The 72,089-nt window shown below is 38.8% G+C and overlaps 2 protein-coding genes and 3 pseudogenes across 2 annotated transcripts; 1 reads left to right on the top strand and 4 right to left on the bottom strand.

Moving 5' to 3' along the window:
• Positions 1-27,999: 27,999 nt before the first annotated feature.
• Positions 28,000-28,941, bottom strand: LOC131393330 (olfactory receptor 1J4-like). Its single transcript, XM_058523970.1, has one exon. The coding sequence runs from the start codon at positions 28,936-28,938 to the stop codon at positions 28,000-28,002; it is 939 nt and encodes a 312-aa protein (XP_058379953.1). The 5' UTR covers positions 28,939-28,941.
• Positions 28,942-38,970: 10,029 nt separating this feature from the next.
• On the bottom strand, positions 38,971-39,930 carry LOC131393722 (olfactory receptor 1J4-like). The gene has a single exon (XM_058524763.1). It carries the CDS (start codon positions 39,910-39,912, stop codon positions 38,971-38,973), a length of 942 nt encoding a protein of 313 aa, XP_058380746.1. The 5' UTR covers positions 39,913-39,930.
• Positions 39,931-43,046: 3,116 nt separating this feature from the next.
• Positions 43,047-45,069, bottom strand: LOC131393721 (olfactory receptor 1N2-like; annotated as a pseudogene).
• Positions 45,070-52,445: 7,376 nt separating this feature from the next.
• On the top strand, positions 52,446-58,668 carry LOC131393602 (olfactory receptor 1N1-like; annotated as a pseudogene).
• A 6,434-nt stretch (positions 58,669-65,102) lies between these two features.
• On the bottom strand, positions 65,103-71,633 carry LOC131393720 (olfactory receptor 1J4-like; annotated as a pseudogene).
• Positions 71,634-72,089: the final 456 nt, after the last annotated feature.

Here is a 72,089-nt window from a genome sequence, read left to right as displayed (position 1 = left end):
GGTGTCTTCTTCTCCAGCAGCGGAGACAACAATCTCACTCCAGATGCTGACCTCTCATCCACTCAGTTGGGATGCAAGTATTTAAGATCATAGACATAAATCAGGGGTCCCTAATCACATGTTAGGAGGCTGATAACTTGGTTTACAGACAGTAAAACAGAGCCCAGATTGAGTCTAACTCAGGAAAGGAATCAGGCTGTGAGTCAGATACATAGTACACACACATGCAGGCAACTATCAAACAACATGAACACAAACATGCACACACACACGCACACCCACAAACCCACAAATCCCTGAACAAAAAGGCACACAAACCCACAAGCACACAGGCCGATGTATTGCCACATGTAGATTTCCAGCTCTCTCTGACCTGTGCTTGTTTTTGGTGACCTCAGATACCTTCTGCTCCACACTGTTGCCCAAATCCTCAGCTCCTCTCCAGGAGAGTCAGTATCCACATGAAAAGAAGAAATATCTGTGGCTTCAGCGCTTGTACAGATTTTCATGTTCCTTAGTCAACTCTGGAGCTATGAGCAAAAAGGTAAGTTTTTAATTACCAGCAAGAAGAGAAAAACAATGTCCCCTGGCTTCTGGTCAAGGAGGAGCTACTGTAGGCTAATTGGCTAAGTTCTCGCTGTCCTTTGGGGAGCTATGTGTCCAGGAGACACAGGAGACTGGAGTCCCAGGAGATGGTGTCCCTGATGCCAGCAATGCCTTTCTTCTTGGGCATGACTTCAGCTGGGACAAAGGATCTTTTTTAAAGAGATGTAATAATGGCTTGTTTATAAAGATATTGACAAGTTTAAGGGAAACTATTAAAGGACGGTGAGGCACCCAAGGCTAGCAGCAGTGGGAAACAGGTGATAGCGGAGGGAGTGGTTGTGAGAATCAAGTGAGACGTGTAGGGAAAGGAGAGCACACCTGGACAGGAGCTGTGGCTGCCACCATCAACCCACGGTCCAGCAGGGAGGAAAACAGAATCAATGTCCCAACCTCTCTCTGCTTCTGCATTTGATCTCTTTCTTGTGTTTCCATTGGCCAAATGCAAAGGACCAGGGAGGCCAGTTCATGCCTTTTGTAAAGGTCAGACTCCTGAGACAACACAGGGTGGAGACAGCTGGAGAATGGACCTGGACGGGCAAATGGAGACTATCTAGCACACACTGGTATAGATAACATTTCTTAGTTACACATTTGTGTGTCGATTTGTGGATGACAAATATGCTGATACATTTTATTCTACAGACCTTTCTTTTCTCAGTGTCAAATTGCCTCTACAGTTTCATTACAGAGAGTGCAAATTCTTAAAGAGAAAGGATGACATTTTATAGAATGAACTTTCTGTGCCCTGCCCATTGTTCAGCAGTTCATATTCTATCTCTGATGGGGGCTGCAAGGAGATTATTTTGGAAGATCCTAATTGTCTGCCTGGATGCCAACATTAAATTTAGTGATAGACCTGTAGGGTATTCTATTCTCTCTTACTGAGTAATTGTGGACAAAGGATTTTTTAACTTTTAATTTTGAAACCATTTGAGACTTACAGAAAAGTAAAAATTACACAAAAAATTCTCATATACATTTCACCCAGATTCCCCCAAAGTTAATATTTAACCATGTTCACTTTATTATTATGTAGGTAGGCATGTATCTCAGATTCAGGCTATAGATATTTGCCGAGTATACCACAGTGCATTTTATCAGAAGGCAGCTGATATCGATTTTTCCAATTACTGGGTTTTTAAATCTTCGTCAATTAATTATGGTGGTGTCTACCGGGTTTCTCTACTGTAAAGTTACTATTTTTATTTTGAAATTAATAACTATAACTTGTGTAGATATATTGCATTTATATAAACATGCTATTTTTCTTTAAAATTTCAACCACTATATATAACATCATACTTAATAAGAATCAAGTGATTCTTTTTTTTTTTTTATTTGAGGAAGCGTAGCCCTGAGCTAACACCTGTTGCCAATCTTCCCCTTTTTTTTTTCTGAGGAAGATTGGCCCTGGCTAACATCCGCACCCATCCTGCTCTACTTCATGTGGGACGCTTGCCACAGCGTGGCTCAATGAGCGGTGCATAGGTCCATGCTCAGGATCTGAACCTGCAAACCCCGGGCTGTTGAAGCAGAGTTCATGAACTTAACCACTACACCACCAGGCTGGCCATAAGAATCAAATGAGTCTTCCCTGAAGTAATAATTGTAGTTGTGGTGGCCAAATAGTGATTTTTCTTTTCCATCAATAATCTACATGTAATAGTTCTCTGTAAGAGAGAAGTTTCCCTTCTCCACTATTTATTTTTTGTATTAATTTATTTATATCATTATGGATTCATAGATTCTTATTTAAATCTGAGTCATAATCCATTAGGGTAGTGATTTTTTTTAAGTTCTTTTATTGAGGTCAAATAGCTTTATAGCATTGTATAAATTTCAGGTGTACTTTATTATATTTAAGCTTCTGTATAGACTACATCCTGTTCACCACTGATAGTCTAGTTTCCATCCATCACCTTACATATGTGCCCTTTTACCTCTTTTGCCCTCCCTCCACCCCCTTTCCCTCTGGTAACCCCCAATCTGTTCTCTTTATCTATGTGTTTGTTTGTTGTTATTCTTTTTGAAATGCAATTTATTCAAGATTAAGCCTTTGGGAGTCCTTTTGAGCAGGCTCTTGTGTCCCTATAATTCATTGAGCACTTCCTTCCTTTCAAGGTCAGCAAAGTTTTCCCAGATAATATTTGTATTTCCTGGTCCAGGCCCTGGAATTGGCCACTGTTCTAAGTAATTTGAGTTCCTTTTAGAGAAGAATGGTATTTAGAGAGAAAATTTGTTAGGTGTGTTCATTCCTTACAAGGCTTCTATACATATATATTTATATAAAGAAGCAAGAATTATAAACAAGAAATGAATAAACTGGTAGAAATGGTTACTCATAGGACGTGGGTTGGGAAAAGAGTGAAAAGAATGGGCAATGAGAATAGAATAAATATTGATATTTAATTCATAAATTTCAACCTATTTATATATGTGTTAAAAACCATGAGTTCAAACTGACATCTCCAATTCCACTGCTACCAGAGTTTTTTCCAGCCTTTCCTTTTCCATGAATGTGACACCTTTACCTAATCATTCCCTTCTTCAACAATATATTTAACTTATTCACTGAATCCTGGAATACATGTTAAGTAATTTCAGAATTGTGAACCCATATCACTGTGAATGACAAAATTAGCAAATGCAGCTCAATATTTTTTATAGTTTTTTTCTTTATTGTTAGAGTATATAGACAAAATATTTTATACAAGAATTACATGGGTTAGTTATTTTAACTTCTTCTGTCTAATCATGTTATTCATTTGAAATATAGTTAAGTTCATTTGTTTTGCTTTTATTCTACTTTTGTGTTTCCCATTCTTTTTATTTACCCATTTTTGAGACAGTAAAAGATAACCTGGTCAAAACATACAAACAGGTACAACTGTCTCCCCATCCTTCCCACATATTCCCATCTAGGCCTTTTAGAAAAACAAACTCCTTAGTCTCTGACTGCTTCCTGTGCTCCTTTTTGCTCCAATGAGCAGACACAAGTATATTTTCTTATTTCTCTTTCATTTTTATGCAAAAGGTAGCATGTTACAGATACTCTTGGACACATTGCTTTCTTTGGTTAACAATATATCCTGGAGATCACTCCATATCAATTCACAGATATTGTCACCTTGAGAATAATAATATAAGAGCCAAAATTATAAAAGTAGAATCCATTAATTGCTTTAGATGATGGACTGGTGTGCAATAGTTGACTTTAGTTATTAACACCTTAAGGAAGAATATTCTTTAAAAGTTTAAAAACGATACCTTATCTGGAGATTTGAAGGAAATTTACTCAAAGAAGGCAAGAAAGGAGAGAAAGGAAGGGCCAAATGCCTGTGAATAGTTATTGACAGGTTGGAGAGGCAGCCTCATTGTAGCAGAGACTCCTCTGCAACAGCAATGACCTATAAGTATGATTGCAATCTCTCACGAGACTTCAGAAAATCAGTTGTCATCTTGGTCCAAATACCATGCTCAGTGTGGCATAACGACTGGGGTTATAGAAGTTAAAAAAAAAAAGACTCTCTCAAACATTTCACACCTGGAGGCCATCCCAATGGAGCAGTTCATGAGCTTGAACTCGAGGCAAAATTCTAATATTTTTGCACGGAAAATTAAATAATAATGTTGGACTGAGTCTAGATAAGAAGTTCGCTCAATATGGTACTACAAATAGAAACTTAGAATGAGTGCCTAAACAAGGAAATAAAGTAAAACCTCACCGTAATTACACTGGGGGAATGTGGCAGATTACAAGAGAGATGCTGCAAATTGGATTACGTCACAAGAACACAACACTAGGGTATTGAACCCAAATCAATTTAACTGAGACAATGACACACAACTGTCAATTTTTGGAAGGCGATTGGACATGGCGGGGTCTGTTTAGGTATGACCCATTTCATATTCAGATTGAACTCTAAAAATGGGGGAACTGGTGAACGGCGAGTTTAGTCTGCTAAGATGTGAGTTTGTTGGCTGAAGGAAGATCCAGGGGAAATGAGGCAGAATTGACAGATGTCTAACTCCTGACAACTACTTGCATTCTCTTGAACTGACAATGCAGTTACAGTACCTCCATACAATTTCTGCTTTCAGAATGTCTTTTTTCTCCTGTTTTTAACGTACATAGGAAGTCATCAGAAGATTTTATTTCTTTTTTTCCCAATTATAATGACTTTAATTGACGTCATTAGTCTAGTTGCATTGGCGAATATTTTCACCACAATGTTGATTAGTGAGAGTTCTGGTTTTGATCCTGATCATAAAGGAAATGACTCTAATGGTTCCCTATTAAGTAAGATGTTGCCTTTATAACTAAAGAACACAGATTTTATTATGTATAATAATATAAATAATATAATATATTAAATTCATTTTGCATGAAATTTATATGATATATAAATATATATTTATGTATAATAAGATACATAATATAACAGTATATAGAATAAAAATACATTTATATATATCACATATATTTTATGTAATATATATTTTATTAAGAGAAGACCAACCAATTCTTTTTTTCTTGGTTGTTATTAAATTCTGTTGAGGTTTTTTCAGCATCTGTGGAGAGAGTTACATGATTTTTAACCTAAGGTTTTTTAATGTTATGTTATATTACAGATTTCCTAATAACGAAGTAACTTCAAATATCTGGAAAAATCTCACTTCGTTATGTGTTATTTTATTTATGTGGTGTTGGATTCTATTGGCTGATATTTTATTGACTATGTTTGCATGAATAGTCATAAGTGCTGTAAACTTGAACTTATTTTTGTATTTCTTTACCATGTTTACACATCAATGTTGTATTTGTTTCATCCATAAAACAAATTAAGATGTTTTTCTTTATTTTAAATGTTCTGGAACAATTCATGCAGCATTCAAACTATCAGTTCTTTAACCATTGATATAAATCCCCATGAAACCATATCAGCTTGGTTCTATTTTATGTAGTAGTTGCTTTATACCTTTCTTTCTTTATTCTACAGAAATTGATGTGTTTGACGTTCTGCATAATACAGAAACAATTTTGGTAATATGTATTTCCATGGGAAATTGTATAATTCAACTGAGTTTCTAAATCTATTTTCACAGACATGTGACATTAGGATTATTCAGATAATCCCCATAGGACATTGTTATTGTTGGTGTTTTTTAGTTCAGTGCATACGCATTTTTATATTTACCAATCTTACAAATACCTCTGAATTTTCTATTTCTCCTATAATCACTTTCCTTCTGCCTAAAGAGTATCCCTTGGTGTTTCTATTATTACAGGTCTGCTGGCAAATTTTTTTTTTTAGTTTTTCTTTTTCTGAAAATATCTTTATTTCACCTTTGATTTCAAAGGATATATTTGCTGACATAGTATTCTAGGTTGGCAGAATTTTTTTTATTTTTTCACTCTACTAAAGATGTCACTCCTTTGTCTTCAGATTTCCTTCCATCTTTTACTGCTGCTCTCATTAAAAAGTCAGCTCTCATTCTTATTAGGGCTATTTGAGCGTTATGCTTGCGTCATTTCTTATTCTGGATCCTCAGCTCTCCGTGAAAAACTTGGTTGCATTTACTCATCCAGCTTCTCCAGCTTCTGAGCATCCTAGGTAGGCCTCAATAACTCAGCACCATATTTTGCTCAGCACTTGTGCTTGTGCCCAAGATATAAAACTTTTCTAGCACCCCAGAATATTACTTCACATTCCTTTCTTAGAAGTAACTAAACTATTGAATAAAACAGGACATTTTCAAAATCATGGCATTTCCACATCTTTATTAAAGGTAGACAAACTCATATGAACCCATACTTTTAATGAGAAGTCATTGAAGTTTTATTGTGAGAATGTTAGCTTATTAAAAATTGGAAATTTGATTTATGTAAGCAAAATTTTCTGATACTCTTTTTAACTTCTTTCTTAACTTAACGCTGGGAAGCCATGAGAAGAAAGGCAGCATTCTCTTGGACACAGGAGGGAATGGAGGAACTTCCTTCCTCACTAGTGTCAGTTGGCATCCTCACTACCCACCTACCCTCATCAAGCATGTTATAATAAGGCATCATATATTCGAAATATTATTAATAAAATGTGGACTCATTTAAGTCAATCTGGATAATGAAAGCTTATACATGTCAGCATAGAGGGATATGGGAAAGGTCAACCTCTCTTTGTTGTATGTGCAACCCGGATTCAACTGGACATTCAGAATGTCTGTCCAGAGTTAATATGTTCCTTATTCATTTGAATGTGTAATTGTTATAGATTTAGTGTTTGTGACATAAAAAACTTAACCCTATTAGCAAATATTTCTAGGGCATGTTTCATATCTCTGTTCCTCAGGCTGTAGGTGGAAAGGTTCAGCATGGGGGTGACTACTATATACATCATGAAAGCAATTATGAATTTATAATTGGAGACAGATGATGAGGAGAAAAAGTAAATACCTACAATGGTCCCATAGTATAAAGACACCACAAAGAAACGGGGGACACAGGTAGAAAACACTTTGAAGAATCTTTTGGTAGAGGGGACCCTCAGGATTGTGGTCCTTATCTGGATATGAAGATGAAAAGCATGCCTCCCTCGGTGAAAATGACCAGCTCATTGAGGGAAGTGTCTGAGATGCTCATCTTCAGGAGGTCAGTGAGGTCACAGAAGAAGTGGGAGATGGTATTGTCAGCACAGAACGACAGTTGGACCAAGAGAAGAATGTGCAACAGGGCAGGTGCATAGCAGAAGAATCAGGACACAACTACCAGTGAGACACACAGCTCCTGCCTCACAATGGTGGTGTGGTACAGTGGGTGACAGATGGCCACATACCTGTCATATGCCATCACTCCAAGAAGGAAATGGTCAAGATAACCAAACAATATGAAAAAATACATTTGGCAAATGCACCCTGTGAAGGGGATGGACACTTGATTAGTATGCATGTCCATCAACATTTTGCGGACAGTGACAGAGGAGAAAGAGACAGCAGTAAAGGCCAAGTGCCTGAGGAAGAAGTACATGCGGGTGTGGAAGTACGAGTCCAGCCTGATGAACAGGATGATGAGTAGGTTCCCCAGCACCGTGATCAGGTACATGCCCAGGAACAGGGTGCAGAACACACCCTGCTGCTCCATTGGGATGGGGACCCCCAGGAGGAGGAACTCAGATACACTGCTCTTGTTCTCAGGCCTCATACTGCTCTTCTATATGCTGGGGATGAGAAGGTTTGGGAAGATCAGAAACCTAGAATGAATGATCAGGACCATCAAATCTCATACTATAATTCTCTGGGAAAAAATGAATTTTTAACTACATTCTTATTAATTTCTCATACTTTTGGATGCATGCATCTTCCCTCTACCCCAGTCTGGCTCCAGGAAATCATCAAACCCAAAAGCAGCCAAGAAGACCTCATTACACAGAAGCAAGAGTGTGTTTTCTGTTTCACTGAACCATGATTTGTTAAACATTGAGTCTGTACATGGACCTCTACTAAGGACCGAGATTGCAGCGGTGAACAAAAAAGGCAAAGTCCCTCCCTTCTATGAGTAAAATTTTTTATGGGCATACTGGGATAATTTACTACACGAAGACGGAGCCAAATCGTAATAATTCACTATGGCAGAAATGGTAAATGACCCTCCGCAAATTGCCTTAAATTACAGTAGTCCCCCCTTATCCGCGGTTTCACTTTCTGTGGTTTCAGTTCCCTGCGGGCAACCGCAGACATCGTCTACTCCTGACATCCCGCAATCAACAGTGCCAAGGCTCAATGATTCTCCTTCTGATGTTATCAGAAGGTCAATACAGCTTACTGCTACGTCACAATGCCTACGTCATTCGCCTCACTTCATCTCATCACGTAGGCATTATCATCACACATCATCACAAGAAGATGCGTGAGTACAGTACAGTAAGTTATTTTAAGAGACAGAGACCATACTCACAAAACTTTTATTATAGTTTTATTTTAGAATATTGAATTTATTTTAGAATATTGTTTTTATTATAGAATTTATTATTATTATAGAATATTGTTGTAATTGCTGTATTTTATTATTAGGTTATTGTTGTTAATCTCTTACCATGCCTAATTTATAAATTAAACTTTACCATAGCTATGTACGTGTAGGGTTATGTATGGTTTCAGACCTCCACTAGGGGAATTGGAACGTATCCCCCATGGATAAGGGGGGCTACTGTATATAATTATGTATATTATATATCATGTATATTATAAATTTATTTATACACACATATGTGTGTGTGTGCGAAATTTCTGTCCCCTACTGTACTAGTGAGGGCCTATGGAATTTATATAATTTATGATTCTATTTCTTAAAAGTGAAAATGGGTGAAAGAACATAAATTCTTACCGGCTGGAAAGATTTTTTTAAAATCTAGGAATGTAAGGCTGATGTGTAGATTTAATCAGGAAATATAGGTAAATTCCTTAGCCTAAAAGTTCATCATTCTTATGAAAGATAGCGTGTGGTCTATTCTGGTTTGCGAGCTATTCTGGCATCAAGTGGTTTTAAATAACCGCCCACTTCCAGAGTGACAGTGAGTTTACATTCTAGGTCACTGGGATCTGGCCAGGTTCACAGGAAGAGTGTGACAATGCTCCAACAATACCGCCTCAGAACTGGAGTCTTATGTTACTGTATATGTATTACCATTTTCTGTAAATTGAAAATTATCAAATATTAGCTATTTCATGTCATCAATCTAATATGACTATGTGATCAGAGCCCATGCTCTTAACCACTACACATGGAAACTTCTCCTTTCATTGGTTAGGGGTGCCAAGCATCCCATATTATTTTAGAGCTGCAAGGAAGCCAAATATGTCCAAAATTTTCTTAGCCCCCTCTCTAGATAATTTCATTCATTCAAATTTATATATTTTCCAACTGACAAGAAATTCTCACATACTTTAACATCTATTAAATAATAAATATTTACTGAGGGTCTGTAAGGTTCACAAAGTAAGAGTAATTCTTTCCATTTTATAGATGTGGAAACTGAGGCCAAGGAGTTAAGTAATTTTCCCAATATCTCAATGCTATTTGATGGTGATTCTGCACTCTAACTTCACACAGAACAGTGCCTGGTGTTATTTTGGCTGGAACATTTAGTGAAAGTAAAGGGTTATAAAATTCTGAGTGACTCAGTCACATGAAAATGATAGCAGATCCTTTCCAGGAAACAGAGTCACTTGGAATGTGGTTGTCTCAGCCAATGGTGCCCTGGAAGGAGAGAACTTAAGGAAATATTTGAGGTCATAGATGCAAATCATATGACAACAAAGACACATGCACACCCAGCCACACACTCACTACAACAAGCAGCACACACTCCCATTATTGAGAGGCGTTCTTTAGCCCTTTCTGACCCATACCCTTCCTGAGGGAAGGTAGTCAGCAGTCAGCATGGGTCAGTGAAGCCTATTCAGTCACAGGCACAGTCATTAAACCACCAACAACCCGTGCACATGGTAACATACACATGGTAACATGCACACAGACAAAAGCAAACAATACACTTTCCTGTTCTTAGACAAGAGTATGACACCCACAAACACAGCTCACACATACATTAGCACACTGTGCTGGCAGAGGTTTGAGCCCTCTCTGACCTCGGTTCCTTGATGAGGTCGGGCATCTTCTTCTCCAGCAATGGAGACAACAGTCTCACTCCTGATGCTGAGCTCTCATCCGCTCAGCTGTGACATAAGCATTTAAGATCACAGACATATATCTGGGGTCCCTAATCACATATTAGGAGGCTAATAACTTGGTTTACATGCACTAAAACAGAGTCCAGATGGGGCCTACTTCAGGAAAAGAATCAGGCTGTGAGTCAGATACATAGTACACACATCTACATGCAACTATCAACAACACGAACACAAACATACAAAGACACACACACATTCGTGAACACAAAGGAGAACAAACCCACAAGCACACAGGCAAATCCATCGCCAATGCAGATTTCCAGCTCCCTCTGACCTGTGCTCATCACTGGTGACCTCAGACACCTTCTGCTCCAGACTGTTGCCTGATTCCTCAGCTTGTCTTCACGAGACTCCATATCCAGACCAATAGAAGAAATATCTGCAGCCTCAGCACTTCTGCAGACTCTCATGTTCCTTAGCCAACTCCAGAGCATTGAGCCAAAAGATATCATGTTAATTTCCTGTGAGAGGCAAGAGGACTGAAATAAATTCTCCAAGCTTCTGCTTGATATCTTACTCCTGGACTCCAGCTCCTTTGGGGAGCTGCATGTCCAGGAGCCAGAGGGACTGGAGTCCAAGGGGTCAGTGTCCTTGATGCCAGGGATGCACTGGACTCCTTTCTTCTTGGGCATGGTTCCAGCTAGGACAAAGGATTTTTTAACTTTTATTTTGAAATGATTTCAGAGTTATAGAAAAGTTGTAAAAATGATATCAGGAATTCGTGCACATGCTTCACCCAGATTCCCCAATGGTTAACACTTTACTATGTTTACTTAGGTATGAATGCATATTTTAGACTTTGATTTTCAGTGTGTCTACCATATACATAATATTATTAGAAGACACATGATATCAATTTTTCCAATTTTTAGTGACTTTATCCTTGATCAATTGGTAAGGGGGCATCTGCCAGGTTCTCTACTGTAAGGTTACTATTTTAACCTTTATTATTAGTATCATTTTAGTAGATATTTTGAGATTATATAACGATAAGCTGTTTTTATTATTAAAATTTCACCCACTATATTTAACATCCACTGGTGAATCTAATATGAAAAAAATATTGCAAATGTGGAGGCCAAATGGTGATTTTATAATTCTATCATTTCTTCTATGTTTATCAGTTGTCCTATAAGAAGGAACTTTCCGTCAGCCCCCACTCGTTCATTTTTTTCATTCATTTCATTACATTATTATGGACTCATGGATTCTTATTTATTTGAGTCATAATCCATTTCTAGTGTTATTCATTTTGAAGCTCAAATTATTCCAGATTTGGCCAGTGGGAGGCCCTTCAAGCTGGCTTGTGTCCCCATGATTCATTGAGCACATTTTAGTTTCAGGCTCAGCAAAATTTTCTTGGATATTCTTGTCAAGTTCTGGCCACAGCCATGGAATCGGCCATTTTCCTAAGTATATTGGTCTCTTTTAGAGGAAAATGGTAAGACCAAATTTGGCATCAGTTGTGTTCATTGTTTTCAAGGTTTCTAAATGATCTCAGATGACACAACTAGGAAATAGATATAAAAGAAACACAGGAAGTAGAAACTAGCAATTAATAAACTAAAGAAATTGGTACCCATAGGAGATGGGTCAGGATTGGGACAGAAAGAATGGGGGATGGGAACAATATAGATATTGATATAACATGTAAATTTCAATTTATTTTACATATCAAAAGTCATGGTTCAAGTTGATGTCTCAGTTTGGGACACTAGAGTTCTTTCCAGCCTCTCATTTTCCATGTACATGGAGACTTTCATCGATAGTGAGGAGTCATTCCCTTTTCCACAATATGTTATTTCCTGAATATTTTAACATGTTAAGCAATTTCAGAATCTTGAACTCATACCACTGTTAATGACAATCTAACTGCAGCTCAAAAGCTTTGTTTACAGTTTTTTCCTTATTGTGTGTGTATATAGACAAATTTTTTTGTTCAAGTCTTACTTAGGTTAGTTATTTTAGCTTCCCCTTTGGTCTAATTATGGTTATTAATTTGCAATACAGTTAGGTCCATTTATATTATTTTATTCTATTTTGCTTTATTCCCTGCCCTCTTCTATTTATTTTTTAGTAGATAAAAGATAACATAGTCAAAACTTTACCAATAGCATCATGGCGGAGTGAGCTTTCCGGTAAACTCTTCCCCCATAAGATACAGCAAAGGGTCAATCACAGACCAACAAGAGACACTCACACTGCACACAGAGACATCAGAACGGCCCACACTGCCCCAAATCTTAGAGTGGATGTGCTGGGGTCCCTAGCGGAAGTGGAGAGAGGTAAGGAGAAATCCTCTCCCTCCCCATCAGATCAGCAACTCGGGTGGCACGGCTCCCAGAGAGAGGGGAGGGGTGGCCCTCTGCATGGAAACTGTAGCTCTTCAGGCTCTCTCAGCCAGTTAGACACTTCACACAGAGGACTCAGAACCACTGCAGGGGTGCCATCAACATCTGAGCACCCCAGAAGAGTGGATAACGAGGGGTGAGTGAGAAGCCCCTCCCACCCAGAGACCCAGTGGACAAGGGAGAGAGCCCCTCGCCCCCCACATGCCCAACACTGCAGCTCAGCTGACCAGTCTGAGCACCCCCAGCGGGTTGCAGGCTGCCTGCAGTAGCGGAGCAGCCATGGAGGAGTGCAGGTGGCCTGCGGAGGCAGCGGAGTAGCTGGGGCAGAGCTCAGGTGGCCCGCGGCAGTGGAACAGCTGAGGTGGAGTAAAGAGTGGGCAGCTGCGGTGGCGGGGTAGCCAGAGTGGAGCCTGGACGGCTGGTGCCAGCACAACAGCTGAGGCGGAGCTGAGCGCAGTTGGCCTGTGGCAGCAGAACAGCCTCAGTGGAGCACAGGGGGCTCAGATTACACAGTCCTTGACCCCCACAGGGTGATGGCAGGTGGAAACTGCAACCAGATATTTCCAGGATGAGGAAAAACAAAGCCATGATGCAAAAGTTCATTAAATTGCCAGACCAGAAGGAAAATGACAAGCACCCAGAAATCAACCCTGAAGGCACAGAAATTCATAACCTAAATGACAGAGAATTCAAAATAGTTATCATAAAAATCTCAACAAAATACAAGAAAACACAGATAAACAATTCAATGAGATGAGGAGTTTCTTCACAAAAGAGATTGAAATCATAAAGAAAAACCAATCAATATTGATGGAAATGAAGAACACAATGGAAGAGATAAAGGAGAATATGGAATCTTTAAAGAAGACAGCTGACAATATGGAGGAAAGAATTAGCATTATAGATAGGAATACAGATATGCTCCAGATGGAAGAGGAGAGAGAACTAAGACTAAAAAGAAATGAAGAAAGTCTCCGAGAAATATCCAACTCAATTAGGAAATGTAACATAAGAATTATAGGTATTCCTGAGGGAGAAGAGAGGGAAAGAGGAACAGAGAGCCTATTCAAGGAAATAATAGCTGAGAACTTCCCAAATCTGGGGAAGGAGCAGGAAATATCAGTAAGTGAAGCCAACAGGTCGCCTAAATATGTCAATAGGCAAAGGCCCACTCCACGGCATATAGTAGTAAAACTGGCAAAGGTCAATGACAAAGAAACAATATTAAGGGCAGCTAGACAAAAACAAAAAATAACATACAAAGGAACTCCCATCAGGCTCTCAGCGGATTTCTCAACAGAAACATTACAGGCTAGGAGAGACTGGAACGATATATTCAAAATACTGAAAGATAAACCTTTCAGCCAAGAATACTTTATCTGGCAAAAATATCCTTCAAATATGATGGAGAAATAATAACTTTCCCAGATAAACAAAAGCTAAGGGAGTTCATGGCTACGAGACCCCCCACTACAATAAATGCTCAAGAAGGCCCTCAGGCCTGAAAAAAAGAAGAGAAAGGGAATACAAAGCTTGGAGAAAGGAGAAAAATAGGTAGACAAAATCAGAAAAATAGTAGATCTTCTCTGGAATAGGATAGTAACCACTTAAATACCAAAATCAAAGACCAAAGGAAGGAAATCATCAAAAATAAATATAACCTCATCACTTTAAACACACACCCACAACACAAGATAGAATAAGTTGTGACAAGAATAACTTAGAAGGGGAAGAGGAAAGAGATCGAACTGACTTAGTAAAAGGGAATTAGAGGCCATCAGATAATGGACTATCTCATACACAAGATTTTTTATACAAACATCAAGGTAACCACTAAACAAATAATCAGAGCAAAATCACATAGGATAAATAAAGAGAAAACTAAAAGAGTCATAAGACAGAACAATCAAACTGAACTGGCAGGCTGAAACACATGGGACAAGAAACAAAGGAAATGCAAAAGACCTGGAAAATAAGCCATAAAACAGCAACATTAAGCTCTCATATATCAATAATTACACTAAATGTAAATGGATTGAACTCTCCAATCAAAAGACACAGAGTGGCAGGATGGATTAAAAAGCAAGACCCAACAATATGCTGCCTCCAGGAAACACATTTCAGCTCTAAAGACAAACAGAGGCTCAGAGTGAAAGGATGGAAGACAATACTCCAAGCTAATGACAAACAAAAGAAAGCAAGTGTTGCCATACTCATATCAGACAAAGTAGACTTCAAGATAAAACAGGTTAAGGAAGACAAAGAGGGGCAATATATAATGATAAGAGGGACACTCCACCAAGAACCCATATTAATTATACATATATATGCACCTAACATAGGAGCACCAAAGTACATAAAGCAACTATTAAAAAACTTAAAAGGAGATATTAACAACAACACAATAATAGTAGGGGATCTTAATATCCCACTGACATCAATGGATAGATAATCCAGACAAAAAATCAATAAAGAAACCGTGGAATTAAATGAAAAACAGGATGAGATGGACCTAGTAGACATATACAGAGCACTCTATCCAAAAACAGCGGACTACACATTCTTCTCAAGTGCGCATGGAACATTCTCAGGGATAGACCATGTTTTGGGAAACAAGGCAAGCCTCAAGATATTCAAGAAGACTGAAATCATAAAAAGCATTTTTTCAGACCACAATGCTATGAAACTGGAAATCAATCACAAGAAAAAAACTGGGAAAGTGAAAAAGATGTGGAGATTAAACAACATGCTACTGAACAACCAATGGATCATTGATGAAATTAAAGGAGAAATCAAAAATTATTTGGAAAAACGAAAATGAAAACATGCCATACCAACTCATATAGGATGCAGCAAATGAGGTCCTGAGAGGGAAATTCATAGCAATACAGGCCCACCTCAAGAAACAAGAAGAAGCCCAAACAAGCAATCTTAAATTACCTGTAACAGAACTAGAAAAAGAAGAACAAACAAAGCCCAAAGTCAGCAGAAGGAGAGAAATAATAATAGTTAGAGCATAAATAAATGAAATTGAGACCAAAAGTCAGTAGAAAGGATTAATGAAACAAAGAGTTGTTTCTTTGAGAAGATAAACAAAATTGACAAACCCTTAGCCAGACTTACTAAGAAAAAAAGAGAAAAGGCTCAAATAAATAAAATTAGAAATGAAAGAGGAGAAATTACAACAGATACCACAGTAATACAAAGGATTACAAGATAATACTATGTGAAACTAAATGCCAACAAATTGGACAATCTAGAGGAAATGGATAAATTCTTAGACTCATACAACCTCCCAAAACTGAACCAAGAAGGAATAGAGAATCTGAATAGACCAATCACAAGTAGAGAGATTGAAATAGTAATCCAAAACCTCCTGAAAAATAAAAACCCAGGACCAGATGGTTTCTCCAGTGAATTTTACCAAACATTCAAAGAAGGTCTAATGCCCATCCTTCTCAAACTATTCCAAAAAATGGAGGAAGATGGAACATTTCCTAACTCATTCTACGAGGCCAAGATCACTCTGATACCAAAGCCAGACAAAGACAATACAAAAAAGGAAAATTACAGGCCAATATCACTGATGAACATAGATGCAAAAATCCTCAACAAAATTTTGGCAAACCAAATACAGCAATACATTAAAAAGATCATACACCACGATCAAGTGGGATTTATACCAGGGATGCAGGGATGGTTCAACATCCACAAATCAATCAATGTGATACACCATATTGACAAAACAAGGAATAAAAACCACACGGTCATCTCATTAGATGCAGAGAAGGCATTTGGCAAGATCCAACATCCATTTATGATAAAAACTCTCAACAAAATGAGTATAGAAGGAAAAGACCTCAACATAATGAAGGCTATTTATGACAAACCCACAGCCTGCATCATACTCAACAGGGGAAGTCTGAAAGCCATTCTTCTGAGAACAGGAACGAGACAAGGCTGCCCACTCTCACCACTCTTATTCAACATAGTTCTGGAGGTTTTGGCCAGAGCAATTAGGCAAGAAAAAGGAATAAAGCAAATCCAAATAGGCAATGAAGAAGTGAAACTCTCACTATTTGTAGACAACATGATTTTATATATAGAAAACCCTAAAGAATCCATTGGAAAACTATTAGAAATAATCAACAACTACAGCAAAGTTGCAGGGTACAAAATCAACCTACAGAAATCGTTGCGTTTCTGTATGCTAATAACGAACTAACAGAAAGAGGGCTCAAGGAGAGGAAGTCAAGATGGCGGCATAAGCAGACTCTGAACTCACCTCCTCCCATGGACACAGCCAATTTACAACTACTCGTGGAAAAATTACCCCTGAGACAGAACTGAAAACTGGATAAGAGGAACTCCTGCAACAATGGACAATCCTAACTGAGTTAGAAGAGGCAGAAACTCCCTTCTGGAGAGGAAAAATTCCGCCTTCACAAGCCGCAAGCTTCACGGCCGCCCAGGAGCAGCCCACAGGTACGCAGCCCTCCCAAGAGGCGTGAGACCCTGAGCCGGGGAGTGACCCTGCTGTGGGCATTTTGTGGACCCAGCACAATCGAGACGAGTGGCATAATATCTGACTTTGCCTGCTACTAAAACATTGGGGAAAACCCCCAGAAAAGCTGGTTCACAAAGAAATTAAAACCGGTTCTTAAAGGGCCGATGCGCAAACTCAGCAGTTTCAGAAAGCAACCTAAAATCACCAGAAAGAAAGGTGCACAGTGCCTTGGTGAAAAGAGACTCACCTAATAGGCCCTGTGTGCATCTTGGTGAGAGGTGAGACGTCTCCAGGGACTGGAACATTGGTGGCGGCCATTGTTGTGGCCTGGTTTGGGCGTGCTGACACAGACGCCATTGGAGTTCTCCCTGGGGCCTGCTAGCCCAGGGTCTGCCCCACCCACCACAGCACTGATTTAATCCAGCTAAGCCAGGGCAGGCAGCACACCATAGAAACTGGCCCCACCCGACAACAAGCCCTCAGGCAACTTGTGGGCCTGCATAATTTGGTGACTGGATTCTCTGCAGCCTGGCAACTGAGCTGACTTCAGTGGGGCAGGGCATGCACAAGGAGCAGGTGGAGAGTTGGGGCAGTGGTGGAGTGTGTGGGGGTCCCGATGTGAAGAGACTGGTTCTGATTCGGGAGGTCGGGGCACGCACACGGGGCAGACTGTGTTGACTGTGTGTGTGGACTTGTGGGTGGCAGGGCTTGTCAGCTGCAGAAGACTTGTGCTTCTCAAAGACCCACATAGGGGTTTGCTCCACCTTCCAAAGCCTGAAACAATTGGGTGCTCCCGGGCCTGAGGCCAGCCCCACCCAGCTGCAATCCTCAGAGAGCTGACAAGAGACCTAATAGGCTAGAGGCTTACAGCAATTGTAAGGCCCTGAGCCTAACAACCTGCCACACTGGGGCCCTACTCACTTAAAAGATATACTGCAACACAAATGTGGTATTAGAACTTCCAGCCAACTGTGCTGGGGTGCCCCACACCTGACAAAGAGACTGAAGGGCCCACAACAACTACAAGCAGCTGAGCATTACAACAGATGGCTGGGAGCATAACTCGGCCAACATGGGCGCCTACAGAGAGAGCAAACAGGCCACAACAGAAGGACACATGTAGCCCACATAGGGGTCACCCCTGGAACATTGAGAACTGAGGGAAGCACACTGGAAGCCTCCTAAGCCATCACTTACATAAGGTCACCTATCCAAGAGCAGGAGACGTAGCTGACCTACGTAATACATAGTCATAAGCACAGGGAAAGAGGCAAAATGAGGAGGCAAAAGAATACATTCCAAGTAAGGGAACAGGACAAAACCCCAGAAAAGGAACTAAGTGAAACAGAAATGATCAACCTACCTGACAGTTCAAACTAAGAGTGTTAAGGATGCTCACTAATTTGGGGAAAGAATAGATGAACTCAGTGAGAATGTCAACAAAGAAATGGAAGATATAAAAAAGAAACAATCAGAAAAGAAGAATACAATACTGGAAATGAAAAATTCACTAGAGAGACTCAAAAGCAGAGTAGAGTATACAGAAGAACGGATCTGCGAGCTGGATGAAAGACTATAAGAAATTACCCAAGCTGAACAGGTAAAAGGGAAAAGAATTAAAAAGAGTGAGGACAGTCTAAGGGACCCCTGGGACAACATCAAGAGCACTAACATCCGTGTCATAGGTGGAGAAGACACAGGATCTCTCTCCTTCCAGGACACATCCATGCCTCGGATGGAGAAGAGCTAGACAAAGGGGCAGAGAACCTATTTCAAGAAATAATAGATGAAAACTTCCCTAACCTAAGGAAGGAAACAGACATCCAGGTACAGGAAGAACAGAGAGCCCCAAACAAGATAAACCCAAAGAGGCCCACACCAAGACACATCACAATCAAAATGTCCAGAATTAAAGATAAAGAGAGAATCCTAAAAGCCGCAAGAGAAAGTCAAGTTACACACAAAGGAAACCCCATAAGGCTATCAGCTGACTTCTCAGCAGAAACCTTACAGGCTAGAAGAAATGGCATGATATATTTAAAATGCTAAAAGGAAAAAACTTACAGCCAAGAATACTCTATCCAGCAAGGTTATCATTCAGAAAGGAAGAAGAGATCGAAAATTTCCCAGACAAGCAAAAATTAAAGGAGTTTGTCACCAAGAAACCAGTGCTACAAGAAATGTTAAAAAGACTTTTCTAAGGGGAAAAGAGAAGACCACAAATAGGAAAAATTATCTATTTCCATGATAAGACGGTAATGGATACAAATGCACAAAAAAGAGGTTAGATATGATATCAAAATCATAAAAGGAGGGAGGAGGGGAGTTAAAGAGTAGAGCTTTCAGGCTTAGGTCAAACTAAAGAGACCATCAATTCTGTATAGAAGAAGAAAGGAACAGAGATGGACTACTAAAACACTGAGAAAAACAAAAGTTAAACAATGGCAGTAAGTACATACTTATCAATAGCTACTTTAAACATCAATGGACTAAATGCTCCAATTAAAAGGCATAGGGTGGCTGACTGGATAAAAATACAAGACCCATATGTATGCTGCATACAAAAGACACACTTCAGACCTAAAGACACTCACAAACTGAAAGTGAAGGAATGGAAAAAGATAGTCCATGCAAATGGCAATGAAAAGAAAGCTGGGGTAGCAGTACTCATATCAGACAAAATAGACTTTAAAACAAAAACTGTACGAGTGACGTCAGCATCATGGCGGAGTGAGCTTTCCCGTGAATTCTTCCCCCACAAGATACAACAAAAGCAACAGCCACAGACCAACAACGGAATCCCAGACAGTGAAAACCTAGAGCGGAGGGATCCACACTGCAGCACATCTGAGAGCGGAACGTGCTGGGCCCCCCAAGGAAGTGGGGAGAGGTAAGGAGAACTCCGCTCCCTCCCCATCAGATCAGCGATCCTGGTCCGCGCGGCTCCCAGAGAGGGGGAAGGGGCGGTCCTTGGCGGGGAAACCGTGGCTCTTCAGACTCTCTCAGCCAGTGGGAAACTCCCGCACAGAGGACTCAGAGAAGCCACAGGGCTACCATCAACATCTGAGCACCCCAGAGAGCGGATAAAGAGGGGCAAACGAGAAGCCTCCCACGTCAGGGACCCAGAGGGCAAAAGAGAGAGCTCCCCCCTCCCCGCAACCCGGAGTCTGCAGCTCGACCAGACCAGACCTAGCGATCCGAGGCAGACCTGATCAAACTGGACTGGACCCGTGGATCGCAGCGGGAAAAAAAAAAAAACTGTAAAAAGAGACAAAGAAGGGCATTACATAATGATCAAGGGAACAATCCAACAAGAGGATATAACACTTGTAAATATCTACGCACCCAATGTAGGTGCACCTAAATATATAAAGCAATTATTAACAGACATAAAAACAGAAATAGATAGCAACACAATAATAGTAGGGGACTTTAACAATCCACTTACACCAACAGATAGATCATCCAAACAGAAGATCAATAAGGAAACATTGGCCTTAAATGATACACTAGAACAGATGGACCTATTATATATAGAGAGAGTATTCCTTCCAAAAACTGAAGAATACACGTTCTTTTCAAATGCACATGGAACATTCTCCAGGATTGATCACATATTAGGCCACAAAACAAGTCTCCATAAATTTAAGAAGATTGAAGTAATACCAAGCATCTTTTCTGAACACAACGGTATGAAACTAGAAATCAACTATAGGAAGAAAATCAGAAAAGCCACAAATACGTGGAGACTAAACAAAATGCTACTGAACAACGACTGGGGCAATGAAGAAATCAAAGAAGAAATAAAAAAATACCTGGAGACAAATGAAGATGAAAATACAACATGCCAGAATTTATGGGATACAGCAAAAGCGGTTCTAAGAGGGAAGTTTATAGCAATACAGGCCTATCTCAACAAACAAGAAAAATCTCAAATAAACAATCTAACCATACACCTAAAGGAACTGGAAAAGAAGAACAAACCAAGCCCAAAATCAGTAGAAGAAGGGAAATAATAAAAATCAGAGCAGAAATAAATGAGATAGAGACCAAAAAAACAATAGAAAAAATTAATAAAACCAAGAGCTGCTTCTTTGAAAAGATCAACAAAATTGACAAACGTTTAGCTAGACTCACCAAGAAAAAAAGAGAGAAGGCACAAATAAGTAAAATCAGAAATGAAAGAGGAGAAATTACAACAGACACCTCGGAAATACAAAAGATTATAAGAAACTACTATGAAAAGGTAAATGCCAACACATTTGACAATCTGGAAGAAATGGATAAATTCTTAGAATCATACAACCTTCCAAAACTGGATCAAGAAGAAGTAGAGAATTTGAATAGACCAATCATCAGTTAGGAGATCGAAACAGTAATCACAAATCTCCCCCAAAATAAAAGTCCAGGACCAGATGGCTTCCCTGGTGAATTCTACCAAACATTCAAAGAAGACTTAATACCTATCCTTCTCAAACTCTTCCAAAAAATTGAGGTGGGGGCAAAGCTCCCTAACTCATACTATGAAGACGACATTACCCTGATACCAAAACCAGACAAGGACAACACAAAAAAAGAAAACTACAGACCAATATCACTGATGAACATCGATGCAAAAATCCTCAACAAAATACCAGCAAATCACATACAACAATACATTAAAAAGATTATACACCGTGATCAAGTGGGGTTTATTCCAGGTATAAAGGGATGGTTTAACATTCGCAAATCAATCAACGTGATACACCACATTAATAAAATGAAAAATAAAAATCACATGATCATCTCAATAGATGCAGAGAAAGCATTTGACAAGATACAGCATCCATTTATGATAAAAACTCTGAATAAAATGGGTATAGAAGGAAAGTACCTCAACATAATAAAGACCATATATGACAAACCGACAGCTAATATTATCCTCAATGGTGAAAAACTGAAAGCTATCCCTCTAAGAACAGGAACCAGACAAGGATGCCCATTGTCACCACTCCTGTTTAACATAGTACTGAGAGTCCTAGCCAGAGCAATCAGGCAAGAGAAAGAAATAAAAGGGATCCAAATTGGAAAGGAAGAAGTGAAACTGTCACTATTTGCAGATGACATGATTTATATATATAGAAAACCCTAAAGAATCCACCAGAAAACTTTTAGAAATAACAAACGAATATGGTAAAGTTGCAGGATACAAAATCAACATACAAAAATCAGTTGCATTTCTATACACTAACAACGAAGTAGCAGAAAGAGAAATTAAGAATACCATCCCCTTTCCAATTGCAACAAAAATAATAAAATACCTATGAATAAACCTAACCAAAGAGGTGAAAGAGCTGTACACAGAAAACTATAAAACATTGCTGAAACAAATTGAAGAAGACACAAAGAAATGGAAAGATATTCCGGGCTCTTGGATTGGAAGAATTAACATAGTTAAGATGTCTATACTTCCTAAAGCCATCTGTAGACTCAATGCAATCCCTATCTTAGTTCCAACAACATTTTTCACAGAAATAGAACAAAGAATCCTAAAATGTATTGGAACAACAAAAGACCCCAAATAAGCAAAGGAATCCTGAGAAAAAAAGAACAAAGCTGGCAGTATCACACTCCCTGATTTCAAAATATACTACAAAGCTATAGTCACCAAAACAGCATTGTACTGGCACAAAAACAGACACACACATCAAGGGAGTAGAATCAAAAGCCTAGAAATAAACCCACACATCTATGGACAGCTAATCTTTGACAAAGGAGCCAAGAACATACAATGGAGAAAAGAAAGTCTCTTCAACAAATGGTGTTGGGAAAACTGGACAGTGACTTGCAAAAAAAGAAAGTAGACCCTTAGCTTACACCATACACAAAAATAACTCCAAATTGATTACAGACTTGAATGTAAGACCTGAAACTATGAAACTTCTAGAAGAAAACATAGGCTGTACGCTCTTCAACATCGGTCTTAGCAACATATTTTCAAGCATCATGTCTGACCAGGCAAGAGAAAAAATAGAAAAAATAAACAAATGGGACTGCATCAATCTAAAAAGCTTCTGCACAGCAAAGGAAACCATCAACAAAATGAAAAGTCAACCTAAAAATTGGGAGAAGATATTTGCAAACCATACATCTGATAAGTGCTTAATCTCCAAAAAAAAACAAAGAACTGATGCATCTCAACAACAAAAAAACTAACAACCCAATAAAAGAATGGGCGAAAGACTGAACAGACATTTCTCCAAAGAAGATATACAGATGGCCAACAGACACAGGAAAAGACATTCGACATCATTAACTATCAGGGAAATGCAAATGAAAACTACAATGAGAAATCACCTCATGCCCGTCAGAATGGCTATAATTAACAAGACAGGAAACAACATGTGTTGGAGAGGATGTGGAGAGAAGGGAACTCTCATACACTGCTGGTGGGAGTGCCAAGTGGTGCAGCCACTATGGAAAACAGTATGGAGATTCCTCAAAAAATCAAGGATAGATCTACCATATGATCCAGCTATTCCACAGCTGTGTGTTTACCCAAAGAACTTGAAAACATCAATGCATAAAGATACATGCATCCCTGTGTTCATTGCAGCATTATTCACAATAGCCAAGACTTGGAAGCAACCTAAGTGCCCATCAAGGGACGAATGGATAAAGAAGATGTGGTATTTATACACAATGGAATACTACTCAGCCATAAGAAACGATGAAATCCAGCCATTTGTGACAACATGGATGGACATTGAGGGTATTATGCAAAGTGAAATAAGTCAGAGGGAGAAGGTCAAATACCGTATGATTTCCTTCATTAAGTAGTAGATAATAACAACAATAAACAAACACATAGAGACAGAGATTGGATTGGTGGTTTCCAGAGGGAAAGTGTGGAGGGAGGAGGGCGAAAGGCATAATTCAGCACATGTGTGTGGTGTTGGGTTGTAATTAGTATTTGGGTGGTGAACATGATGTAATCTATGCATAAATAGATGTATAATGATGTACACCTGAAATTTATACAATGTTATAAACCAATGTTACTGCAATAAAGAAAAAATTAAAAAAAAAAAGAAAAGAAAATGTGGTATATACACAAAATGGAATATTATTCAGCCTTAAAAAAGAAGGAAATTCTGCAATATGTGGCCACATGGATGCAACTTGAGGACATTGTGCTAAGGGAAATAAGCCACTCTGAGCTTATAAAAAAAAAAAAAAGATAATACCATTTTCAATCACATAAAAAACAATAAAATATCTAGGAATAAATCTTACCAAGGAAGTGAAAGACATATACAATGAAAACTACAAGACATTATTCAAAGAAATCGATAACGACATAAAGAAATGGAAAGATATCCCACCATTCACATGGATTAGAAGAATAAACGTAGTTCAAATGTCTATATTACCTAAAACAGTCTACAGATTCAACCCAATCTCAATCAGAATCCCAATGATATTCTTCACAGAAATAGAAAAATGAATACTAAAATTCATATGGGACAGGAAAAGACCCCGAATAGCTAAAGTAATCCTAAGAAAAAAGAACCAAACATCACAATCCCTGACTTCAAAACATACTTCAACACAATAGTAATCAAAACAGCATGGTACTGGTACAAAAAGAGACACACAGATCAATGGAACAGAATTGAAAGCCCAGAAATAAAACCACACATATACAGACAGCTACTTTTCGACCAAGGAGCTAAGAACATACAATGGAGAAAGGAAAGTCTCTTCAATAAATGGTGCTTGGAAAACTGGACAGCCACATGCAAAAGAATGAAAGTGGACCATCTGCTATCGCCATTCACAGAAATTAACTCAAAATGGATTGAAGACCTGAAGGTGAGACCTGAAACTATAAAACACATAGAAGAAAATATAGGCAAGACACTATTTGACTTTGGTCAGAAAAGAATCTTTTCAGATGCCATGCCTAGTCAGACTAGGGAAACTAAAGAAAAAATAAACAAGTGGGACTTCATCAGATTAAAATCTTCTACAAGACAAACGAAACCAGGATCAAAATGAATAGACAACCCACCAGCTGGGAGAAAATATTTACAAAACTTATATCTGACAAGGTGTTAATCTCTATGATATGTAAAGAACTCATACAACTGAACAGCAAAAAAACAAACAACCCGATCAAAAAATGGTCAGAGGAAATGAACAGACACTTCTCCAAAGAAGATGTACAGATGGCCAATAGGCACATGAAAAGGTGTTCAACATCACTAATCATGAAGGAAATGCAAATCAAAACAACACTAAGATATCACCTCACACCCATTAGAATGGCTATAATCACCAAGACAAAAAACAACAAATGATGGAGAGTATGTGGAGAAATGGGAACCCTCATACACAGCTGGTGGGAATGCAAACTGGTGCAGCCTCTATGCAAAACGATATGGAGATTCCTGAAAAAATTAAAAATAGAAATACCCTGTGATCCAGCTATCCCACTACTGGGAATCTATCCAACGAACCTGAAGTCAACAATCCAAAGAGGCTTGTGCACCCCTATGTTCATTGCAGCATTATTCACTATAGCCAAGAAGTGGAAGCTACCCAAGCATCCCTCGACTGATGATTGGATCAAGAAAATGTGGTATATATATATATATATATATATACAATAGAATACTACTCAGCCATAAAAAAAGACAAAATCATCCCATTTGCAACAACATGGATGGACCTGGAGGGTATTATGTTAAGTGAAATCAGCCAGAAAGAGAAAGACAACACTGCACCATTTCACTCCTATGTGGAATATAAACAAACACACAGTCAGAGAGAACTGTATTGTGGTTACCAGGGGCAAAGGGGCTGGGGGCTGGGCACAAGGGGTGAAGGGAGACATGTATATGGTGATTGACAAACAAAAACATGCAACCAAAATTTCACAATTTTATAAACTATTAAGACATCAATAAAAAAAATTTCAAAAAAGAAAAAAAAACTATACCAATAAATACACTCATCTCTTCATCTTTTCTACTCCATTCTCATACACCTTCTATAGGTAAGGAATTTCATTAACTTCTGATGTATTCTTCTTGTGTTTCTTTTTACTCAAATGGGCAGATACTTGTATATTTTCTTTCATTTTTACACAAAAAGTAGCATGCTATAGATGCTCTATAACACATTGCTTTTTTTTCCCTCTAACAATATACAGCCAGGCATAGAAAGACATATACTGCATGATTTCACTTGTATGAAGATATGAGTGGAAGATAGCAAATACATGGATAAAGAGAACAGATTAGTGGTTACCAGAGGGGAAGGGGATTGGAGGGTGGGTGAAGGAGTAAAAAGACACATATGTACGGTGATGGACAATAATTAAACTACTGGGGGTGAGCAGGATGAAGTCTACCCAGAAATTAATAAATAACAATGTACACCCGAAATTACACAATGTTATAAACCATTATAATCTCAATAAAATTACTGGAGAAAAAAACACAGTGTAACCTGGGAATTCTGCCATATTGATTCATAGATATCTTTACAACTATGTTTTCACAGCTCTGAAGTACTCCATTGCACTGATGTACCAGAGAGTTTCCTTTTGGAGTCCTAGAATGAGATGGTGGTGATGAATGTACTAAATGCCACTGAATTTAACACCTCAAATGGTTAAAATGGTAAATTTCATGTTATATATATTGTATGACAATAATAAAACATAAAAGGGAAAGCAAGAAGTAATCTCTACATAAGGCCCAGAAAAGAGTTATAAAATAATAATAATGTACGATTAACATGTTAGTGAAGGGGAAATGGGATAACAAAATATATATTTAAATAATCAAAAGCGAGAAAGAGAAGAGAGAATAAATATGAAACAGATATCTCAAATAATGTATGTATAGTAATATGGAAAATATAAATTCAAATATCTCCTGATTACATTAGATGTTAATAGATCAAATTATCCAGGAATGTAATGATCATAGATTTACATAAAAAGAGCAAAACCCAACTTTACACTGTTCACCACAGACATCTGAAAGTTATGGGGACATAGAAAAACTGAAAGAAAAGTAGTGGAAAAGAAATACCATGTTTACATAACAAAAGAAAGGTAGTATGTCTATGGTAATATCAGAAGAAGTAGATGAGATGTTAAGGTAGGAACCATCGCTAGAGATAAAGAGAAATATCTCCTAATTATAAATTCAGTGGTTTGCTGTTAAATAAATTTAAAAAAATAGCTCTCTCTTTTTTTTTTAACAAAGTCTTGCTTGTAGCATTTGCCAGTTTCCATAGTGTTGTTACTCCCATTATGGTGAACTCAATCTACCAACATGATGTCACTGAATGTGGAGTTGGAAAGAAGTGTGCACAATCAGCTAGAAGCCAATGCAAGCCAACTTCAACCACCACTACATAAAAGAATCAGTCTACCAGGAGAGATCATGATGCTAAATCTGTGTGTCCTCAATAACATAGCATAAAAAATACATAATCAAAACCCGACATATCTAAAAGGAGAAAAAAACAAATTCACAATCACAATTGTGTGACATATTTTGCATAATATTTTCTACATATCTTTTAAGATATGATGAACAAGCAGAAAAAAATTAATTAGGGATAAAGAATATTTAAAATAAGTAGCAAACTTGACCTAGTTGACATATTAACAACACTATATATGACAGCAGAATGCATATTCTTCTAAATTTATATGGAGTTGTCAAGCATATAATAATTTTAGGACATACATCTCACTGTGCTCATGACTGCAATAAGAGGATTTAGTGATTGTCACTTAAAGAAGATAGCCCTATTGACAAATATTTCTAGGGCCTGTTTTATATCTTTGTTCCTCAGGCTATAAATGAAGGGGTTCAGCACGGGGGTAACTACTGTATATATGACCGAAGCAATTATGTCTTTGTCATTGGAGCACCACGATGAGGAGAAAAAGTAAACACCTGCAAGTGTCCCATAGTATAAAAACACTACAAAGAGATGGGAGCCACAGGTAGAAAAGGTTTTATAGAATTTCTTGGTGGAGGGGACCTTCAGGATGGTGGTCCCTATACGGATATATGAGCCCAAGATAGTACTCAAAGGCAAGATGAAAAGTGTTCCTCCCTCGGTGAAGATGACCAGTTCATTAAGGGAGATGTCTGAGCAGCTCATCTTCAGGAGTGCAGTGAGGTCACAGAAGAAGTAGGGGATGATACTTTCAGCACAAAACGACAGTTGGACCAAGAGGAGGGTGTGCAACAAGCCATGGATGCAAGAGAGGAACCAGGACCCAGCTACTAATGAGACACACAGCTCCTGCCTCATGAAGATAGTGTAGTGGAGTGGCTGACAGACGGCCACATACCTGTCATATGCCATCACTGCAAGAAAGAAGTTGTCAAGACAAACAAAAACTATGAAAAAATACATCTGAGAGATGCACCCCACATAGGGGATGGATTGTTGCTGATTCAGCATGTTTGTGAGCAGTTTTGGAACAGTAACAGTTGAAAAGGAAATGTCGGAGAAGGCCAAGTGGCTGAGGAAGAAGTACATGGGGGTGTGGAGGCGAGAGTCCAGTCTGATGAGCAAGATGATGAGCAGGTTCCCCAGCACGGTGGTCAGGTACATGCCCAGGAACAGGGCAAAGAACATGCCCTGCTGCTCTGGCTGGATGGGGAGCCCCAGGAGGAAGAATTCGGACACGTTTGTCTGGTTCTCCCACCTCATACTGCTCTTGTCTCTGGTGGAAATTGGGGAAAGTGAAAAATGTCACTCAACATGCCATAACACTATGGTAATATCCTTTTTGGTATGAAAATTCTTAATTTAACTTTCTGTTTATTTATCATACTTGTTGGTGTGTGAATCTGTCTGTCCCATTCTGGTTCCAGTGACAAGTTAAATACTCACATTAACTAAGTTTCTTTCCAAAGAAACCTAAGGACAGTTATTCTTTATTCCACAAATACTTATTAAACAACCACTTCTTTCCCGTATTGAGTACATAGCAGTGAACAAGATATGGGAAGTCTCTGTGTTAAAGGAGTTTACATCTTTATATCTAGTCAGGTTCAAATCTCAGTTATTTACTAAGATCACTTGTCAAATGGGCACCAGGAAAGAAGTTCAATCATTTCCTCTTAGAAGGGATGTAAAACTCCCTAAGTTGGAATAGAATTAGTAAAACTTTGTCACAAGCTTTCAGTGTAATCGGCTTGGTCAAACCTGTTTTGAGTCGTTTAAAACTCTCTGTTACCAAAAGTGTCCAATCCAGGTTTCCAAACAAACATTAATAATAGTTCCAGTCACTATTCCAAATGTTTTAAATGCACATTCAAATTAAATCCTCACCACAGTGCTAATTAATGGGTATTGTTATTATCATTTTAACTATGAGAAGACAAAAGTGTATTTTATTTGAATATGCAAAGGTACACACAGTTAAGTGGGACAGACGGAATCAAAACATATGCCTGTCTGACTGGAATCCATCTCTTAACCACTCTGCATAGAAATTATACCCTTATTAGTTAGACTATCCAGACAAGCTGTGTTGTGTCAGCTCCCTTTGTGTAAAATATCCTTAGCTTCTCAATAAGAAAAATCTACCACTCACTTTTATACGTCATATAAGTTACAAAAGACTTTCACATGCTTTAAATTCTCTTAAATCAGTATTTATATACTTAGGGACTATTTGGTACATAAGGCAAATATCGTGTCCTCATTTTCTAGATGTAAAAACTGAAGCTAAAGAGATAAATGACTTACTTAACAGTGAGTCAGCTCTTTGATGTGGATTCCGGATCAACATTTATTTGGTACTTGGGTGAGAGATAAGGATTACCAACCACAGAACCCTGAAGAGGGGATCAAGACTGACGTTCTCACTCAAGTCTAAAAGCAGGACAGCAAGTCCTCCTCGGGGACCAAGCACTTGCTCAGGGGCGCTGGCTATCTTAGTTCACGGCCACAGAGAAGGACAGTGACTGACCCTCATGGGGAGGCCTGGCTGCTCTCTGACATATGCTGCATCTGTCCTCAACAAGAAACCAAAAGAAAACAAGAGAGCTAGAACCTTCCGGGAACCTTGATTCTGGCAGGACCTTGTGAAGGACACAGCTGGGCCATGAGCCATAGACAGAAGGTCATGCTTGACCTTGGTGTGAGAAGGAGACTTTAGATTGGCCTGCTTTCTCTGACATCTACCTGTCCTCTCCGGACAGTGGTGAAATAAGGAAACCCCATGACATAAACATTGGGTTTAGGGAAAGATAACAAATTCCTCCTTTTTACTGAGCACCAATCAAGTGCCAGGCATGGTGCTGAATGATTTGTATGCATTGCCTCATTTCATCCTCACGATAGCACTGTGAAATAGGAATAGTTACCCCTCCTTTACCAGTAAGGAATATGAACCTCAGAGAGATGAAGTCACTTCCCAAGGTGACAAAAACATATAAGGGCCAGACTGAGGATTGGGTCCTGGTCTGACGTACTGCACACACTGAGCTCATATCCATTGGTGTATGACACTTTCCCAGCAGTGGAAATGCACATGAACCTGCCTGCTCAAGGCAGTAACATGGCCCCTATTTAAAGACAGCTAAGGAAAAATATGAGTTCACAGACACCAACCAGAAGCCCCTCAAAGATGTCCAGGAAACACACTGACATGTGCAATATAAATTGCCGATTTGTGATTTCTTGCCACTTGTGACCTACAGTGATCCTAAAAGAAAGGGAGTAATAATATGGCTCAGTTACCCAAAGGGTCATAAAAAAATTCACAAATAATACACAAAATTGGGCACAGGGCACACAAACAACCCAGAAATCCACATATAAATACTTGTATAATCTCAACACATACATCAAACAACCAGCAGAACACAAAAATCACATACCAGATGTATAAACTCATACTCTGAATATAGACTCACACATGCACAAAACCATAATAAACAACAAAAAACCATAAGATCATACATCACACAAAAATAATGCAAGAGACACAGCACTGTACACACATGCCTCTTTACAGTCAGGCAATGAACAACACACATGGTCACACACGTGCATCCTCACTGCAAAGTGAGATGTTCCAGCCCCCACTGACCTGCACCCAATGTAAGAGAAGGCCATCAGTGAGTGAAGCACTTGGACTTCCTTCACTCCCAGGAACCACCACATAAACACCACCTGCAAATAAAACAAACAGCAAACACACACACACACACACACACACACACAACACACACTCTGAACATTTGGAATCACATACAAATATAACTCATAAAGAAAATGCAAGTTCACACACACATCACTGAGTAGAGATTTCAAGATCTCTCACCTATTGCTGGTTGCTGGCAAATCAAGGAAACATCTGTTCCACATTGGGGAATATCTCTCTTCACAGCTGTCTCTCTTCAGATTCTACAGTCTCATTTACTTAACTATGCTGTGTGTCCAAGCAGGAAAAATGGGAATTATAAAAGGAGAGTGGGGCAAATACTTGAAAGCAAAGAGACTGATTAGGAAATCCTGAATCACACACACAAATACTCTACACTTGCCTAATGAGGCAACTCTTATTGAGTTATGTATTCTGGGTCAAAGGGAAGAAAAGAATAAAACTAGGAGTCAATTGTATATCACACACACAAACAAACACAGAGACAAAACTCATGTAGAAAATATAAAAATACCTACATTACATGAGCAAGGAAACACCACACAGACCCACATGGAATACATATGCAGACCTCTAGACACAGAGACACACCTCGCCCACCTAGAATTCTCAGCTCACTCTGACCTGTGCCCGTCCTTGGTGAGCTCAGGCACCTTCTGATCCAAACAGTTCCCTGAGTCCTCTGCTTCTGTTGAGAACACTGGGAACAAAAATGTAAGAGGAAAGCCTCTGTGAGCCCACAACCTCCTGAGCTCTCTGTGTCTGTCTTTGAGCTCCATGAGCAACAGGCAGGAGGATACCATCTTACAAACCTCAGAGAGGGCTCAGAAAAAGTCCCTAAGCTCCTGGTTAAGGAAAGAATGAAAGTAGACTAACTGCCTCCAATTCCTGTCAGACCTTGGGGAAGAGCCTGTGCAGAGCCTGGAGGGATGGAGCTGCAGGAGCCACCTGAGAGGGTGCCCCTGATATCAGGGACACCCGGGGCTCCTCTCTGCCTGCTCATAGTTCCAGCTGGGAATCAGGAATGGCTTAGTCATCCTCCACCACTGATGTTGCCAGTGCACTGGGTCAGCCTCTCTCAACAGCACATTATGGTCCAGGAATAGAAAGTCAGGTTTCTGGAAACCCCCACACCGTTATACTTCTTACCATGAAAGCACAAATCTATCTTTAACCTCACATCCTGCAGGGCCCTTTTATCCTTTGGTAGAGACTTCAGGGCATGCAGGAGTGCTTTTTCCAAGAGACTGTAGAGTAGGGAGATTGAGTCCTTGGGCTCAGTAATCAGAGTGAGCTGGTTCTTGGCTCTGCCACTCATTAATTCTTGGCCCTGAACAAATAAAGTATCCTCTCAGCCCTGTTTCATCGGCTGTAAAGTGCAGATAATAATCTCATTGTCATTATTAAGTTATCATTGAGATGAAATGATTCTTGCAAAAGCACATAACAAATGCACAATAAATGTCAGCTCTTGCCATCATTATCTTTGTAACTTCCAAAAAAGATAATTATATCTAGAATCACTGATATTGCTATATCATTGATATTGAATGAATGACTAAAGTAATTAATGAATTCTTCTGATCTTAGTATGAACCTAATCCCTCCTTAAAAAAACTTAAATTATCCCCTCAGAATAACAATAAAATTATGTGATGCAAGTTTCAGCAGATCATTCAATCCACTTTTACTATCCTTTTGTTTAACACACGTTAACTGATATCTCCATTGGCTGGATGACTGCAGACTCCCTCAATGCCAGAGAAAGCCCTCAGGCAGAGAAGAAAAACATGAGAACTTCCAGTAGGAAGCTGTCAGCTTGATGAAAACTGTCTACGGCAACATCCAGTAAACTCAAGTGGGACAAGGCGCTTCAGGCTGGGCATCAGCCACAGTCCACACTATGCACTCCCGTCATCTACTCATGCCCCCACACTGAGCTTGGAGGATGATAGCCAGTCATACACTCTATAAACAGAATTTAAAAGGGAGAGTTAGAGGAACAAACTGTGATCTTTGCCATTACAGCAGATCCTAAAGCTGTAATTGAAACTCATCATTGCCTTTCTCTACCACCATAATTACTTCCTTCATACTCCTCCAACATGACCACTTGTCAAGATTCCTTCCCTGATGGAGACCCAAATATTCAATCATGAAATGTCAGAGCTCCTGGTTATCCTGTTCATGTGGCAGAGCTGCAATTGCTGGTTTAATGTTGTCCCTGCCCAAGGAAGCACTCCTAGTTCTTCATGATAATTAGGGTCATTTCCTCCTCGACTTAAGAGTAACTCCTTTCTTTGTTTCATGTCTTCCTGAATGAAGAATCTAAAATTTCCAGGCAGCCATTATACTTTAAGATCAGGGAACCACCTCCACCGTCTACTCTCTGTGGAAGCACACCCCCCGCAATCAAAGACCAAGACTTCTAAATCCACAGAGCTTAAAGTAGCAGGAACTGGAAATACCTGTTGGATGAAAGAGATCCATTATGCATGGATCAAAGATGTAAATGTAAAATGCAAAACTATAAAACTCCTAAAAGACAAACGGGAGAAAAAACAGGATGACTTTGGATACGGCTGTGACTCTTTAGATACAAAGCCAAAGCCGCCATCCATGAAAGAAATAATTGATAAGCTGGACTTCATTGAAATTAAAAACTTCTGCTCTGCAGAAGACAACATGAAGAGAATGAGAAGACAAGCCACAGACTTGGAGAAAATATTTACAAAAGAGACATCTGATAAAGGACTCTTAACCAAAATATACAAGGAACACTTAAAACTCAATAGTAAGAAAACAAACAACTTGATTAAAAAATGGCCCAAAGATCTTAACAGACACCTCAGCAAAGAAGATACAGATAACAAATACGCATATGAATAAATGCTTCATATCATGTGTTAGGGAAATGCAAATTAAAACAACAATGAGATACCACTACATACCTATTAGAATGGCTAAAGTCTGAAACATTGACAACATCAAATGTTGGTGAGGATGTGGAACAACAGAACTTCTCATATATTGCTGCTGGTAATGCAAAATCTTATAGCCACTCTGGTAGGCAGTTTGGCAGTTTCTTACAGAACTAAATATACTCTTGCTATACAATCCAGCAATTTTGATCCTTGGTATTTACCCAAAGAAGTTGAAAACTATGTCCATATAAAAACCTGCACACAGATGTTTATAGCAACTTTATTCATAATTGCCAAAACTTCTAAGCAATCAAGATGCCCTTCAGTAGGTGAATGGATCAATAAACTGTGGCACATCCAGTCAATGGAATATGATTCAGCACTAAAAAGAAATGAGCCATCAAGCCATGAAAAGACATGGAGGAAACTTAAATGCACATTACTAAGTGAAAGAAGCCAATTTGAAAAGGCTACATACTGTATGGTTCCAACTGTATGACATTCTGGAAAAGAGAAACTTATGGAGACTAAAAATATCAGTGGCTGCTGGGCGGGGGATAAGGTGGAGGGACAGGGATGAATAGGTGGAGCAAAGAGGCATTTCAAAGCCGTGAATATACTCTGTCTGATATTATAATGATTGATACATGTCATTAATTTTTACAAACCCATAGATTTTGCAACATCAAGAGTGAACTCTATTGTTTGGTTTGTCAGTGTAGGTTCATCAACTGTAACAAATTGACCACTCTTGTGAGTGATGTTGACAATAGGAGAGACTATCCATGCACGCAGGCAGGGAGCATGCGGGAAAACTCGGTCCCTTCCTCTCAATTTTGCTGTGAACCTTACACTGCTCTAAAAAATAAAGTCTCAAAAAAAAAAAAAAGACCCATAGAAGTGAGCAAAAAGTGTTTGTATTTTTGTATCTCATATAAAATGGCCACAAGAGTGATAGTAGGGCCCAATCCTACTTCCACACCTTGGTTCCTACACTTGTGAATTTCGCACATTGCTCCATACAATGTCCAGAACTAGTGTCTTGGTGTCCTACTAGTATGTGCCCACCTGCTATGTTACTATTAATCAAATACGAATGCCTAAAGGTTTATTTTGAACACTTGGAGAGAAGGGATGAATATCTCCAAAGATCCATTCATATTTTGAAGTCGTAATTACAAGAACGTCGTTTGATTACATAGGAATGGTTTCGGGCTATACGTTGAGGAGCTACAAATGTATTGCTATGGTAACTAGTAGGTACCAACTGTCTGAACTTGATTGTTCTGATGGTGGAGGAAAAACACCTTGGATGTACTTTAGTAAATTGGGAACAGTTTCTGCATAGCTCTATGAGGAAATATTGTTGAGGAACATAAGTCTCATGTTCCTTTCTATTCTGGGAATCCTTTTCTTTCCCTTGGGGATCTGGGACTTCCTAGTGACAGAAGCTAATTTTTACTACCTTAGGGTCCACTTAAATCATATAGATAACTATGGGCTAAAAATGTTCTTATATAGAATATAAAAGGGAATGATTATCAGTTTTAGGATTACAATTAGTATCCTTGGGGCTTATAGTTATAGCTATAAGATCAAATGTTTCCTCTTCCATAAAATGATAGCAAAGAATAACTCAGATGCACTTACTTTAGTTTGAAAGTTTTCTAGAAATTGGCTAAAATATACAAGAAACAGCAAATAGTAGACTATCATTGAAAGGGCAAAAACAGGATGCATACAGATGGAGGGGGAAGGGATACTAGAGAAAGTCTGGCTCAGCTGATTGACCAGAAAGCACCAAAGTGGCCAGACTGGACAGTGCCTAGGACAGGGCAACTGGGTCATTAAGGAAAATTCTGGAATATCTGAGACCTCCAAAAAATTCATCTGTGGAGAATGTCTTTGTGTATTTTCCCAGTGTTTTTTCATTGGCATTTCTGATTTAGATAAGCCGCGACTGCACCATTTCTCCGACTAGAATTGCTCAGGGTAAGTGACAGTTGAACCTCTCTCTTAAAGTAGTTGATTCAAGGAGTTAAAATGCATAATATACTTAGAACATTGTCTGGTATTTTGTAAGCCCTCGGTAAACATTGGTAATTTTATTTTTATTGTTTACAGACTCATGAACTTCAGCTGCTCACACATATATTGTTTCATTACCACTGTAGTTAATGACAACTCCACGTTGTTCAAACCAAAATGTAGGAATCCTTGACTCCTATCTGTCTCTCTCACTCCTCTCAATTTGTCATCAATTCTTATTGGTTATAACTTACAGCTAAATACAGTATTCAACAAATTTTTACTACTTCCTCTGCAACCATCCTAGCCTGACCATCATTTCTCAACTGCACTATTGGCAATAGCTCCTAGACGGTCTCCTTGTTTCCACTCAGCCCCCTAATCTTTCAGTCGATTCTCAACACAACAGCCAGGGTAATCCCTTATAAAGCTGAATCATGTTACTCCTCTGCTAAAAAGCTTCTATGGGCTACACAAATAACTCACAGTAAAAATTGAATTACAAAGCTTAAAGGATCCACTACCCTTGTTAGCTCTAAAACGATCTCCTATTGCAATTCTACATGCTCACCTCCCTTCAGTCACTGTAGTCTCCTCTTTGTTCCTGGAACATAACTGGCACTGTCACATTTCAGAGCTTTGCTGTTGCTGTTTGGTCTCCCTGAAATGTTTTTCCTGCAAATAACCCCATGGCTCTGTTCCTTGCTGCCTTCAATTCTTTGTTCAAATATCACCTTCTTGGTGAGACTAGTGCTCATCACACTACTTAAAATGGCAACCTATCCTCCACATTCCTAATTTTTCACACTGTTTCTTTTCATAGCACTTAAACACCATGAAACTTACTTACATAGTGTGTTTATTTTCATCCTATCCCGACTACAATGTAAGCTCTACAACAGAAAAATATTTTGTCTGATTTGTTCATTTCTAGAAAGTTCCATAAACAGAGTAGACACAATATAAATACTTGACAAAAGAATGAATTACTTATATATACATGTAGCTTTGTCTTATCTGCAAATCAGTTCTTGCTGCTCGTGAAGCAAAAGATAACTCATTTTCATAACAGAATTAAGCAGACATAGGTAGGCTATCCTCACAAAGAAAGTCTCATTTAGGAAAAAAATACATCCTGCATTGGTTTAGGAAATTTGGAAATGAGATTCAATACCCCGTGCTCCTCTGTTGGATTTTTGTGAGAGGCAAAAACAAATGTGAGGATAATAAAGCCAAAATTCTGCAATATGTTTATATTTTGGAAAACGATCACACACAATATATAACTAGCAACTACATTAAAGACAAAACATTTTCAAATTCAATACTTTAAACAGTTGAAGCAACACTTCCTTTTTGTAACTTTGAAAAATGATAACAAAAGGACAAAGAAACCAAAGATTTTATTGCTATCTCATTTACATATACAGATACACACTATGAATTATTATTAAATTTCATATTAGCCATTTTTATGACTTTTTATTTATCTAAAACAACAGTGCACAAACCTTGATACTAACTCAACTGTAAGGGTCCACATGTGAATTTTATTCTAAAGACAAGTAGTATATCACATCACATTTGAGAATTCTTATTTTTTCAACTTGGTATCAGTAAATGAAGGAGTAAGAAGACATAAAATATAAAATGCAATATTATTCAATCTTCTAATTGTAGTCTAAGATTGTTTCTCTTTTTAAGGATGAAGCATGTAATATGTAATATCTTCCTTCAGAAAGAGAAAGTTTATGTATTTTGATATCACAGCAAGTCATTCATATCTCTTCAGTTAGATAAGGCTATACCATAAGATGTTGACTTGACAAAAATGAGAGTTGCTGTCAATTCCAGATACCAGGGGTTATGAGAGAAGAGTGAGGACAAGACATATACCTAAAGTAAGGCAATAAGTTGTGGAGATCATAACTCAGAGGTTTTAAAGTCGATGAGTTCTAGCAAAATAGGCAGGGAATACAGTCCAAGCAGGGAACCAAAAAGGTGGAGGGACCATGGAAATCAAGGAAAGTTTGGAGGGTACCAGGGACAAGAGCAGTCACTGTATCAGTTAGCTTTTACTGCATAACAAACCATCCCAAAACTTAGTGGCTTAAACAACAATTACTTGTTTATATGTCAATTCTATTGTTGGCTATTTGGGCTGCAACTGTGCTCAGTTGGATGTTGCTTCTGGTCTGGGCTAGGTTCTACTGATCTCAATATAGGCTCACTCAGGCCTCTGTAATCACCTACCAGCTCATCTGGGACCTGGTTGTTTATTAGTTGGAGCATCTTGGTTCTCCTCCATGTGGCCCCCATGCTCATGCAGCCTAGCTTGGAACTCTCAAGCTAGGTTGCTAGCAAGAGCAGCAGAAACATAGTCTACCTAGGCTTGGAACTCTCACAACATCACTTTCACTGAATCTAGTTGTCAAAGTAAGTCACATATTCGGCCCAGACTCAATGAGTGGGGACATAAACTCCACACTTTCAAGCAGGGGATGCAAAGTATCATGGCCATTTTTTAAATCTACCACAATCACTTACACATTTTTTCAAGGAGATATCTCTGGAAGAATCACTAGGAAGATTAAGAATATGAGTGGGTCACTGTTACTTGGCAAAAATAATCCCCCTCTTGTAAAGTATTCCCAAGGCCAATTTCATGTCTCTGTTCCTCAGGCTATAGATAAAGGGGTTTAACATGGGTGTCACCACTGTATGCATAACTGAAGCAATTATGTCTTTGACTTTGGAGTTATTTGATGAAGGAAAGAAGTAAATCATTGCAAGAGTCCCATAGTACAAAAACACCACAAAGATGTGGGAGCCACAGGTGGACAAGGCTTTGCAGATCCTCTTGATGGAGGGGACCCTCAGGATGGTGACTCCAATGCGGATATAAGAGCCCAAAATAGCACTCAATGTCAGGAAGGCAAACACTCCCCCCTCAGTGAAGATAACTAGCTCATTGAAGGAGGTGTCTGAGCAGGTCAACTTCAAGAGGGCTGTGAGATCACAGAAGAAATGGGGGATGGCATTGTCAGCACAGAAGGAGAGGCAGGACAGAAGGAGAGTATGCAACAGGGCATGGGCACAAGAGAAGAACCAGGATCCAGCCACCAATAAGATGCATAGCTCCTTCCTCATGATGGTGGTATAGTGGAGTGGGTGACATATAGCCACATACCTGTCGTATGCCATCACTGCAAGAAGGAAATTGTCAAGACAAACAAAAAGTATGAAAAAATACACCTGGGAAATGCACCCCACATAGGAGATGAGTAAGTGCTGAGTCTGCATGTTCATGAGCATCTTTGGGACAGTGACAGATGAGAAAGAGACATCAGAGAATGCCAAGTGGCTGAGGAAGAAGTACATGGGGGTGTGGAGGCGAGAGTCCAGTCTGATGAGCAAGATGATGAGCAGGTTCCCCAGCACGGTGGTCAGGTACATGCCCAGGAACAGGGCAAAGAACATGCCCTGATGCTCTGGCTGGGTGGGGAGCCCCAGGAGGAGGAACTGGGACACGCTGCTCTGGTTCTTCCCTCTCATGCTACTTTTTTCTCTGCTGGGAATGAAGAATGGTTGAGAGTATTAAAGACTCTGAAGTAATCATGTTTAGCAGTCATATGAAAAATACGTATGTTTTATTTCGAAAAGTGGGAAACTTAAGTTGTTTCTCATATGTGCCTTATATGTTGGTACATCAGGGAATTAGAAAAATTGTCGATGAGGGAATGTTAATGAGAGCCAGCTTTTCTTAGTTCACTGACAAAATGGAATTCTTGCATCTGTGCAATTCATGCACATTTCCGTCATCTCAGGATGGCCACTCTTAATATTTTTGGGCATTTTATTTAAGTTTTTCTAGCCGAGTATTATGAATAGTGAATAATGAATTCACAATAAATTCAGTAACAATGAATTTCCTGTGAAGATCATTCTGTGCTAAAAACATGTCATCAAATAATTGGAAAGCCCACACAATAGTCCATCATATCAATATAGCATAGTTTAATTGACCAAGCCCCAATGACTAAAATTTGGGTAGTTTTGGTTTCCCTTATGAGTAATATCATTATACATAAATTCTTGACAATATTTTTTACAATTTCCTTGATTCAATGCCTGGAAGTTAAACAGTACGTTATAGGGTACAAATATTTTTAGTGCTCATGATGTATATTATCAACTTATTTCCTTGAAGTCTACGCCAATTTATATTCCCACTACCAGTAACATTTGAGAGTAACTCCCTCACCTATCTCTATACATCTCTATGCATCAATTACTTATACATATACATCTCTACACATCAATCATAATATCTAACAGTGTAGTAAAATATAAATTTGGGGCAGTATTATTTCCAAAAGTCTTTACATTATTATTCTGCACAATGAAAGAACTATTTCCAGTCTCAGAATTTTGTTAGTTGTAGTTAGCTATTTATATACCACGGAGTTTAGGGGGATTCTTAGATATGACATAAATATCTAGATTTTCATTAATAAAATAAATACTTTTCCTAATGAATACATATTAAAGTTTTATTATACATTTTAAAAAGGTTAAATAAAGCACATATAATCTGGGAAAAATGTAAAGTGATTTTTATTTAGGGATTCCTCATTTAGAATTTATATCTTCTCATTTCCAACTCATTCCTTCTGCCTAAATTATATCCCCTTCATTTTCTGAGTCTTCTAAGGGGCAGGGGTGGTTGAGAACATGAGAAAATGAGAAATGGAGGAGGTAAAATCATACTGTATTCAGCTGTATTTCTGTGTCTAATTTTTCTGGACTCAGAAATTTCACCAGAAATATCCTATCTTTGAGATTCACTTTGTTTAAAAAGTTCACCTTTGAAAATGCAAATGGTAATGTGGAAGAATGAAGGTTATTCACAAGTAGAGTGCATGTCTTTTAAGGGATATTATCATATTTAGCTGAGTGCTCCAGGAATGGGTATTTTGACTGGGATCACTAGGATAGTCTGTTGATACGGGGCAGAGAGCAGACTGAATAGACAGTAAAGAGCATGATGTATCTAGGAGACTGGAGGCCAGGGTTGGGAGTAGTAGAAGTAGCAAGCTAGTTCAGAAAAATGAGAGTCTTACTGACAAAACACAGAACTTGCTTTTTCTGATGTTTGTTTGGTACTAGAAACTGCAGTAGTAGATTGCTGTGGTCAGGGCCAAGTAACCTAATTCAAGGCCAGGATGGTCTAGTCTGGTTTCCCCAGTTGTCTCATTATTCCCAACCTCTTCTACAAGGAGAAGGGACAGAGGGTAGAAAGGAGGCTGGCCAAAGGGAAGTGCATACAGATGCAATCTTCTTACTTTAAAATCCTCTTCCTTTAAAAACAAGACCTAGGGGCCGGCCCGGTTGTGCAGGTGGTGAAGTGTGCGTGCTCCGCCTCGGTCGCCCGGGGTTCGCAGGTTTGGATCCCAGGCGCACACGGACGCATTCCTCATCAAGCCATGCTGTGGCGGCGTCCCATATAAAGTAGAGGAAGATGGGCATGAATGTTAGCTCAGGGCCAATCTTTCTCAAGAAAAAAGGGGAGGATTGGCACCAGATGTTAGCTCAGGGCTATTCCTCCTCACAAACACGCACACACACACACACACACACACACACACACACACCACACAAAAACAAAAACAAAAACAAGATCTATTGTACAATACATCCAAAAGTCAAACCCTTCTTTTTTAAAAACTTAGTCCAGGATGAACTTGATCTTGAGACCTCAGAGAGCTGTACATAGCTGCATCCTTATCTCCCTGGGATGACTTTCTAATCATTGGAATATTTTTTGTGCCAATCCCCAAATTTCATTTCCTGGTCCTAAATATATCTACGTATTTTGAAACAGGTAGAACAACCATTTCCACCAGAATACTTTTCATCAAATTGTTGCCCTTAAATTTCCAGAACACTTGATTTATCATTTTGTGTTTTAGGGAATATTTTATGAAAGAACTCAGAGAATGAATTGTGTACTTAGTATAAAATTGGCACATGGTAGGCACACATAAATATTGGCTCTGTTTTACCTATCCATTACAATAACACAAAGGAAAACTTTCAAAATAAAGAAAATGTTAAGGAAATACCAGAAGATATATATTAATTTAATTCTTTATCTCCCATTATAATCATTCTATATTTTTCATGATCTCCACAATGTGGTATAGCGGAAAGACCAATGAGCATCAGAATCAAATGTACCAGGTTTGGGGAAGTTATTTAGCATTCTGAGTCATAGTTTTCACAATTTTACCTCAAAGAACTGATGTAAATAACAATGAGGAACATAGTAGATGCTCAATAACTGTTTGTATTCTCATCCCTTCACCTTGTCCCATGGCCCCCAAGGGCAGAATTACTTGGCTCCAGAGCATACATCATACACCTTAGTTCACTCTGGCTAATATTCTGGTTTTAGAGATGAGGAGGGAGGAATGGCATCCTGCTTTTAGTAATGGTTGCTTCACTGGGATCAGGAGAGAGCCTGAGGCAGAACATCTCAATCCACAGACAAGTAAAGGAGTGGAAATACACTTTTTCTTACTTAGAGTTACCTGATAACATTCTCTTAAAATGAGTCTGCGAGTGGTAGAATCATTGAAATGGTGGAGAGCAGAGGCTGATCAAGATACCAGGATCAGGCATCACCGTCATGGTAAGAAGAATGTTTTCCCAAAGCCAAATAGTTTACCCAAAGCCTCCGTCATGTCTCTGTTCCTCAAGCTATAGATAAATGGGTTTAGCGTGGGAATAATCACCATATAGAGAATGGAAGCCCTACTTTCCAGCTCTGCAGAGTGAGTTAATGGTGGAAATATATACACACCCATAAGAGACCCACAGAGGAGCAGGACCATGGTGAAGTGAAAACCATAGGTGGAAAAGGCCTTCCACAGCCCTCCAAGAGATAAGATGCCAAACATAGCCCATGAAATGCAGATATAGGAGAGGACAATCAACATGAGTGGAACAATGAGGAACATCAGGCCCATGGTGATGATCATCAGTTTGTTAACATGGGTATCTGAATAGGCAAGATTCAGTGGAACACTGGGATCACAGTATAAGTGGGGGATGGCCTTGTGAGCACAGAAGGCCACATGGATCAGCAACAGTGTGTGCCTCAGGGCACAAAACTTGGTTACCACCCAGCACATGCCTAGAATTAGTGCACAGAGTTGGGGATTCATAGTTGTGCTGTAATGGAGTCACTGGTGGGTGGCCGCACAAAGGTCATATACCATCACTGCTAGAAGGCAGTTGTCAAGGCCACCAAACATAAGGAGGAAATACAGCTATGCAAGGCACCCAGCATATGAGATGATCTGACTCTGGGTATGAATGTTGGCCACCATTTTGGGGATTGAGGCAGAAGTGAAACAGGAATCTGTTAATGATAGGTCAGCCAGAAAAAAGTACATAGGAGTGTGGAGGTGTGGGTCAGAGCTGATGGCCAGGATGATGAGCAGGTTCCCCATCATGGTGACCAGGTACATGCCCAGGAAGATGCCAAATAGGAGAGGCTGCTCCTCTGGCGGCTCAGAGAGTCCTAGAAGGAGGAAGTCTGAAACAGCAGTTTGGCTCACTCTGCTTAGTTTTCCCATCCTTGTGATTCTCATTATCCATGCAGATAAAACCCTTCCATGTGTAAGTATTTAATTATTAAGTCAATTCACAGATATGTGTCAGTATAGCTAGAAATAGGCTGGAAAAACAACAACAACAACAACAAAGAAATGGAGAATAAATAGACCATGCCAATGAGAATCTCTGGATCTCATTGGGAAAGAAAGACAATACCCATGGGACCTATAGAGAACAGTCCTGATAATATCCATTCAAATAGAAATTGTGTTTTCTGTGCTTTAATAGTTTCCAAAGAAAAGAGATGAGTTTGACCAGAGACGTCACAGTCAGTGTAGGCTATTGGAGGATGAGAATTGAGCATATCCTTGAAGGCAGGATTGGAAAAGTCTTTGATGCTTACCAATTGGAAAGGAGATGCATGATCTCCATCACCGCCCCTCCCGCAACACACACACACACACACACACACACACACACACACACACACGATAGCCTTCTGTGTGGGGTCTGAAAATGACTTTGAAGGAGAAGATAGCTTTTTCTCTACTTGCCTCCTCAATCCTAGAACTTGACCTCACACATTCAGCCCCAGTCCATGTACTCTTCCCTCACTGGGGGCATAAGACGTGTAGACTGAGGGCAGTGAGTGTCTGTGATGTCCCATTCTCTCCACCTACTGTTAGGTCCTCCCCTCCACGAACAGGACAGAGGCCCATGCCTATCCCTCCATCATTCTGTCTCCTTTATCCTTGTCCACTCTCCTCTTGATACTTTGCACCTGTATTCACTGTGGGAACTGGTATTTCAGTCCCCCTCGCCTCTTGGACATCAGGATTAATACCTATTTGTAGAGGTTTGTTAAGTGCCAGACACCAAGATGGTATTGTTTTATTCTCCACAAGACTATGAAGTAGGTATTAGTATCCTCCACAGTTTTACAAATGGTGAAACTGAGTGTCAAAGATATTTGATGTACTCAAGATCAGATAGCTAGTAAATGAGATTCCAATGCAGGTATGTCTGACTCCAAAACCTATGCTTTCACCCCTGCAATTCTCCTGTATCTCTCTGATGTTTCCTCTTCATCAGATGGAGGAAAGGTGAAAGAAATCAGGCTCTCACTCTCTGGGCTTGAAAATAGCTACTCTTTTCTGCTCTCCCATGATTCAGATCAAGCTGGTGTTAGAAGCCATTTCATGTTGGCCTTGATCTTAAAAGCTTTTGTGAACGTTTGATCTTCTGTTTGTTCTTTGGTTCATAGAGAGGCTTCTGAACTTAGGCAGAGACTCAGATCACCCTAGAAATTTTGCCTAGTGATTGGGCTGGGAAGGCAGTTGTGTGTTTGTATGCGCACCTGTGTGTGTGTATGTGTGTGTGTGTGTGTGTGTGTGTGTGTGTGTGTGTGTTCTACCCCCTCCAGATTCTCACCTGTCAGAGTATGGATCAATTTCAGACATCTTCAAATACTCTGATTTTCTCCTCTGGGTGGAAAATTCACAATGAGGAACTCCCTGGGACATTTCAGATCCAGTCAGTAAAGCTGGGGTCTATTGAGTCCAGTGTTCACTAGGAATACCTGGAGTGTGTGACTCGTTTTCAGCTTCCCTTGGCCTGGGAAGACAGGTGTCTTTCTTAGGGTTTTAAAGGTTCCTAGAATGACATCCCCCAAAGTGCTCATTAGAGCCAACCTCAGTGTCATTGTGCATCCAGCTCTGCCTGGGTCCTGGGGAAAGCAAAGGCATCTTTTTCTCATCCCAGGGGTTAAGCTCTCATATGTGGGTCTCAGGAGTGTGATTCTGAAGCCTCTTGCTGGGATGCAGCACTTCAGCCTGACCAACAGGCCTCCTGGGAACTCCTACCTACGTAGTGGATAATTTGGAGGTTGTTCCATGCCCTAGTTAATACTAGATTGAGGGAGCTGTCAGAATCATAAATTATAATGTGACCATACCTCTGGAGATTTCCCTAAACAGAGTAATCCTAATATGAAGCAACACCCTCAAGTCTTATACTCTCAATTAAATGGGGCAGCCTATATAGAGTACACCAGCCACAATGTCTGATACATAGCAGCTGCTAAAAATGTTACATCTCCTGTATGTTTTCACGATATGAAACTATTTCACTGCCTTCTACAGGTCAAACAAGTCATTAAGGCCAGGCCAGTGACTAAGGGAAGGAAGTTAATCTCCATGTCTCCATAGGAAGAAGAGTAAAGAATTTTTGTCACTCTTTAATTTACCACGCCTGCACTCTTGCCACAAATTATTTACATTCTTCCCGCATTCAAAATAGACTCATACTTCCCAAGAGCCTCAGAATCTCATCCCATTGCAACATCAAGTCAAGTCCAAGATCTTGTCATCTAAATAAGGTCCAGGTGAAAATGCATTTCTTCAGATGCACTTCCCTGTGTGTTATTCTTCTGAAGACCTGGGAAGGTGAGAGATAAGTTATCCCCTTACCCCATCCACACACATGGCCAACATGATGGTGATACACACGTAGGATAACTGCAGTAGACACTCCAAGTCCTCTGCGGGGGAGGATAGGACAGGGAGGCAACAGGAAGCATATAGCCATGTTTCATTGTTGCTGCTAATATTCCACAGATAGATATACCACACTTCATCTATTCTACTGTTGATAGCCATTTAGATGATTTCAAGCTGGGTATTTTACAAATACAGATGGTCCTCTACTTAACAATTTTTCAACTTTACAATGGTGAAAGCAATACGCATTCAAGAAACTGAACTTAAATTTTGAACTGTGATCTTTTCCTGGCCTAGTGATATGCAGTACGATCCTCTCTCATGATGCTGGGCAGCAGCAGCAAGCCACAGCTCCCAGTCAGCCAAGCAAGCAATCATGAGGGTAAACAATCAATACACTTACAACCATTCTGTACCCATACAGCCATGCTTTTTCACTTTCGGTACAGCGTTCAATAATATTACATGAGATATTCAACACTTTGTTATAAAACAGGCTTTGTGTTAGATGATTTTGCCCAACTGTAGGCTACTGTAAGCGCTCTGAGCATGTTTAAGGTAGGCTAGGCTAAGCTATGATGTTTGGTAGGTTAGGTGTATTAAATGCATTTTCAACTTAAGATATTTCCTACTTACGATGGCTGTATCAGGATGTAATCCCATCATAAGTTGAGGAAGATTTGTAGTGTTGATATAAACATTCGTATACATGCTTCTTGGCGAATATACATACACATTTTGGTTGACTCTGTGCCTAGTAGCAGAATTTTGGGGTCCTAGGTTTTGCAAATGTTCAGCTTTAGTTTTTCAGAGTGATTGCCATATGGTGGCAACAGTGGATTTGAGAATTCTGGTTGTTCTTATCCCACTTGGTAAGTCTCCTTTGTTCATTTTAGCTAATCTGGTAGGTGTGTAGTAGTAACACATTGTTGGTTAAATTTAAATTGTCCTGGTGACTAATAAAGTTGAAACATTTTCATATAGTTATTAAAATATATGCTATTATGTTTTATGACACATCTTTTCAAGTCTATTGGGTTTTCTTCCTCTTTCTTGATCGTAATCAAGTATTTTGTGGCACGTATACATGGCAAGTATCTCCTCCTTCTCTGAAGGTTGACTTTTCACTCTCTTACTGATGTCTTTGATAAATAGAAGTTCTTAATTTTAATGTACTCCATTTATATGTTCTTTATGATTATGCGGTTTGTGTCCTGTTTAAGAGATATTTGCATACTTCTTGATTATGAAGATATTCTCCTATGTTTTCATCTACAATTTTATTTTTTTATCTTTTATTTACATATGAATCCATTTGGAATTGATTTTTATACATGACATGAGGTCAGAGTCAAATTACACTTTTTTCTATTTGGATATCAAATTAACTGAGACGATTTGCTGAAAAGATCATTGTTTCCCTGATATCCTCAAATATTACAATTCTAATAATTCAGGTGATCATTTACCTGTAAGTCTATTTCTAGACTCTATTCTGTTCCATTGGTCTATTTGTCTGTCCTTGCCCAATACCACACTGTTTCAATTAGTATAGTTTTATAATAAGTCTTGATGTCTGGTTCTGTAAGTCCTCTAAGTTTTTTATTGCCTTTCAAAGTTGCCTTGACTGTCCTTGTTATTTGTATTTTAAATATCCTTGGTATTTTAAAATATGAATTTTAAAAGTAGCTTGTCAATTTCCACACACCCACACACGCAAATGTACTGGAACTTTGAATGTGATTTCATTAATAGAGAAATTTGGGAAGAACTTACATCCTTACAATACTGAGTTTTTCAATCTATGGGTATGTTATATCTCTTTATGCCTTCTTTAATTTATTTCAATAATATTTCAGTAATATTTTGTAAATTTTAGTAAAGAGGTCTTACACTTTACCTTAAATTTATTCCTAGGTATCTATACTTTTTATTCTAATGTAAATAGTGTGTTTAAAATTTTGGTTTTCCATTTGTTCATGGCTGGTATGCAGAAATACGATTGGTTTTTGTATACTGACTTTGTATCCAGTGACCTTGCTATATTCTTTTATTAATTCAATAAGCTATAGATTTGGAGTAACTTTTCAGGTATACAAGCAGGCTGTCTTATAATAATGAGAGTTTAATTTTTTCATTTCTAATACTTACATATTTTTATTTCTTTCTCTGGTCTCACTGTACTGTTTGGGACCACCATAAATGCTCAATAGAAGTCGTGGTTTCAGAAAATTTCCCTGACTCTGAATCCAGGGAAAAGGGTTTCAGTATTTCACCATTGAGTATGATGTTTTCTGTAGAAATCCTTTATCAGATTAAGAATGTTCCCTTGTATTCCTAGGTTCCTGTAGATTTTTATTGCGAATGGGTGTTGAAGTATATCAAATGCTTTTGTTGCATCTATTGAAATTTTGAAATGATTATCCTCCTTTTTGTGTTAATGTAATGGATTTCATTGATAGGTTTTCAAAGGTTGAACTAACCTTCCATCATGAAATAAGATCTTTGGCTCAGTGTAGTAGGCTTTTTGTGCATCCCTAGATTCAATTTTCTAAATTTTTTTTAGAATTTTGAAACTTGAGAGATTGGTCTTCAATTTTCCTTTCTTGTTATGTAACTCTCAGATTTTGGTATTAGGGTTATGCTTGCCACATAAAAAGAATTACCAACTGTTTCCCCTTTTACTATTCTGGTGAAGAGTTTGTGTAAGACTATGGTTATTTCTTCCTTAAATGTTTGGAAGAATCCATCAGTGAAACCATCTGTAACTTGATATTCCCATTTGGGGAATATTTGATAATGGATTCTGTTTCTTTAATAGATATGAAGATACTCAGATTTTCTCCTCTTTTGTCTGGTTTAATATTTTTTTGTTTTTGAAGCGCTTGTCCATTTTACTCAAATTATGAAATTCATTAGCTTATAGTTGCTCATAATAGCTTCATATTGTCTTTACATTAAAAAAAAAACTGAGAGGAGTAAAAACACAAATAATGTCTGTAAAAATTAACAAATGTTTACATATGTATATATCCATGTAGCCACTATACAGATAAAAATACAGGACATTTCCATCATCCCAGTTTTTCTGAATAATACTCCAGAGGTAAACAGTATCCTTATATTTATTAATGAAATTAAATTAATAACAACTACCACACACAAATAAAAATCCTGGCTTAGATGGTTTTACTGTTTAATTCTCTTAATCATTTAAAGAAAAGTTGAAATTAATCTTACACCAATGCTGCAGAAAGTAGACAAAAAGGGAGCAGTTTCCAATTCATCTTATGAAGCTAGTGAAAGTTGGCAAAAAGAAAATTACAATTATGATAACCCAAATTTGTTCCAATTTTCTATCCCTGTGTAACAAACCACCCCAAAACTTAGTGGCTTTAAACAACAACCTCATTTATTTTGCTCATGTTCAGTTTGGGCAGGACTTGGTTTGGATAGCTCATCTCTGCTCTATGCAATGTCAGCCTGGTGACTAGGAGGCTGGGACTGGACCATCTGTAGGCTTGTTCACTCACATGTTTGGTAGTTGATGTTGGGTGTTGGTTGGGACCCTAATTGGGACTGTCAGCTGGTACACATACGCCTGGACACTCCATGTAGTCTAGGCTCTCTCACAACATGGTGGCTGTGTTTCAAGGTCAACGTTCCAGATGTTCAACATCAGGGCAATGCAAATTAAAACTATAATGTAATATCAATATATTCCTTCCCAAATGTTAAAATAAAAAAGACTGGCAATACCATGTGCTGGTGAGAATAAGAGAAACTAGAACTCTTATACAGTCCTGATGGGAATGGAAAATGATACAATCACTTTGGAAAACTATTTAGAAGTTTCTTAAAAAATTAAACATTCACTTATCTTATAAACCATATGTCCATCCAAAAATTTGTACATGGATATACATAGTTGTTCTATGTATAACGGCCAAAAACTAGTTACAGCTGAAATGTCCATCAACTGTACAAGGCATAAACAAATTGTGTGTATTAATACAATAGAACACAGCTCAGTAACAAAAACGTAAATTATTGATGTATACCACAACATGGATGAATCACAAACACTTTGTGCTGAGCAAAAGCCAGACACAAGAATACACACTGTAAGATTCCATTTATTTGGCTCTCTGGAAAAGGCAAATATAATGTGTAATGACAGAATTAAGGTTGCTGGCTGTTTGAGAATGGGAGTAGGAGATGGGATTGGATAGGATGTGGATACAAGGGAACTTTTTGCGATGATGAATATATTCTATATCTTGAATGTGGTAGTGTTTTCCACAGGTGTATAAATTGGTTGAAACACTTTTAAAGGTGCATATAAAATGGGTGCATTTAATTTCATGTAAATTATACTTCAATAGGTTGATTTTAAAATAAGATTAAGAAAAGATGGAGTTATGGATGTATGGGTGAGTGTTAAAGCAAGTATAGTAAAATGTTAAAGATTAACTCTAGGTGGCTGGTATAGGATATTCACTGTAAAATTCTTTCTACTTTGCTCTATCTTTGAAAATGTTTGTAGTAAAATGTTGGGAAAAAACATTGACACTACTAATTTGTTGAGACTATTTAGCAACTGGAACTCTTTATTACTTTGGGTGGGAGTGTAAATTTGTATAAACATTTCGGAAATTACTTTTTCTACATATACTAAAACCAAATATTGCTTACCCTGTCACCCAGAAATATCACTTCTTTGGGTACACCTGAGAGAAATAAGTACATATGGCCCAGAAAATGCATGTTTGAGGATGTTCCTATCAGCTTTACTCATAAGAGTCAAAAATTGGAAGCAATACATATGTCCATCAACAGGAAAATGAATAAAGCATAGGTCATTTGTATAATTAAATATTATACCACAATAAAAAGATCAAACTTCTCATATATGCAACAGTGTGATTGAATCTGACAGATGTAATGTTGAGCTAAAGAAGCCAGATACAAGAGTTCTACTGTATGATTCCTTTTACTTGAATTTTAAAAACAGGCAAAACTAACCTTGTGGTGATATGAATCACATGATGGTCAGGATGGTGCCTCAGAGGGGACAACAGGGAGCCTACTGGCCTGATGGAAATGTTGTATTCTTCATCTATGGAGTGGTTATATCAGTGTGTACATACGGAAAATTCATTGAGCTGTGCACTTAATATTTATATGCTTTACTGATATATGCCATAACCCAATAAAATTTTTGGAAATTGACTGGAAGCACTGTGCTTATAGATTCAGATTTCAACGTTGAGTTTCTCTGTAGGATGATCTGGCTGGGAAACCTTTTTTGAGGAAGGAAACCATGCCCTACCCCCCCAAGTGCCAGTATCTTTAATTCTTTCCTGCTTGGCTAGTCAGATTCTGAAGAAAATTCTTGCAATATTCTATATTCTAGATAGAGGTCTCACAGCAAACTCTGGATAAAGGGCTGTGAGTTTCAGCATTTGATGTGCATATATAGTTATGTCATTCCCTGATTTTTGTATGATTCACTAATCTGAGCTTGATGTGGCAACTCCCAGTCTCAACATTTTCTAGAAAGTAAACCTCCCAACTTCTGCTGTGATAGGAGAGGGGCAGAATTCCAGTAGTGTGGAGTGAAAAGGGGAATCTAGGGATCCAACTTCTTCTGAAATAGTTTATTTTCCTTTCACTCCCAGATCCAAAGGTTCCAAGGGCTTCCAGCTTCTGGGTCTTTTGAGGATTCTTTGGTGTTGACAAGATTTATTATTTTATTTTATCTACCGTCACTATAGGATTGATCATTTCCATGCTTGTTAACTCAGTTATCATGGTCAAAGTAAAGTTTTACCACACAGAGTTAAAAGGGCAAGGAAGACTTTATTCAGGACTATTGCCACAGGGGAGAGAGATTGAATTCAACTCCACTGAAACAAAAGACAGGAGGACCACTAAGCGCAGGGCTGAGCTAGTAGAAAAGTACTGATGGACGTTCGGGAGAAGGTTGGTCACTGTAATAAGACCATCTATGTTTGCTATTTGGCATTTATTGAATTTAGACTCCTACTCTTCCATGGAGACTGGGAGATAGTTATGCTTCTTGATGATTACGTTTCAAAGGGATGGCTCCAGGTCCTTGAGAGAGACATTCCTAGGTTTTGAAACTGGCAAGAACCTTGGAGAATATTTACATCTCAAGGAGGCAGGGAATAAATGTAGCGTTGCAAGTTTTCTAAAGTAAAGCTCTAAGGAATGGACGTCAGGGGTCCATAGTCAGGAAGAAGCTATATAAGATTTAGTCAAGTTGCAGTCAATGTTAAGGCTGTCTTGATCACCACCCCCTCATCCATACGGTTTTCCACTTCCAAAATTTTGTTACTATTGTTTGCTTTCTAATCTCCTCTGTCCTTGTGGGTTTTATGTCTTTAGGAAAAATCACTTGACTTTTACTTGGGTTTTAGGAAAGAGTGAAATTAGATGCATGACTTCAATATAACGTCTTAAACTAGAAGCATGAGAGTTACTTAAGAAATATACGTCATACTCCACTAAACAGTTTGTAGACGTGGATAATGTCAGCTCCCAGATTTCTTTAAAAGAGGAGCTTAGGGACAGGGATCTTGCTGTAAGGGGGCAACTAGGAGATTTATTTACATAGAAAGTGCATTTTTGCCATGGAGTATGGTTACGAATCAATACAAATAGCATGACTCCCTAGTGCTAACACTTAATATAGAGAAAGAAGTAAAGCTTCCAAATTTTTTTAGTGAAGCCATCACTGTGCTAATTTGGTCTGTTATGAGAGATACAGAGGGGAAATTGGGTGATTATGAGTGTTAGCACTAACAAGGCTCTAGGGAACTCTGTCCCATGAGTCTCTGTCTGTAAATGCCCAAAGTAGAGCCCTGTTCACCCTCCTCCCAGTATTAGCCTGAGAGCCAGCAGCTCCCTGTTTCTGCGTGTCTCAGCTCAGGTTTCATAATACAAATACAAAATACTTCAAAATTCCTGAAGACATGGGTTGAGTGAGGTCAGAGTGTCATGTGTCCTAGATCATCTTAAATACTCAGTACAGGTCCTTTTCTTTCTGTTCTTCTCTGTTCCGGTCTATGAACGTAATTACGATACTCCAACCTCCCCTTCAGATCTGGCCTTGGCTTGGCTTTGCAATCCGTTGTAGAACACTTGGGCTCCTCATCTGGAATCCTAGTCTCTCTCTCTCTCTCTCTTCCTTTGCCCCTCTAAACTTGTTTACAATCTCAGTTTAACAGTCTGACACTTGCTTCTCATTACTTGCCATCTGTATTTATTATTCCTTTTTTTAATTGATGTATAATTAATTACATTAATTTCAGGTGTACAACATGATCCAATATTTGTGTATATTGTGAAATGATCACCACAATAAGTCTAGTTAACATCCATCACCATACATAGTTACAGAATTTTTGTATTTACTATTCTTGACTCTGAACCCTGATCTCAGTTAATCTCATCACAAAGGTTGTCAGGAAGAATCTGAGCTCTTCCCTTCTTCCTCCAAAATTAAGGACATCTGTAATGTCCTCTTCTCAGCAACTGTAAGAGTAAAAAGATAAGCGTGAGTCAAAGAGTTGCAGGCTGGCAGGTCCTGCAGTTGGAGTACTCTCTCCGTCATGTCCAAGGCAGCTGTCACCTGTTGGCAGACACAGTAGATGAAGAAATAGCAGAGGTAATCAGAGGCAGGTAATGAGACGACAGAGGCAGAAGTAGCCCCAAGGTTCTGGAAGCACCTCACTGTTGTCTCTAGGATATACAGAGTTTTCTGAGGTTATGACAGGATAAAGGATGAGAAACCCTTTTAGAGAAAGAAAGAAGCAAAATATAGAGCAAGAGATATTAGCGCAGGGCCCTTGCGTAGAGAAAAAAGGACAAAAGGTTAAAAAAAAAGGCTTATAATGGAGAGTTTTGAATCATTTTTTTGAAGATCTTGAGAATTTTATGATGTTAACTGGTTGGGGCCAAATGCTGAGGGAGCCTCTATAGGAATAGTCTGATCAAGTCATTGTAGGCCAACAGAGAAAATAAAAGGGATGCAGCTCTGCCCTTAAATATCTTACAGTACCCTGAAAGCCTCAATGGAAATGAACAGACTTACACCCTGAAGGTGGGATCTGGATGACAGGAAAGCATGGAGATGTCTGCTAGTCTGTGTTACCCTCCCTTTGAAGAGAGATACAATCAGTTGAGTCTTAAGAGAGTCTCTTGTCGTCCAGGGTATGGTTATTAGAATGTGCCCAGTCAGAGCCAAAGGAGTCTAATCTTTGTGAGACCTCGTTTTCCTCACCAAGAGATGGAGTAGGGGAGAAAATAACTTAGCTTGTGACTTTCTCATCTCTCAGAAAAAAAGTTATATCTCTAAGATATGTTCTGCAATTAGTGTGGGGTTCAGGGGTAGATAAATATACAATAGTTCTCAGATATGGCTCGTGCTAAAGTTTGAAGTATTAACTTAAAAATATGAATGATGCTTCAGTAAATATTCTATTGATTTGGAGGAAAGTTTTTCTTTAAGTGTGGAATTTGAATAGAAATCAGGAATAGGAACATAGGATTTACAAGACATTGATTAAAAAATGACAAAAGGAAAGATAGCTGACTTAGCAGAAAAGGTACTAGTTGGAGAACCTGGATACCCTGGATTTGTACCATATCTTCCTCTAAGACATAGTGTGAGATTTTCAATCACTTCACTTTTCTGACATTTATCTTATTTATCTGTGAATCAAATGGAAGAGTTGAACTAAATGATTTTTCCTAAATTACTATTGAGCATCGAAATTTCTGAGGAAGGTTTAGTTTTAGTTTTTAAATACAGCTACCCAGACTGTATCCTAGAAAATTTAACTCAGTAGGTCTGAGGATTCTGTATTTTTGACAACCATCTCACTTGATTAAGATAAATTGGTCCACAGATCAATGTTTGGGGACCTATGAACCAGATGATCTTGTAGGTTCTACTAGTTCTTAAACTTCATTGTTCTCCTATAAAAAAAAGTATACAAGATAGGAAGGGAAAGAGAGACTAAAGATATTAAAGTAGGGCTATTGAGAGATTCAATATAAATGTGGTGATAGAAAATCACTTTCTATCTGTATTGTTTGATGATGATGCAGTCTCCAACATCCAATGTTATGGGTTTGAATTCTACCTCAAATATTTACTGACTGTGTGTCCTTGTGCAAATTACTTAAGCATCCTTAGCCTCACTTTTCTTCTCTATACAATGCTAAGAATAGCAATCTCTGGTTCCTAGTGTTGTCTAAGGATTAAAGGAGACAATCTGTATGAAGTGCTTAGTAGAGTGCCTGACATACAAGATGTGGCTAGTAAATGTTAATACAGGATGATGATGATGCCAATGACAGAAACTCAAACACAGGGAAAAATGCAGAACTCCGTATTTCCTATTTTAGAAGAAACAATAAGGAAATGAATGGACTTGAGTCCTTCATATGCTCTTCACTCTAAAATGAGGTATTGTGAGGAATTTTTTTATTGAGGTCATATTGCCTTATAATACTGTGTAAATTTCAGGTGTACCTTATTATATTTCAATTTCTGTATAGACTGCATTGTGTTCAACACCAATAGGCTAGTTTTTATCTGTCATCTTACATGTGTGCCCCTTTATCCCTTTCTCCCTTCCCCCAGCCCCTCCTCCTCTGGTAACCACTAATCTGTTCTCCTTATCTATGTATATGTTTATCTTCCACATATAAGTGACATCATATGGTATTTGTCTTTATCTGTCTGACTTATTTCCCTTAACATAATACCCTCAGTTCCATCCATGTTATTGCAAATGGCACAGTGAGGATTTTTTAAAAGAAAATTTTGTATGGATTTTGGGGCTACCTCACAAGAAAATGTAAGATTTAGCTCACCTCAGTCTACTCATGTATCCATGTGACTGCAATGATGAAACTGATTCGGGGTTGTAGACCTTGTCCAAGCTTGGGAATACTGGAGATGAACATGCCCAGAGCCTCCTGAAAAGAGTATCCTCTGTATAAAAGATTGACTGGAGGGAAAGAGATAGGAAATGAAAAAACTGAGATTCCTAAGAAAGAGAGAAAGGAAGGAAGTAGAGTCAGATTGAAGGTGAAGTCAGGATTCAGGATGAAATGAATTTAAAGGGAGAATTGGGATTTGGAAGATTTGGGAGTCACACATTTAGGTTTGAGAAGAAATCTAGCATTCTTTTTTTATCTAATTAATTTTTATTGAGGTAACACTGGTTTATATCATTATATAAATTTCAGGTATACATCATTATATTTCCATTTCTGTGTAAGCCTACATTGTGTCCATCACCCCAAGTCTAATTGCCATCCACCACCATATGCATGTACCCTTTTCCGCTTTTTGTCCGGTCCCCTTTCACCTTCCCCTCTGGTAACCACCAATCTATTCTCTGTGTCTATGTGTTTGTTTGTTGTTGTTTTTATTTTCTACAAATGAGTAAAATTATATGATATTTGGCTTTCTCTGTCTAGTTTATTTCACTTAGCATAATGCCCTTAAGGTCCACCCATGTCATTGCAAATGGCAGGACCTCATCTTTTTTGTGGATGAATAGTACTCCATTGTATATACTTATACTGCATCATCTTTACCCATTCATCTGTTGATGGGCACTTAGGTAGTTTCCAAATCTTGGCTACTGTGAATAATGCTGCAATGAACATAGGGATGCATATATCCTTTCAAGTTAGTGTTTTCATGTTCTTTGGATAAATACCCAAAAGTGGAATAACTCGATATATGGGAGATTTTTCTTAATTTTTTGAGGAATCTCCATAGTGTTTTCCATAGTGGCTGCACCAGGTTATATTCCCACCACCAGTGTATGAAGATTCCCTTTTCTCCACATCCTCTCCAACACTTGTTTTTTCCTGTCTTTTTGATAATATCCTTTCTGTTGGGCATGAGGTGATATCTCATTATAGTTTTGATTTGCGTTTCCCTACTAATTAGTGATGTTGAACATCTTTTCACGTGCCTGCTGGCCATCTGTATATCTTATTTGGAAAAAATGTCTGTTTAGATCCTCTACTCTTTTCTTATTTGGGTTGTTTGTTTTTGTTGTTGTTGGCTTTTATGATTTCTTTTTATATTTTGGATATTAACCTCTTATCAGATATAAGATTTGCAAATGTCTTCTCCCAGTTGTCAGGTTTTCTTTGAAATCTAGCCTTCTAAATGAGCTTTTTAGCTTCCAGAGGCTAGAGTCATAGGAAACCAATCCAGCATCTCTGAAATTTTCTTCTGAGGAATATCTGAGTCACCAGAGCAACAACAGTTATTCTTTGGAATTTGTCTGTGTTTGTATCTTGTCATCTTGACTGGGAACGTGCTCATCATCCTGTCCATTGGCTCTGACCCACACCTCCACATGCCCATGTACTTCTTTTTGGCCAACCTGTCTCTTGTTGACATGGGTTTAACATCCTCTGCATTTACCAAGATGCTGGCAAATGCACAGACTCAGGAGCATACCATCTACTATGCTGGCTGACTCACACAAATGTATTTCTTTCAGATGTTTGGTGATCTGGACAGCTTCTTCATAGCTGTAATGGCCTATGACCGCTATGTGGCCATTTGCCGCCCTCTCTGCTAATTCAGAGTCATGAGTCCCTGAGTCTTTTCCCTGCTACTAGCATTGTACTGGGTCCTCACTCACGTTGTTGCCCTGACTCACACCCTCTTCATGGATTGGCTGTCCTTCTGTGTTGTTGGGGAAATAGCTCACTTTTTATGTGACATAACTCTTGTCTTGAAGTTGTAATGTTCTGACACCCATATGGGCAATATGATTTTTTGCATTAGGAGGCACAGTATTCATCATCCCCTTTATATGCATTGTCATCTCCTGTATCCACATTGTGTTGGCCATCCTGAGGGTCTGAATCCCTGGTGGAGGAGGCAAGGCCTTTTCCACCTGCTGTTCCCCTTCTGTGTTGTCTGTGTGTTCTATGGGACTCTCATCAGTGTCTACCTGTGCCCTCTCTCTGCTGCCTCTGAAGAGAAGGACATTGAATCCACTGCCATGGATACATTGGAGACTCCCATGTTGACCTCCTTTATCTATTGCTTAAGGAACAGGACTTGAAGGGGACCCTTAAGAAGCTCCTCAGTCGCAGGATAATTTTTTCCTCTTAGATATAGTGATAGCAACATTTAATGAAAAGACATAGTCTTGGAGTCAGACAAACTTGACTTGGAGACAGACAAACGTGGCTTCAGTTTCAGGTCTGCATATACTAGCCACGAGATTGTAGTCCTGTTACCTAACCTGTCTGAGCCTTAGGCTCCTCATGTATAAAATGGAGCTAGTAATTTCTATCTAATAAGGTGACTTGGATGATTGACTGAGGTAAACTATGAAATGCATCTGGAGAGTGGCTAAAACTGTCATGCACTGCATAAGAGTGTTTCAGTCACTGATGGACTGCATATAGGACGGCGGTCCCATAAGATTAGTACCGTGTAGCCTAGGTGCAGAGTAAGCTGTATCATCTAGGTTTGTGTAAGAACACTTTATGATGTTTGGACAAAGATGAAATCACCCAGTGATGCATTTCTCATAAAATATTTCCGTCGTTAAGCAAATCACGACTGTAACAGTAGGTATCTAATAAATGATAACTATTACTGTTATTACTGTTGTCACTCTTCCTTGTTCCCCCTCACTCAAAAAGTCAAAAAATCTTTTCCCTGAGATTCATTCTTTCAGCAAATATTTACTAGACACCTACTATGTGCTGGGAGCTCTTATAAGTGCCGCGGAGAGAACTCAGGAAGACAAAATCCTTGCTTCCATGACACTTTCATTTTAGATTATTAATTTCCCAGTCATAAAAAATTGGAGAGCATCTGCCTTTTTTATATCCCTAAATGGGGGTTAAGACAAAAGAAATAAAGGTTGGAATTTACATTCCAGGAGGTCCAGAATAGATCAAGTGTCCCCGTCAGAACATTGAACTTAAAAGTTTAAGTTTCCTGACTGGTTGTCCCATTTCCCATGGTTGAAGATTTCAGCAGGAAGGATGTTAGAGCTCCCTGTGCTGCCTCTTTCCTGTGCTGGTCAGAAACATTCAATGCCAGCATCTTTTGTGACCAATAGGTGTGAACACTGCAACCCTCTTTACTTATTCAGTTTCAGATCTAAAAGGAGCATCAGCAGCTTAAATTCCTTGCAGAGATAGAAAAATTATGTTTAAAGGCATATACATTTTTTCTGCTTCCAAGAATCTTAGAAATATAAAAAATACTATTCTTAAAAAATAAGAGCCATAAAATTTTGATTCTTACTTCCCTCTGGTATGACCAAGTGTCCACTGGCTGCCTAAACCCCCCTCCCACTGAAATTTGTTTCTCAGACTCAACATATCTTAAAATGTTTCATGATTCCTATATTTTTTAACAAATAATTATTGAGCATCTTTAATGGAATCAAACTGTCCCAGGCTTCAGCAGTTGGTGAGTACATATGTGAATCATTTTGAGCAGCTAAAGTACTTAAGGCTTTCATTTGTTTGATGACCTGGAATGGGACTTCTGGTCTTCTCTCTAGATCTCCTTTCCAGATATTCTCTCTAGGAGTCCTTTAATGACTGAGGAGAGTGCTCTTCTATAACCAGAGCAGGAGCTGGTTGCATCCCTGGAGTTCTCTGCTCTCATCTCCTTAGTCTGCAACTCTCCTTTCATTCTATTGACATCTACTGTCCTATAGACTATGGGCGACTGACAGTCTCCTCTGAGCCACTGACCTCTAGCTTGCTTATGTCCTTTGAACTGGCAAGAAAATATCCTCTACTTCTCATGAACAGCTCTTTCGGGAGAGGGTCCCCGGATAGAGTTCTAAGGCCCCTGATGGTGCAGTTCATAGACATGAGGAAGGCTGAGATGTGAGATTACTGGATACAGTCTCACACCATCCCTGCCATCCATGTCCTCCCTAATATCTTGAACCTGCGGCTCAAACTGGCCCAATCAGCCTCACCTTCTGGTTTCTCTGCATGGTGCTTCTTCTAGATGGCCTTCCAATTTCTTTCTAGATTCTGACCTTCAGGGAATCTTAATCCATCAGCAGCACAGTACATGTGTGAACCCTGTCTGGTTCTGGATTTAAATTCTTTCTCACAGACCCAAGCAGACTGGGAGATGAGACTGGGTGTCCATTTTGGTTGCCTCAATATTGTTCTGCGGCAGTTAGGAATTAGGTCAACAAAGAACATACAAAGATCCCCCAAAGGACACTGTTGTCTATCACTGTTAGTAGTCTGACATTCCTAGACCCCACCCAGCCAAAATAGTTACTACTGTATTCAAAGTTCCAAATGTATTCCTCCCTTAATACATCCTATTACACCCACCCCCAATCCCTATGTTCAAACTTCTATTCCTTGAAGGTCACTCTTTTCAGCTAAGGTTCATATTACGTTGATATTAAAATAATTCACACTGAAGTATAAATTATTTATAAATCTTTGCCTTTCAGTAGTGTAATGTGAGTAGCATGTGCTTTTAATTGGAATCAGTACAGGCGGATGACGAAGAGCTTCCTGGTGCCCCTTGTCTATTTAGGGTATTTGCCTTCCTTTTGCTTGGAACTGTTTTTTATAAGCATGTAGTCAGAATCTTGTTTCCTCCCTTCCTTAACACTATTAAACCTGATCAAAATTATTCAAAGTGCCTAGTCTTCTATACTGTTCTAAATATCAATTCACAGAGCCAGAAATCAAGAACAATCCTTCATTCTCCCACTTACTTACTATCAATGACCAAGACCTGTCTACTTCCTATCCATTACTCATCAATTACCAAGACCTGTCTAGTCCACCTTTAGAGCTATTCACTTCTCTATCCCTGTGCCCTTGACTTCGTTCAGGCACATATCATCTGTTACTGGGATGTACAATGACCTTCTAATTGAGCTCCTGTCTCTAGGCTCTCCAATCTATTACACATATGTGGTCACTTGAGTAATCTTTTTAAAATGCAAACATGACCTTCCCCAGATTTAATCCCTACTCCACTCCATCCTGCCCAATGGCACCCTATCACTTGCAAGGCAATGTCTAAAATCCCTAACAGGGCCCCCTAGCACCTTAATCATAATATAGTCCTTGTCTGCCTGTCTAGACTTACCTCTTGATGCTGCCTCGACTCCTACACACATATGCTTCAGCAACACAAATTTTTAAAAAATTTCCCTGTACTTACCATGCTATTTCAATGCCCTGGTTCACTCTCTTCCCTCTGCCTAGACCTGGGTAGACTGCTGTTTCTCCCATTATGTGTCATACTCCCAAGCACCCTTCAACCCCCATCTGCAGAACTACTTCCCCTGTAAAACTTCTGCTGATATCCAGGCAGCATTAACTATATCCACCCTTGTGCTACTACTGTTTATTATATTTATGTCATTGCTTCTAAGCCTCAGTTTCCTCAATTGAAAAATACATATAATAACAGTATATGATTCATAGTATTATTACGAGGATTATAAGAAATTATATAGGTAAAACTTTTAATATAGTGTCTGCCACACAGTAATCACACATAATAAGCACAATTAGTGGTATTATAATATTAAAGCACTTTTTATACTGTTACGTATTTTTTAGTTTGCCTGTCTCTACACTACTAGAGTGTTCCCTTATTCAGCAGTAAAGTTGTGTCTTTATCTAGTTCTGTATGACTAGGGCTAGGCACACTGCCTAACAGAGAAGGTAACTTGCTGAGTGGCTATTGACTGACAGAATCTATAAGACAAAGAAAGCCTCACTATTTTTCTGGTATTAACTCTTATTTTTTTATCCTTAGTGAAAAATAAATTAAATTTTATGTATACTTAAGTTCCCTCTTGATTTCATTTATTTATACCTTCTTCCTTATAAAAACCCTGGATTCAAAGATAATAATCAACCCAACACGAGTGGTATTTTTTTTTCCTTCAAAAGCTACTGATTCTAATTCTTTAGTAGATATTCTTATCCACATTCCATCCTTGATAAAATAGGATTTTTGAAATTATATATATATAATGTCCAAAGCTAAAATTTAAGACCTGGAGCTCCTAGTTCTGGGATGTTATGATTTCTCTCATCTGAGAAAGGTCTGTCAATTGTTACACTTTGAAAGAATTAATATTATCATTAACTTTTGAGAAGGATATAAAATGGTCAATTGAAGTTTCAAAAATGACTAAATTCCAGAAGTATTTATAAACTTGTGATCACATCACACATTCAAGATTTTAAAAAATGTACCAAACTTTGTTCTAAACTCAGTGAGGTGCATTACTGGGGAAGGTCATGAGACAGCCCTGGTATGGCTGAGGAGGAATGTCCAAATAAAGCTCATACTTCCAATTCCATTTCCAGAAGTTCCATATACATTTTGAAATCAAAATGGCTCATACCAGCTTGCTTTGGGCTGTCCACAACCAAGGAAAGCCAATCTAGCAGGACAGGTGGTGATAAAGTACTTCCCAACAGGCAAGGGGGTTTGACATTTCTTGAGAAAAATCCATTCAGAGGATTGTCATTGGCCCATGGCTATAAATATGAATGACAGCATTGACCTGTTTGGAGAAAGGGCCTGACAGGGTTAGGTAGATGTTCAGGGGTCCAAACAACAGAACTACAGTGCAAACAGGGAAACTGAGCCAAGCACTCAGTCCTACAGATGACATAACCACAACAGGGATCAGAATGCACAGCAGTTCATGGTTGTGTCTGGGGCAACCAAGGTGTACTTTAAACCAACAAGAAAGGCTTCAGCCCTGTTCAGGTTCTGCTCCGGAACTGGTTGAGACTGAGTCTGCAGACAAAACGACTCCATGCCTGCAGCTTAATCATGGAGGGTGAGAGTAGAGGGCACTCTTTGTCCTTACACAAAAAAAGCTGGAGTGATAAATGACAACTTCATCACCTCCAGGTCAAGGGTCACTCTTTGAGTGAATACTAAATAAGTAGAGAGTAAGATATTCTTCTGCTCTGTCTTTCCTCATTTACCCACCCATCAACTCACTCATCCATTGCTCCTTAGTCATTTTGTTCTAGCTCAAGCCAGAGAAGATGTGTTGCTGTATCCTAGGACCCACTGATTGCCTTTGAACTGGGAATATAATCTACATGCCATGCTCCCACCATCACCATAATTCCGAGTATCTGTGTAAGTTCTGCTCCAAAATTAATCTCTGATGCATAGCTAGGGAAAACTAACATTCATTATTCATCTTTAGTTATAACGCTGAGCCAAATGTAGTATTTCAGTTATTTCAAATGAAAAATATATTAGATGTTTTAAAATATTCTCATTTACACAGAAGATGAAATTGAGGTTCATAGGAGTTAAGTATATTGCCTGGGTCCACTCACTCTGGCAGGTTCAGCTTGCAATTGAGATCTGACTTTCCCGAACACTTTTCTCTTGCACTTACATGGTCCTCAGTCTCAGAAGTGTACCTGAGCCTGTGTCTTGACTGAAACTCACACATGCAGTCAGAGAGCTTCAAGGACAACTGAACTGAGAGCAAATTGCTGAGTGAAGGTCACTGTAGTCTATAAGAGTGATCAGTGTTCCCAAAATCGAGAAGAAGCCTCGAGCCCTTAAGTGGAGCAGCTGACCTCATAACAGCAGCTAGTTTCGTGGAGCTATAATAGGTGCTCTATATTTTGTTCTCCTGACCCATCACCATCACTGCTCACAACAAAAGATATGAGAAAAGAACTGAACGGCAGGTGAGGAAAGGAAAAGATGCTTTACAAATTCCCAATTCTGCAACCTTTCTATGCCAAGGAAGCCCTGGTAGCCAATATCTTCCAGCAATTCATAAGAACTAATTCTCAGCATGACCCCATTTCCTCCTCTACTTCAGCCCCTGGCAACCACCATTCTATTCTCTGCTTCCATGAACTTGACTATTTTAGGTTCCACATATAAGTCATATCATGCAGTATTTGTCTATCTGTGTCTGATTTATTTCACCTAGAATAATGTACAAAGTTTTAGTTAGGCAAGATGCATAAGTTTTTGAGATTCAATGTACAGCAAGATATAGTTAACAACAATGTATGTAGTTAACAATACTGTATCGCACACTTGATATTTGCTAAAAGGGTGGATGTTAACTTGTCTTCTCACCACACACACAAAAATAAAATAAAATGATAACTATGTGGTGGTGATCGATATATTAATTAGCTTGATTATGGTGATCATCTCACAATGTATACATATCAAAATGTCAAGTTATAAATATAAACAATGTTTATATGTCAACTATACCTCAATAAAGCTATTCAAAAATAGAATGAATAAATTCCCAGGAAATGAGAGGAAAGACCTAATTTATATTAGCTATGTAATTTCTCAATCTAATAGACAAGAGCAATAATCAATAATATCAACTCAGAATTCACAATTTATACTAAAGAATTGCTAGGAAAAGAGAATAACCGTAACAGAATGCAATTTGAGTTATCAAATATTTACTGAGTGCTATTCCATCCTGGGCTCAAGATTAGGGGTCTAGCATCTAGAGGTAGGTAAATGCATTTGTCTGTTATAAAGATGTGCAAATGTCATTTAGACAAGACTGTTGCCCCAGTGAAGAGTTTCTCCAGGGCCCCCTTCACGTCCCTGTTCCTCAGGCTATAAATGAAAGGGTTCAGCAATGGAGTGACCACTGTGTACATCACAGAGGCAATTATGTCCTTGTTGCTGGAGTTGTTGGATGAGGGGAAAACATACAGCCCAATAATTGTTCCATAATACAGAGATACCACAGAGAGGTGGGAGCCACACGTGGACAAGGCTTTGCAGACTCCCTTGGTAGATGGAACCTTCAGGATGGTGGCCCCAATGCGGCCATAAGAGATCAAGATGCATATTAGTGGGAGAGTAATGACTGCCCCTCCTGCTGTGAAAATGACCAGCTCATTGAGGGAGGTGTCCGAGCAGGAGAACTTGAGCAGGGCACCAAGGTCACAGAAGAAGTGGGGGATAGTGTTGTCAGCACAAAAGGACAGGTTGGACAGGAGGAGGGTGTGAGACAGGGCATTGGCACAGGAGAGGATCCAGGATACAGCTACTAGTAACATACACAGCCCCTCTCTCATGATGCTGGTGTAGTGGAGGGGGTGACAGATGGCCACGTACCGATCATATGACATTGAAGTAAGAAGGAAATTGTCCAGATCAGCAAAAAATATAAAAAAATACGTCTGTGCTATGCATTCTGCATATGGGATGGATGGATCCTGAGTCTGCATGTTCATCAGCATCTTAGGGACAGTGACAGATGAAAAGGAGATGTCAGTGAGAGCCAAGTGGCTGAGGAAGAAGTACATGGGGGTGTGGAGGCGCGAGTCCAGCCTGATGAGCAGGATGATGAGCAGGTTCCCCAGCACTGTGGTCAGGTACACGCCCAGGAACAGGGCAAAGAACGTGCCCTGCTGCTCCAGCCTGATGGGGAGCCCCAGGAGGAGGAACTCAGACACGCTGCTCTGGTTCTCCCTCCTCATGTTCATCTTCTCTCTGCTGGGGACGAAAGGACAGTGAAAGAAGCATAAATGAACAAATTTTGATTTACCTAAGGTGGGTAAAAATAAGATCCTTTCTACTGATGAGTATGCCTTCCTTAACTTGTAAACTTACCTAATCACTGAGATTTAGGATTTTAATAGAATCTGTGGGAATCATACCTCTTTTTTTTCTGAGTAAGCCTTATGTAAAGACCTTATGCAGGATCTCACTACACCACATCTAGCCTTCTGGTCAAAAATACCTCAACTGCTTCTTACTGATAACTGATATTTCCTTGACAGTGAGGCTGTGTACTGTAGAAGGCTGAGCATGGGCTTTGGAGTCAGACAGAAGGGATGCAAATCACTTCTACACCATTTGTAGATCTATGTCTTTGGGAAAGGTATTGCATCTCTTGGAGCCTCTCTCAAACTGGAAAACTAGTCCCTGAATCACAGTAAGAATTAAATAAGGTAAGGCATTTGAAACACTTCAATCCTAGGTGTCGTATATGAGGTGACATTGCTTCCATAAATATAAAATGCAAAGATCTCTAGTGAAGAAACTCAGTGTCTTGTCTTTAATGGAACCAAGGCAAAAGTAATTGGGGTAGTAGATCTTTTCTCAGCCCCAGGTTTAATGCCTTCGATGAAAGTATGGGAAAATACTAGAGATTACAGACTGGAAATTGTCTGTCAGATTCTAACAAGGAGCTGCAATATAGGTGCTGCATAAAGTAAAAAAGGAGCCAAAGCTATCTAGGTAGAAGTCCTTAAAACATCCTTTCAGGTGAAAGCAGCAGTGCTGTCTAAAGGGGAGGGAATGATCGGGGATTTTGGAGAAAAGTATTAGACATGGCTAGTTAACACTGCGTGCACTAAACAAGCATACATTCTGACACCTAGAATTGTATTGATGAGTTGGGGCTCCCAGCCTGGATTTGGGAATGTACCCACTAATTTACACATCTAGCCAGCTCTATCCCTCATCTCTGCAAGGCTCAGGGTTAAATGTGTGAGAGTCATTGGCCGGTGGTGATTGTGGTATCCTTGTCTTTAGGAACTGGTGATAACCGTATGATTTCCCTCATTAAGTAGTAGATAATAACAACAACAAACAAACACATAGAGACAGAGATTGGATTGGTGGTTACCAGAGGGGAAAGGGAGAGGGAGAAGGGCGAAAGGGATAATTCGGCACAAGTGTGTGGTGATGGGTTGTAATTGGTATTTGGGTGGTGAACATGATGTAATCTATGCAGAAATAGAAGTATACTGATGTACACCTGAAATTTATACAATGTTATAAACCAATGTTACTGCAATAAACAAAAAATTTTAAAAAAAAAGAAGCAACTTAAGCAAGAGAACAGAGAAGTGATGAGTGCCTGTGAACACACACAAACACACACCTGCTCCTGATGAAGGATACCCAGTTCTTCTCTTTATGCTCAAGTTCTTTTCTTTAGCTCCTGGGAGTATAGACTTGTTTCTTAGCTTCTTTGTAGGAGATCCAGAGACCAGATTTAGCTTATAACTTCTGTGGTCCTAAATGTCTCACTGACATTGCAGAGAACGTCCATGTGCCTGGAGCTTACTGTTCTCAATTTACCAGCTTCAGAAATGAAGATGTGAACTCCACTCTCCCCACCAGGGAGAGGACCCAAGAGAACAGCGCACCAAGCTCTTGGTTAGAGACATGCATTAAACGTGTAGTAATTGTTCAGTTTTCTTCTTACTCCCTCCAGGACAGATGCCCTAGGGCAGTGGTGTCTAAACTTTGATGTTCAACAGAATCACCTGGGGAGCTTGTTAAAGATACAGATCTGAGCTCTACCTCCAGAGATGCTCATTCATGAGATCTGGGTCCAGGTAATTTTGAGGCAGATGCGTTTAAGGGCAGACTTTGAGGAAACACTGTCCTTAGGAAGAATGTGCAAGTGGATGCCCTGTGAGTGTGAACCTAAAAGATGTGCAAAGACTTCCTTACTGGCCCTTCCCTACCGAATTTAAGTTTCCCATAGGTCGGCCATAGTTTGGATATGAAGAAGGATTTTTCTCCCAAGTGGAAATTCCTTTTTAGCTTGCTGCTTATAAAATTGATTCTGCTTCATGATGGAAATCCAAATAATGTAGACATAAAGACAAAGGAGAAAGTCAAAATACTTCACCCTTCTATTATTCATTTTTTATCATTCTAAAATGGTTTTTAGAAGGCGGAACTTCAAGTTTATTTTCGTGAAGAAGAAAATAAACAGTAAAAAACTTTAATTTAAAAAAATGGTTTTTAGTCATAAAATTTCATGTTTACATAAGCGGGATTTCTTTTATACAGTATTTTATAGTCATATTTTTCTATAATAATTTATTGTAATAACATTTGCATTTCTACTTCTATGCATATCAATGCATAGAATATATACAATATCAATGTACTTAAAATTTTTGATTTTTAGTCCATCTCTTATTGAATTAACACAAAAATTTTCTGTGAAATTTTATTAAAGATTATACTATGCCTTGAAATCAGCTCATTTGTCAGTTTTTGATCAAGACTACTTTAATATCTCCAAAAGCATCAACTTTAATAGGCTCAATTTTCTGAGTTCCTTGGTGCCTGTGGCTTAGTCCTTTGAAAAGAGAGGAACCTAACTTTGAACATGCCTGTGCAAGTACACGAAGAATGGAAGTCCAGGTTGAACCCTGTGGAGACAGAGACAACAATGCCACACTATTTTCATTCATCCGTATCCTAAGTCAAAGCTTATAGAATGAAATTAAGTGAATAATAAAGGAAAGTTGCTATTGTAATATTCTACACATACATCAAATATTGACTGCTTCAAAATGTTTTGATTTCCATCATCATACTTCAAACAGACTAGAGTTTGGAGCATCATCACAGCCTTAAATGTCCCTCCAGCTTCTGGATACATAGTAATTAGTCATATTTATATGTAAAGGTGGGTAAACATATTGTATTTTACATAGAGAAGATGCAAGAAAAAAAGAGGAGATGAATAGATTGGGGTAAAAAAATTCATGCATATAATGACAATAATATGAAATAGATTCAAGACAAATGCTATCTTATGGCCTGTCAAGAAACATGGGAAGTTACATGAGACCTTTTAGAAACAAATGACATCATATAATATAAAATTGTTCAATGTCCTGTCAAGAACCCTTGTCCCTTTGTGGAGGTACATCTACTCTGCAATCAGCTACTGTTTTATAAAAAATGTACATTTTATTGTGCATCATGTGTGAAATAATTGTTAGTTTAAAACTATTAAAATATATTTTTGAGTAACATTAGCAAAGTTATAAGTTGTACTGAAATCCCACAAGGCTTAATGGTAACAAGAAGGCACCAATGGACATAGGATGCAATTTTTTTCAAAGCTTTGGCTTCATTTTCATTGAAAATATAGTCTGGTGTGATGTTACAAAGAATGATAGTCAGTATCTATATATCTATATTATATATGAAAGAGAAAAGAAAATCTAATATCTCAGGAAATAACTTCTTATATTAGAGATTGAAGAAACGCATTTACTGTAGCCAGAATTAATCTGAAAATATCAGCATGAACCACAGATTTTTCTACAACGAAATAAAATATGTTCTTTTGTTTCACTCTAAATACCACCAGAATTCACTAAGATGTTATAAACGAGCGTCCCACAACTTCTAAGATTTAATTATTTACACTGGTGCTCTTTAAATCGTAGTTCGCTGATCTGCAGCACCAGCATCATGTGAGAGTTGGTTAGAAATGCAAATTCTCGGGCCCCATCCCAGAAGTACTAAATCAGAATTTGTAGTGGTAGATTCCAGAAATCCTTGTGTTAGCAATCTCTCCAGGAATTCTTGTTCACACTAAAGTTTGAGAAGTTCTTCTTACATTCTTCATTTGGGAAGGCACGATGTCCAAGGATAGTCAGGGCTGAGTCTGGAGTGGCATTTATAGGAAAGCAGTGACATTTGCACTGTAATTTGGTTATATTTACAGAGTAGGTTAGCATGATTCATGCTTTCACTAATGATTGTGTATGGGAGCTAAGCAATATCAACCATACAGTGTTGGCAAAGGGGGATTCCCTGGTGAGTCTTGATCTCCAACAGGGCCCTCCATCCTCAGAGTTGTTGTTATAACATTTCATACCATGAGCAAAGAGAAATACATTTCCTCTTATTTAAGTGACAGACAGTTTGGATACTTTGATTTCAGTAGACCTATAAAGTCAAAAAGAAAGCCTATTTAGTCTGCATAAGAGAGTGTAGAGAAATAATATAGCTTATACTTTAGATTCTGGGATGTGTTAAAGCCTAAGATTATGGGCCCAAAATATGAGTCTCCAAAATTCTCCTCAAATATGGGATAACCGAACTGCATATTATTGTACTATTTATGCACCTACGTTGCAGAAATAAGTAACAAAATTAATTTAGCATTTGCTGATCAAATTATTTATAGAGAAGAGCATTGTGAATAAGAGAATGAAGTTCTTGTCAACAAATATTTACCAAGTACATTCACCATGCCATCATCTGTCTTAGGCCTTAGACGCATGAAAGTTTTGAGACATATTCAGATGGAAAATCAAATACATGAAATCAACAAAAATGAATCAACTTTAAATAAAAGTTGAATGTCACTGTGAGAAAAATGTTGCTCTGTTGAAGAGTTTCCCAAGGGCTTCTTTCATGTCCCTGTTCCTAAGGTTGTAGATAAAGGGGTTCAACATGGCTATGACCACCATGTATATGAGAGCCAAAATGATGTTCTTGTCAATGAAATTGCTTAATGTTGGGAAAAAGTACTGCTCAAATATTGCCCCATAATACAGAGACACCACAGAAAGGTGGGAACCACATATGGATAATACTTTGCAGATCCACTTGGTTGAAGAGACTTTCTGGATGGTGACCCCAATGTAGCTATAAGATACCAGGGTACGTATGAGTGGCAGGATAATGACTACCATTCCTACTGCGAATATGACCAACTCATTAAGGAAGTTGTCTGAGCAGGACAGTTTGAGTAGGGTACCAAGGTCACAGAAGAAATGAGGGATAGTTTTAGCACCACAGAAAGATAACTGGGCCAGAAGAAGGGTGTAGGAAGGGGATAGGATCCAGGATATAGTCACCAGTAAGGCACACAGCTCTTCTCTCACGATGGTGATGTAGTGAAGAGGGTGACATATGGCAACTTAGTGGTCATATGCCATTGACATTATAAGGAAGCTGTACAGGTCAGTACAAAATATGAAAAAATAAATCTGTGAAATGCACACTGCATAGGGGATGGATTTGTACTTAATTTGCATGTTCATCAGCAGCTTTGGGACAGTGACAGATGACAAAGAGACATCAATGAACGTCAAATGGCTGAGGAAGAAGTACATGGGCATGTGGAGGCAAGAGTCCAGCCTGATGAGCAGGATGGTGAGCAGCTTCTCCAGCACTGTAGTCAGGTACATGCCCAGGAACAGGGCAAAGAACATACCCGCCTGCTCCAGTGGGATGAGATGTCCAAGGAGGAAGAACTCGGACACATTGCTCTGGTTCTCTGGCCTCATGCTACTCTTTCCTCTGCTGGCAATGAAGAATGGTTGAGAATATTAAGGACTCTGAAATAATCGTTTTCAGAAGTCATATGAAAAACATGTATGCTTTATTTTGGAAAGTGGGAAACTTAACCTCATATGTGTTTCGTGTCTTCCTCATATATTGGCACATAAGGGAATTTGAAAATTTGTCAATGAGGGAATGTTAGTAAGAGTCAGCTTTTCTCAGTTCACTGACAAAATAGAATTCTTGCATCTGTGGCACTGAGGACCAGATCATGGAATATGATGTCTCAGCCATGTTATTGCCCCAAGAATGCTCTGTGGTGAGTATTCCAAATCATCAGCCATGGCACAGCAACATTTAGAAGGTTTGACTTCAACACTCATTGTTAATTTTCACATGGGAGGCAGACTTTCCAAATAAAAGGATGTAAAGAATGGCATTGTATTTGTTAAATAACACTC

Source organism: Diceros bicornis, chromosome 28, assembly GCF_020826845.1.
Source record: "Diceros bicornis minor isolate mBicDic1 chromosome 28, mDicBic1.mat.cur, whole genome shotgun sequence".
NCBI classification, from domain to species: domain Eukaryota; kingdom Metazoa; phylum Chordata; class Mammalia; order Perissodactyla; family Rhinocerotidae; genus Diceros; species Diceros bicornis.
This window is presented reverse-complemented; position numbering and strand designations above follow the sequence as displayed.

Excerpts from the sequence above, each read along its gene's own strand:
- LOC131393722 (XM_058524763.1), bottom strand. The coding sequence starts at position 39,912 with ATGAGAGGGAAGAACCAGAGCAGCGTGTCCCAGTTCCTCCTCCTGGGG.
- LOC131393330 (XM_058523970.1), bottom strand. The coding sequence starts at position 28,938 with ATGAGGTGGGAGAACCAGACAAACGTGTCCGAATTCTTCCTCCTGGGG.